This window comes from Trichomycterus rosablanca, chromosome 3 (genome assembly GCF_030014385.1).
Source record: "Trichomycterus rosablanca isolate fTriRos1 chromosome 3, fTriRos1.hap1, whole genome shotgun sequence".
Taxonomy (NCBI): domain Eukaryota; kingdom Metazoa; phylum Chordata; class Actinopteri; order Siluriformes; family Trichomycteridae; genus Trichomycterus; species Trichomycterus rosablanca.
Window position 1 is genome coordinate 56320449 of NC_085990.1, and position 72089 is coordinate 56392537.

General features: G+C 41.4%; 3 protein-coding genes across 3 annotated transcripts in view; 1 reads left to right on the plus strand and 2 right to left on the minus strand.

The window, feature by feature from the left end:
- Positions 1-4946: 4946 nt before the first annotated feature.
- Positions 4947-31902, minus strand: LOC134310711 (calpain-2 catalytic subunit-like). The gene is made up of 12 exons (XM_062992340.1): positions 31681-31902; positions 19446-19515; positions 19152-19270; positions 17633-17766; positions 16652-16826; positions 15582-15656; positions 14619-14704; positions 10247-10321; positions 9117-9274; positions 8754-8917; positions 5822-5833; positions 4947-5163 (listed from the first exon to the last, which is right to left on the minus strand). The coding sequence occupies exons 1-12, from the start codon at positions 31900-31902 to the stop codon at positions 4972-4974; spliced, it is 1482 nt and encodes a 493-aa protein (XP_062848410.1). The 3' UTR covers positions 4947-4971.
- An 8412-nt stretch (positions 31903-40314) lies between these two features.
- LOC134310712 (von Willebrand factor A domain-containing protein 7-like) lies at positions 40315-58928 on the plus strand (the record flags this gene model as incomplete). The annotated part of the gene is made up of 15 exons (XM_062992341.1): positions 40315-40344; positions 44346-44462; positions 46574-46846; positions 50243-50336; positions 50993-51118; positions 51761-51947; positions 52133-52305; positions 52673-52785; positions 54072-54188; positions 54411-54565; positions 54893-55062; positions 55165-55314; positions 55781-55855; positions 57165-57427; positions 58566-58928. Coding segments are annotated over 15 exons (2406 nt in total), but the record flags the coding sequence as incomplete, so codon positions are not given.
- A 3101-nt stretch (positions 58929-62029) lies between these two features.
- The window catches only part of dnah3 (dynein axonemal heavy chain 3), an 83305-nt gene continuing 73245 nt past the window's right edge, over positions 62030-72089 (minus strand). The window contains exons 53-62 of the mRNA XM_062991508.1: positions 71850-72089; positions 71122-71347; positions 70360-70604; positions 68878-68994; positions 68280-68437; positions 66432-66599; positions 65721-65863; positions 64720-64924; positions 64461-64598; positions 62030-62458 (exon numbers count right to left, since the gene is read on the minus strand). The exon at positions 71850-72089 is cut by the window's right edge and continues 94 nt beyond it. Of these exons, the coding sequence (XP_062847578.1) occupies positions 62105-62458; positions 64461-64598; positions 64720-64924; positions 65721-65863; positions 66432-66599; positions 68280-68437; positions 68878-68994; positions 70360-70604; positions 71122-71347; positions 71850-72089 (1994 nt within the window). The 3' untranslated portion in view covers positions 62030-62104. The remainder of the gene's footprint in view (positions 62459-64460; positions 64599-64719; positions 64925-65720; positions 65864-66431; positions 66600-68279; positions 68438-68877; positions 68995-70359; positions 70605-71121; positions 71348-71849) is intronic.

Consider the following 72089-nt stretch of genomic DNA (forward strand, 5'->3'; position numbering starts at 1 on the left):
TGTTTTCATGTTCATTTAGATTAATTGTAATTAAATTATTATGACATACTTTTTGATATTGTTTTGGCTTACACCTGCCACGGTAAACAGACACAGTCTCAATGGTTTGTGACCTAAGGATTCCAGGTGACGTCCGATGGCGACTCACAGACACTGGAGTCCTGAACCTAAAGACCAAAGTACTGAACCTACACTGGAGTCCTGAACCTAAAGACCAAAGTACTGAACCTACACTGGAGTCCTGAACCTAAAGACCAAAGTACTGAACCTACACTGGAGTCCTGAACCTAAAGACCAAAGTACTGAACCTACACTGGAGTCCTGAACCTAAAGACCAAAGTACTGAACCTACACTGGAGTCCTGAACCTAAAGACCAAAGTACTGAACCTACACCGGAGTCCTGAACCTAAAGACCAAAGTACTGAACCTACACTGGAGTCCTGAACCTACACTGGAGTCCTGAACCTACACTGGAGTACTGAACTTACACTGCAGTCCTGAACCTACACTGGAGTACTGAACCTACACTGGAGTCCTGAACCTAAAGACCAAAGTACTGAACCTACACCGGAGTCCTGAACCTAAAGACCAAAGTACTGAACCTACACTGGAGTCCTGAACCTACACTGGAGTACTGAACTTACACTGCAGTCCTGAACCTACACTGGAGTCCTGAACCTACACTGGAGTACTGAACTTACACTGCAGTGATACTTATAGCTGATTGCATGAGTACATACATGCACACCATCTATCACAGAGAGATCACAGGAAGTAAATATATTTTTAAAAAATACAGGGTGGGGCATAAAGATCTCCCACATTTGGAGTGGGCACCGTATGGGCTGTAGTGGCAGTAGAGAGGCGGGACAGGTTTCATTCGGTAGGCTAGGCTCTACCATTTTCATTTTCTTCATCAATTATTATAACAATTTTGAGGGAAATGTTTCCTGGGCATTTGATCTCTTTAAGGGGAGACGTGGGGTGGCCGGCAAGGTCACCAGATTTAAGCCCTTGTGACTTTTTCCTTTGGGGATACCTAAAGGAAAAGGTTTTCCGACATCGTCCTCGAACTCTTGAGGATTTGAAGGAAAGGATCCGAGAGGAAATCGACGCAATACCACCTGAGATGACACGGAGAGTCTTGTATTGTATTGCCAATGTATTGCCAACAACGGCCGCCATTTGTCTGATATCATTTTTAAAACCCATTAAAACAAAACTGTTTTTTATGTACTTTTCAGAAATATAAGCATTTTTTTTCTAGATAGTTGGGTTCTTTTGGTAGATTCATTCAAAATGTGGGAGATCTTTATGCCCCACCCTGTATATACATATAGCACGTCCTGATGAGGTTCCTGATAAAGAAATGATAAACCAGCTGCAGAGACTAGAGCAAAAGTATACATGATTCTATAAGATTCTCATAATGTGTGTGTGTGTGTGTGTGTGTGTGTGTTCACAGCTGCTTCTGAGTGTAAATATTGTGTCATTTTTTTCTGCTGATGCTGCCAAATCAATCCAACGTTCATCACAATGTACTTACTGTAGTTGTGTAAGTGGAACATTTCTTATTAGCTGTTCGACACTCCGGGTCTCCACTGTTGTATAAAAGGCATCGTGATGTTGTATCACATTTTCTTACTAACAAACAGGTAACAAAAACCTCACGACTCCTAACTAATGTTCAGTATACACACCCATGAGCCATAACATTAAAACCATTTCATCAGCTCCACTTACTACATAGAAGCACTTTGTAGTTCTACAATTCTGATCCACTCATACCAGCACAACACACACTAACACACCAGCACCATGTCAGTGTCACTGCAGTGCTGAGAATCATCCACCACCTAAATAATACCTGCTCTTATGACTGATCAGTGTACGTGTGTGTATTTGTTTATCTACACACTTTGTTCTCTCATCATTTAAGAGCTGAATGAAAGCATGATGGATGATTTCTTATTTACTTAAAAAATATATAAAATAATGGAGCGATTGGGAGAAGAACAATTGTAAACGGTAAAGAAGCAGCAGCACGAGCGGCCTTTAGGGGGAGCAGTATACCAGTACACAGGTTTACTCAGGTGGCACGTTGGCGCCACACCGAGGCAGAATTGTGCCGGTCCTTTTAAAGCCAGCGATGCTCTCTGATATAAAGATACTCTTGGAAACTCGTAAAATAAGTGGAGTTCCACCAAACAATCCATTTCTCTTTGCTAGTCCAGAGATGCCAGAGTTTTCTGGAACCATTTCATCCACAAGACTGAGGAAATATCTCCACCATGTCCAAAGATCTCAACCTGGAGGAAAAGGAAGCAGAACAGCTTACATCTCTTAGGGCATGGTGTACATGTCCTTCAGGATTCTTACAGGACACCAGAGGACACCAGAGGGAACGCTTCAGCTAGCTAAAGTTAGCAAACTACTAGTGGCGCTGGAGAGGGGGTTTCCTATTCTTATAGAATCAAACAAATTAGACCTTGTATCATCCAGTAGTGAAGAGGAGGAGGACGAAGCAAGGACAAAAACAAACTGTTTTTATTTTACATACATTTATAAAATAGTAAACACATTAATAATCACAGAAAAATATCAAACAGAAATATCAGTATCGGATTCACTTTGAGCTGAACCCCAGTGGTGATCGTGTCTCGCTAATGGCTCAAATACGACAAACAAAAAGGGAACGAGGGAAAAATAAAGGAGGTGGTCAAAATAACAGAAACCAAAGAACAAATGCTAAACACAAAACATCCACAGCCCCCAGCGGAGAAAGAGGTTATAAAAGGGAAAGAGAAGAACTGAGAACTGGTCGTCACGATATGACAGGTTACTCTGACCTTCTGCGACAACCAAGTACTTAATAAAAAGAGCATGATAGATGGTAAATGGTGGCTGGTAGATGTTAGATGTTGAATAGTGGATAATAGATGTTAGATGGCACATGGTAGATGGTGGCTGGTAGATATTTGCTGGTGTATAGTCGATGTTAGATGCTGAATGGTAGATGTTAGATGTTGGATGGTGTGTGTTGGATGGTAGATATGTGCTGGTGTATAGTCGATTTTAGATGCTGAATGGTAGATGTTAGATGGCACATGGGAGATGGTGGCTGGTAGATGGTAGATATTTGCTGGTGTATAGTAGATGTTAGATGCTGAATGGCAGATGGTAGATGTTGGATGGTGTGTGTTGGATGGTACATGGTGGATGCTAGATATTAGATGGTACATGTTAAATGGTAGATGGTAGATGTTGGACTGTAGATGTTGAATGGTAGCGGTAGCTCTGATAGATGTTAGATGTTTAATGGTATATGTGGCTCTCGTGGACAGTAGATGTTAGATGGCAGATGTTGGATGATGGATGTTGGAGCTGAAAATTCTTGTTCATCTTCTGCTTGAACGCCTTTTGCAGCATCTTCATGATCAGCGCTGAATTTTACACCTGCAGATAAAGAGATTCATGAAGACCTGAAAAAGTGGGTTCAGATCCCTGATCAACCATTTCAAACATACAATAAACATCTTCTGTAATGTGGTGTTTCTCATCAGCATGGAGGAACCTGGGCTCAACTCTTCCTCACAGAACCACTTTAGATCATCAGACATGAACTGCTGCTTTCAGGTCTCACCAGGTTACAAAATGCCTACAAGCTTCAGGTCAGATCTTTATGGATCTCTGTCCTACTGCATAACTAAAGAGCACTTCAGCTTCAGCTTCAGAGCATGGAAGATGATTTCACATTCTCCTCAAGACTTTTCTCAAATAGAATAGCAGCAGGTTATCCAGGTCCTGCACTGCCACACCATACTGTGAGAAGTTCTCAGACCTGCTGTGGAGGAATCTCACATTCTGACTGGCCGGTTCAGGAAAGCTTAACCCGAAATCTAGAGCCCTGACGTTCCTATTAGCAGAGGTTCATGTTTTGCTGATGTACATGCTAATAACAACACAAACACATTGTGTTAACACATCAACCACAAAAGTGTTAAGTTAGACTAGCTAAGCTTTCAGTTCCTCAAGAACAAGAATAAACATAATGCATCAGAAACGAACCCTCTGTTTACTAAAGCTGTAGCTAATCATGCAAACTCCTCCTGAACCACCTTAATGCTGTTACTCAGCTTGATGTGTGGAGTTTAAATTCCCTGTAAGAAGAATTAACCATAAAAACATTGATTTCATATTTTCTTCCCAAACCTTGGCATGAAGACCACTGTTCCATAACTTCTGTACTTAACACTTGTTTGTATAATTGACTTCACAAACCTTTACAAAAGCTCCACAGAAGCTCTACAGAATCTCTACAAACGCTCTACAGAAGCTTTACAGAAACTCTACAAAAGCTCTACAGACCTCTACAGAACATCTTTAAAAGCTCTACAGATCTTCAAAAGCTCTACAAAAGCTCTTCAGAAACTCTACAGAGCTACTACTAAAGATCTACAGAAGCTCTACAGAAACTTTACAAAAGCTCTACAGAAACTCTACAGAATATCTACAAAAGTTCTACAGAAACTCTACAGAAGCTCTGCAGAAGCTTTACAGAACCTCTACAAACTCTCTACAGAAGCTCTACAGAAACTGTACAAACACTTTACAGAAGCTCTGCAGAATCTCTATAGAAGCTCTACAAAAACTCTACAAAAGCTCTACAAAAGCTCTGCAGAACCTCTACAGAAGATCTTCAGAAGCTCTACAAAAGCTTCACAGAAACTCTACATGACCTCTGGCTCTACAGATGATCGGAAGCTCTATAAAATCTCTACAAAAGCTCTACAGAAACTTTGCAGAAGCTCTGCAGAAGCTTTACAGAACCTCTACAAACGCTCTACAGAAGCTCTACAGAACTACAGAAGTTCTATGGAAGCTCTACAGAAACTCTTCAGAAACTCTACGGATCTTCAGGTTATGTTTATTCGGATCTGATGTCGCTAGATGAAGGTCGGCCGTGACTCTTACTTGATGTGTACAGTGAGGATGAAGGAGGCGGTGAGGTTGGGTTTGGCGGTGAATGGTACGATGAGGTACCGCCCCGGTCTCAGTCTAAAGAACTCCACCACCTCCCGAGTCCCTGACGTGAGTGAAGACTCCACCACGGGGGAACTGGTGGTGAAGAACGAAGCTGGAAGAGTGTTCTGATCCTTCAGCTGAAGAGCAGGAGAGGAAGGAACCAAGCGGAGAGGTCAGAGTCAGAGGGTACGAAAAGGTCAGGAGGTCAAAAATCATTTCAATAATATAAAGAACACATGAATACAGATAAAGCTTTAGCTCCAAAAGAGTTAGGACAGGGTGTAAACACTAATAACAGCAGACTGCAGTAGTTTGTAAATTTTAAATATAAACACTCAGTTTAATGTTTTATTTTATTATTTTGATAGTTTTTGTAAATATACGTTTAATAAAAATGTACTGATTCCAAAATAATTCCACAATTTTGGAGCAACACACGCTTGCATCTAGGCAGCGTCTTTTTCATGGACTATCTTAAGCACCTTCTGAACATCATAACAACATGGCTTTATAGTTTAAGAGTGCAAGTGCTAGACTGACCTGCCTGTCTGCAGTCCAGACATGTCTACTAATAAAAATGTGTGGAATATTTTAATAAGCAAAATATAACAACAGATATTCCGGACTGTTGAGCAGCCGAAGTGTTTTATTAATCAGGATGTTAATAATGTGATTAACACAGTAAATACGCCCCATCACAGCCATAAAGTAATAAAATAATAATAAAGCTAGTTTATTAATCATGTGTGATCTGTGATGATGAAGGACGAGTGGAGAAGGTAAAAGGTTACGTACCTCCGGTGGAACCTGCAAGAACAGAGAAACATAAAATTACACCACAAGCACAGAAAGTACCGAGGAACACAGTTACAGTTATCATTCTAACAGTGTTATATAGAGAGATAATATAACTGTTATTATTACTGTTATTATAACTGGTACTGATACTGATATTATAACTGTTACTGTAAATGGTACTGATTCTAATAATGTTAATAATGTTATTATAACTGGTAATATAACTATCATTATGACTGTTATTAGTACTGTCACTGATTCTAATACTGTTATTATAACTGTTACTAATACTGATTGTATTTCTGTTATAATAACTATTGCTGTTCTTATAACTGTTACTAATACTGATTGTATTGCTGTTACAATAACTATTGCTGTTCTTATAACTGTTACTGACTCATACTGTTATTATAACTGTTATTATAACTGTTATTATAACTGTTACTAATACTAATTGTATTGCTGTTATAATAACTATTGCTGTTCTTATAACTGTTACTGACTCATACTGTTATTATAACTGTTATTATAACTGTTATTATAACTGTTACTAATACTGATTGTATTGCTGTTATAATAACTATTGCTGTTCTTATAACTGTAACTGACTAATACTGTTATTATAACTGTTATTATAACTGTTACTAATACTGGTTGTATTGCTGTTATAATAACTGTTATAATAACTTGCTGTTCTTATAACTGTTACTGATTCTATTACTGATATTATAACTGTTACTATTAATGTTATTATAGGGTGTCCCAAAATTCACGCAAGATTTGAATTTGGCGCCATTTGTGCGGTACAGTGTTGCCAACAAAAAAAAAAGACAGCGTGACAGCTCACAGTTCAGGGTTATTAAAAATGGAGCGCTACACGAAAGAACAACGCGTTTTCATTGTTGAGCAATATTTTAAAAATAATGAAGGTTTGGCAGCTACAGTTCGCAATTTTCGTACAAAATATAGTCGGAATAGTGATTTAACTTCATCAACTGTGAAGAGATTAATTAAAAAATTCAGGGAGACTGGATCAATTAGTGATCTTAGACACTCTGGCCGTCCTTCAACAAGTCGTTCAACACAAAACATCGAAGCAGTTCGTGAGAGTGTTGCTGACAGTCCAGGAACATCAATTCGGCACCGTGGTCAAGAATTGAACATTTCCAGAAGCTCTCTACAGCGTATTCTCACGAAAGATTTGAATCTTCATGCTTACAAAGTTCAATTGAGTCAAGAACTGAAGCCTACTGACCACGCACAGCGAAGAGATTTTGTTGAATGGATTTTGGAACAACAACAAGTGGATGCCGATTTTTCGAACAAAGTCATCTTCAGCGATGAGGCTCATTTTCATCTTGATGGCTTCATTAATTGTCAAAATTGTCGCATTTGGGGTTCAGAAAATCCACGAGTGATTGTTGAGAAACAAATGCATCCACAACGTGTCACTGTTTGGTGCGGATTTTGGGCTGGAGGCATCATCGGACCATTCTTCTTCGAAAATGCGTCTGGTCAGGCAATAACAGTTAATGGTGCTCGCTATCGCGACATGATAATCCAGCTTTTTGTGCCTAAATTGCAAGATATGGATGTGGACGACATGTGGTTTCAACAAGACGGTGCCACATGCCATACAGCCCGAGAAACAATTCAATTACTGCATGAGTCATTTCCTGGTCGTGTAATTTCCCGTTTTGGTTATCAGAATTGGCCGCCCAGATCATGCGATTTAACGCCGTTGGACTTTTTTCTTTGGGGTTTTTTGAAGTCTAAGGTTTATGCCATCAAGCCCACGACCACCCACGCCTTGAAGGAGGAAATTGAGCGCTGTATCAACGAAATTCAGCCACATTTATGCAAAGCGGTCATGGAAAATTTCGACAAAAGAGTGCGTATGTGCCAGCAAAGCCGTGGAGGCCATTTACCCGATATGCTATTCCATACATAACCCTATACTGTATACTTTATGAATCAATTAAAAATTTACAATTTTTAATTAAAAACCTGTGTTCTCTATCAAAATTACTTCTTGCGTGAATTTACTGTTGCTTTTATTGTCATTACTAATGTTATTAGAACTGTTACTGATTCTAAAACTGATGTTATTACTGTTACTAGTACTGATTCTGTGACTGTTGCTTTTATTGTCATTACTAATGTTATTAGAACTGTTACTGATTCTAAAACTGATGTTATAACTGTTATTATTACTGTTACTGACACTATAACTGGTACTATTACTGTTACTAGAACTTAATATTAATGTTACTATTAATTTAATTAGTTATTCTGTTACTAATACTAGTGATCCTATTACTGTTATCATAACTTATTATAACTGCTAAATTACTATTAGTATATCTTCTTCTGTTACTTATACTGATTTTATTACTGTTATTATAACTGTTATGATTATTATCACTATATCTGCTTTTATTACTGTTTCTAATACTGATAATACTGTTACTAACTAAAGTTCTTTATATAACTGTTACTGTTATTATAACTGTTATTATTAAAGTTGCTTCAGTCGGTCAGTGTAAAATGTTTTCCTCCTGTTGGATGCTCACTGATGTTCTGCGCTGTAGAGCAGTTATGATTTTATTTACGAAATTTAATAACATGGTGGTGTCAATAATGTGATTGTTTTTACTGATCAGCCAGTAAACGAAGTGTACAAGAATGATTCACTAACCACAGGTGTAGCTTATTAAATTATCAATGAGTATACGTACAGAACAGTGTGTGTGTGTGTGTGTGTGTGTGTGTGTGTGTGTGTGTGTGTGTGTGTGTGTGTGTGATGGTTGAACACTAACCATGAACACACTGAAGCCGATGGGGAGGTTCTGAACCAGACGTGTTTGTGTGTGTGTGTGTGTGTGTGTGTGTGTGTGTGTGTGTGTGTGTGAGATGGTTGAACACTAACCACGAACACACTGAAGCCGATGGGAAGGTTCTGAACCAGACGTCTGTTTCTGCTGTTGGGTTTCTGCATCAGAGACACGAGGAGGTTTAACCTCTGTGATTCAGCCTGATTCTCATCCAGGTCTGGAACCTTCATCCAATACTGAGGGTTCATCCAGAAGGTCTCTGAAAAGATCAAGATTAATCATCATCATCAACATTACCATCAACATCATCACCATCTTTTTTTTATGGTTCTCCGGAACTACTGACCGCAGTGCAGTAACAAACCCTGGATAGGAGCCCAATCCACCACAGGGCCTCAGCCACCCCCACCAGGATAAAGTGCTTCACGAACACGACTGTGTTGTAGTTAAATAATTACGTTTGTAATTTCTGGAGCCGCCGGCCGTCTCCTTCTCCCACCTCCCTTTATACATCACGCTGGTCCAGCTGTTCTCAGAGGAGTCGTCCAGGAACGCTGGAGTCCTACAGCAGATGTCCACGTGAGAGAAGCTTCTGCAGAAATCCTCCATTGACATCCTGAATGAGGAGAGGTGAAGAACACGAGAACTTTATCCGGAGCAGATTCCAGAAATCAAACTCTAAATGTGATTATATTTATATAAAGAGATGAAACACTAATAATGAAGTTAATCAGTGAAAACACTGAAAATATTATCTGTTTACTTTTGTCAGGTAAATCAAGATTCACACATTAATTACAACACACAGATTGATCTATTTCCTGCATTTTAATTGTACTATTATTAATATTATTATTTTTAATTTTATTTTTAATTTTATTATTACTGTCAGTCATTGATGTTCCTGTAATTATTATCATATTTATTATTATTATTATAAACATTATTGTTTTATTATTATTAATACAGTATATAATAATATAATATTTATTATTATTATTATATTATTGTTATTATATTATTATTATTAATATTGTTATTGTTATTATTATTGCTATTATTTTAATTATTATTATTATTATATTATTGTTATTATTTTTATGATTATATTATTATTATTGTTATTATTTTATTATTATTTTTATTATCATGATTATATTATTGTTATTATTATACTGATTATTTTATTATTGTTGTTATTATTTTATTATTATTGTTTTGTTATTGTTATAATTATTTTATTATTATTATTGTTATTGTTATTATTTTATTATTATTATTATCATTATTATTATTATAAATATTATCATTATTATTAACATTACTGTTATTATTATTATAAACATTATTGTTTTATTATTATTATTATTATTTTTTTTTAATCTTCTGAAAAGTCTATCCAAAAGAGTGGGGGCTGTTATCACCAGCAAGGGGGAGGAGAAGCTTGATTTTAAAGCCTTTTTATTAAGAATAGAGTGTCAAACAAGCTCACGGTCAGGTGTCCGCATACTTTTGGCCATATGTGAGAATAGAATCAGTAAGAGAATAATTACTTTAAGAGATTAAAAATAAAATGATGAAACTGTACCAGAACTCTCCGTCGTCTTTACTGTGCAGCAGTTTGGTTCGATCCTCGGCGCTCACGGTTTTCCACAGTGGGGAGCTGAACACAAACACAAACATGTCCGGTTTGTACCGTCCCTTCTTATAAGTTACAGTGCTTGTAACTTCCATTGTGTTCATTTGTATTCCTGGGTAAGGTAAGCCTCTGGTTGAAGTATATTCTTTGCTGTAACTTGTTTTAGAATCTATCTTTGTAACTTTGACTATTAACTTGCTTAACTGTGCTAGAATGTAACTATTTGTAAGAAACTATAGCTAGTCTGTGGCTGCATTAATCTGTGTTTTGCTGATTGGTTAAAGAGATTTCAGGTGTCTTTTGTTAGAGGCCTAGATGTGAATTGAGGGGCAGGGCTAAGCTTAGTATAAAATTAAATCTCCGCTACAGAGCCGGTCTTTACTGTCACCAGGTTTTAATGTCTGTCTGGACTGTTTAATCTATCTAACTTTTACTACTAATCTAAACTAAACTAACTTTGGGTAAGTACTATCAGTCTCTGACATTGTTTCATTTATCAAACTTTTCTCAGCATGTGCTACTCAATCATTCCTGTGCTCATATCTCACAGACCCTCCAGACATCAGAGGTCACATTACAGGAGCAGCAACGCCAGCAACCTCATCTACCCTCAACTGTTGAAACAATCTCAAACAGTGATGGTAGGTGGGGTCTGGAACTGTCAATCAGCCATCCAAAAAGCTGACTTCATCTCAGCTTTTGCACTTTCTCACAGCCTCAACTTCCTGGCACTGACTGAGACATGGATCACCACCGAGAACTCAGCAACACCAGCAGCCTTATCCTCTGCCTACACCTTCTCTCATACACTGAGATGATCTGGCAGGGGTGGTGGTACAGGTTTGCTCCTGACCAGGAAATGGCAATTCACTACTGTGAATCTTTCTCACTTTAACATTTCATCTTTTGAATTTCATGCTATTACTGTTACTTTTCCGATTACTCTTCATATCATTGTCATTTACAGACCACCTGGCGCACTGGGATACTTCATAGAAGAGCTGGATGTTCTTCTGAGTTTCTTCCCTTCAGATGGAACTCCTCTGACTCTTCTTGGTGACTTTAATCTCCCTACACTTCAGTCCTCCTGTCTTCTTCCTCTTCTTTCATCTTTCGACCTCCTCTTTAATCACAGCCCTCCGACTCACAAAGGAGGCAATCTTCTGGACCTGGTCTTCAGCCGTCCAGCTTCTGTTCTGGACCTCACTGTCACCCCACTTCACCTCTCCGACCATCACTTTGTGTCCTTCTCTCTCCATCTCCCAACTATTTCTACCTCCAACCACACTTACACCCTTAAAACACGCCCTAATCTTCACTCTTTATCTTCCTCCCTGTTGATCTCCACCATCCTAACTTCACTACCTAACCCTGACATTCTTGCTACCCTTCCACTCAACTCCGCAACTAATACTCTACTCTCTTCTCTTTCAACATCCCTCGATCAGCTCTGTCCTCTTACCCTCAAACGAGGAAAACCTTCTCACCCTGCTCCTTGGCTTTCAAATGCATTGCACAGCAGCAGAAGAGAACTAAGGGCAGCTGAGAGAAAGTGGAGGAAATCTAAGCTCAGTGTTGATCTCCACTCCTACCACGATCTGCTGTCCAGGTTCTCGTGACTGCTGCAAAAACATCTTTTTACAAAGCCAAGCTTGAACAATCTGCTGCTGACCCACGTAAGCTTCATGCTATCTTTTCCTCTCTTCTGAACCCTCCTCCTCCTCCCCCATCTGCCTCTCTCACTGCTACTGAGTTTGCAACATTCTTTCAGGACAAGATTGACAAAATCAATCAATCCTTCTCTCCGACTGACCCACTTTCAACTGACCCTCAACCCACCAACACACTCACCATGGATGAGGTTACACAGCTCCTCTCATCCAGCAATCCCACCACATGCACACTCGACCCTATACCATCCACCATCCTCAAAGACATCTCACAGGACCTGATCCCCTTCATCACACCCATCATCAACAACTCCCTGACATCAGGTGTTGTCCCTACTACTTTTAAGAAGGCTCAGGTCATTCTCCTTCTTAAGAAACCTACACTAGACACTACAGACATTAACAACTACAGACCTGTCTCACTCCTCTCTTTTCTATCCAAAACTCTTGAACGTGCTGTCTATAACCAACTATCTGCCTTTCTCACTCAGAATGACCTCCACGATCCGTACCAGTCTGGCTTCAAGGCAGCTCATTCTACGGAAACAGCTCTTGTAGCTGTTACGGAGAAGCTTCATGCAGCCAAAGCAGCCAAACTGTCATCTGTCCTTATTCTTCTTGACCTCTCTGCAGCCTTCGACACAGTGAATCACAACATTCTCTCGTCCACTCTCTCCAACCTTGGAGTAAAAGGTTCAGCATGGCAATGGATGGCCTCCTACCTCGAAGGGCGCTCCTACCAAGTGTCATGGAGGGGATCCATAACTCCCCCATGCACTCTCTCAACCGGTGTTCCTCAGGGCTCTGTACTTGGCCCACTTCTTTTCTCTATCTACACCCGCTCTCTGGGTAAGGTCATAGCCTCCCATGGCTTCTCCTACCACTCCTATGCAGATGACACTCAGCTCGTTCTGTCATTTCCTCCCTCAGACACACAAGTCTCAGCTCGCATCTCAGCATGTCTGCGAGATATCTCACAATGGATGTCAGCTCATCATCTAAAACTCAATCCCAGCAAGACAGAGATGTTGCTCATTCCCGGAGATCAGTCTCCAACCCAGGACCTAGTCATTTCTCTGGATGACTCCCAGATCAGACCATCTGATAAGGTAAGAAGTCTTGGTGTTGTCCTTGATAACCAGCTGACCTTCTCTCCTTACATAGCCAACATGACAAGATGGTGCCGGTTCCTCATGTACAACATCAGGAAGATTCGTCCATTTCTCTCCAGGGAAGCAACCCAGATTCTGGTCCAATCACTTGTAATCTCACGGTTGGACGACTGCAGCTCCCTTCTGGCAGGAGCTCCCATGTCCACTATTAAACCCTTACAGCTCATTCAAAATGCAGCTGCACGTCTGGTTTTTAACCAGGTCAAACACTGCCACATCACTCCACTGCTGCCACACCATCACCCCACTGCTGCCTCATCATCACCCCACTGCTGCCACACTATCACCCCACTGCTGCCTCATCATCACCCCACTGCTGCCACACCATCACCCCACTGCTGCCTCATCATCACCCCTCTGCTGCCACATCATCACCCCACTGCTGCCACATCATCACCACACTGCTGCCACATCATCACCCCACTGCTGCCTCATCGCCCACTACTGCCACATCATACCCCACTGCTGCCACATCATCATCCCACTGCTGCCTTATCATCACCCTACTGCTGCCACATCATCATCCCACTGCTGCCACACCACCACCCCACTGCTGCGTTCTCTTCACTGGCTCCCTGTAGCTGCACGCATTCGGTTTAAAACACTGATGCTCACCTACAAAGCCAAAAATGGAGCCGCCCCAAGCTACCTTCAGATCTAATCAAACCCCGCTCTGTACCACGCAACGTCCGAGCCACTAGTCTCGCTCGACTTGATCCTCCACCCAGAAGACGAGCATCAAGGCTCTTTTCTGTTCTAGCAAGTGGTGGAATGAACTTCCTCTGTCTGTCCGAACATCTGAGTCTCTTGCTGTCTTTAAAAAACGATGAAAAACCTTCATCACCTTTTTACTAAGCACTTAAGCTGACTTGTACTTATTTACTAACATTTTTTTTCCATTTCCAAAGAAAAAAAAAACAAAAAAAAAACACTTTGGTTCTAACAGGTTTCAGCAGATTTGTATCTTTGACTGTTGTTTGCTAAAACTTGAGAAATGAAATGTTCACTATGGAAGCACTTCTGGATAAGAGCATCTGCTAAATGCAGAAAATGTAAAATGTAAATGTAAATTCGCCCATCGTGAGGTCAGTCTTACTCATGGAGAGTCACGCGCTGATCTGAGCGTCCCACCACTTCTGTACTAACTAACCTTACACAGCCTCGAAGACCCCGCCCACTTTTTTAGTCCTGCCTTTTCCAACCCAGCAGAGTAGTGGCCAACTGTGACGTGATCTTCTGCTCCTGGAGTCTTTCTGGAAGCCCAAACCATTCTGCTCATATCTCTGAGCTCCTGCAGAACTGCCGCTCACTGGATGTTTTATTTTCTGAACATTCTGGTAATGTAATGGTTCAGTATTAACTGAATGACAGAGCACGTCTGGATGTGATGATGTGATGTTAGCTTAGCATCGATCATCACCTCGATGACCTGAACATGATGTGATTGGTGCAGTGATCATAAAAGAATGGACGCCTCACCCGTCACTCCAGTTTCCGTTCCACTCCTTTCGTCCCCAGGGGTTCAGGAGGCGCACCAGCTTCACCGATTCACCATTACTCAGCACCTGGTAAAGACACACAACACCTTTACTTACACACTATAGCCAAAAGTATCTGGACACCTGATCATACACTTAAACAGTCCTTTTCCAAACTATGGCCATAACAGTCTACGCTCTTCTGAGAAGGCTTCCTGTAGTGTCTGTAAAATCAGGCGCTGATGTCAGATCAGGACTCCTGGCTCACAGTTGGCATTCCGATTCATCTTAGTGGTGTTCATTATTGGTTAAGGTCAAGCTGCTGTACAAGGTGAATCTAAAAAACCCAGCGCTCTCTCTACACAGATGCATTTCCCATCATCCTACACAGACGAGGGCGTGTCTAAATCCTTAGCTCTCTTAAAATGCTCTTAATGGGGCGCCTTAATTCTGAGTGATGATCTGACTGAATGACGAGAGAGCGCCCGACGCCTCCTCAGTGCTGAGGGCAATCCCAGCATTCAGTGCGACACAACATTTCGGTGGACGAATATAATGCGGAGCAACCAACAGAGTTCCTTTCAAATGTAAATAAATTCTGATTGATGTTTAATTATACGAGTGTGGGTTTATTTGTAAATTGGGGCGTCAGGGACAGTTTAAGCGTTTTCGGTACACAGAGTTAGCTGGCGTGCTAGGGTCGGTTTGAACGTCCTGATGCTAACTGAGTTAGCTTAGTAAGCTAAAACTATGGTGAAGTAAAGTAGAGCGTGTAAATAATCTGCCTCATGACTCCATGTGTTATTAGAATCCTCTCTACTGAGGAGCTGATCAGGTAGGTAGTGGGGAGCAGGGCGGGTCACCAGGTTCTCATGGATAATCATGGATGTGATTTTGATCCTTGACGTTACACTGAGTATAAATGATATCGAGTACAGTAGAGTGATAAACAGTTCACACTCACACTGAGGACGTCAGTAATGGTGTAGGCGTGTCCCTCCACGATGCCGTTGGGAAGCTCCGTGTTAGCAGAAGTGGCCTAAAAAACATGGGACATGTTAGAAATGTAGAAAACTGAACATGAACCAGGATTCAGACACAATCTGAGATGATCTAACGCTGAGATGTGATGCTAATTCACGCGCTGGGTGTGTGTCATGACGTGCAGAAGAAGAGAGTACAGGTACTGGACCGGCCCGCCTGCAGTCCTGACCTGTCCCCAATAGAGAATTTTGAAAGGACAAATGTGACAACGACCCCCCGTACTGCTGCACATCTTAAGACGTGTTTGCAGGAAGAACGAGACAAAATAAAAGCTGAAACACTAAATCACTCGCTATCCTCGGTGCCAAAACCTCTTTTAAGTGGTGAAAAGGAACGACAACATTACAAAGTGGTAAATGCTTTACTGTCCCAGCTTTTTTTTTGGAATGTGTTGCAGGCCTGAAATGCAGGAATGGATGTTTATTAATAAATGAAACAAAGTTGAGCAGATAAAAGATGAAATATCTCAGGTTCATCCTGTCTGACATCTAATAAAGGTCAATGTAAGAAACTCTGTGTTTTTATTATTAGCATTTTCCACACTGTCCCAACTGTTTCTGATTTGGGGTGGTATTTGTGTGTTTACCCCGTGGGTAGGTTTGGTGTGTGTGTGTTTACCCCGTGGGTGGGTGTGGTATTTGTGTGTTTACCCCGTGGGTAGGTTTGGTGTGTGTGTGTTTACCCCGTGGGTAGGTTTGGTGTGTGTGTGTGTTTACCCCGTGGGTAGGTTTGGTGTGTGTGTGTGTTTACCCCGTGGGTAGGTTTGGTGTGTGTGTGTGTTTACCCCGTGGGTAGGTTTGGTGTGTGTGTGTGTGTTTACCCCGTGGGTAGGTTTGGTGTGTGTGTGTGTTTACCCCGTGGGTAGGTTTGGTGTGTGTGTGTGTGTTTACCCCGTGGGTAGGTTTGGTGTGTGTGTTTACCCCGTGGGTAGGTTTGGGGTGTGTGTGTGTGTGTTTACCCCGTGGGTGGGTGTGGTATTTGTGTGTTTACCCCGTGTAGTGATCCACAGCCCATGAGAGATCTGTGCTGAGCTGCTCGTCTCATCAGACCCCAGTGTTTGGGACGATCGGCCTCCAGTGTGAGTGTAATAAAAACTCCAGCGGTAAAATCACGCAGAGCCTCCGACACTAAACCACCACGTAGATCTGCATATGATCCACACACTCTACACACACACACACACACACACACACACACACACACACACACACACACACACAGTGCAATGTGTTATTACTGATAAATAAATAACTTTATTTAGAATGTGCAAGTAGTGTGTTTTTAATACTATTATAAAGTGCTGAAATAATTAAATCACTAATATAATTATAGTCTATTATTATTATTATTATCATTATTATTGTTATTTATTATTATTACTATTATTATTATTATTATCATTATTATTATTATTTGTTATAATTACTATTATTATTTATTATTTATTATTATTATTATTATTAGTTATTATTAATTATTATTATTATTTAGCATAATTTATAATTATAATTATTATTAGTAGTATTTATAATTATTATTATTATTATTATTACATATTATTTATTATTATTATTGTTTTATTATTATTATTTATCATTAATTACTATTATTATTGTTATATATTATTTATTATCATTATTTATTTATCATTATTATTGTATTATGTATTATCGTTATTTATTATGATTTTTATTTTATTATTATTATTTTGTTATTATTTTTATTATTTTTATTATTATTATAATTATTATTATTGTTATTTATTTTTATTATTATTATTATCATCAATATTATTATTACTATTGTTATTATTCTTAATTATTATTATTAATTAATATTATTATTATTATTATTCCTGTAATTATTATTTTATTATTATTATTATTATTATTATTATTATTGGGTATTATTATTATTATTATTATTATTATTATTATTATTATTATTAATAAACATTATTATCAGACTTACTTGGCGTACGCTTTCTCCAGCAGTGCAGGCCAGAACTCGTTTCTAGTTTTGCAGTGAACAAAAATCAGCTTTCCATCGATCGTGGGTAATTTATCATCTATCACAACATCCACCCACTTTCCAAACCTCCAGAACTGTGAGGAAACATCACATCAGAGTTATAACAACAATCATTCAGTAGAGCAAAGTTCTGATTTCATTCTATTAATAATAAGACCACATCAGAATAAACAGTCAGAGCTCACGGTGGAGTTTCATCAGAACTAAAATGTACAGTCTGTTTCCTCACGCATCACATTTCACCCACATGTGAGGAGGCTGAACTTGATGATTATTATTTATTACTCTCTTTACTCTATTATGAACTATATTTGGCTAAAATTAGGTGTCTGGAGTGACCAGAACTTTACATTGCTGTTGTACATCAGTGATTGTTCTGTGGCTGAATGATAAACTTCTTTGATGAAATAATATAAAGCTCCACATGTATCTGTGTTCATCTGGATTTTCCTCCCTGTTTCACTTTTAAACTCTCAGTGTGTTTATATTATATTTCTGTTATTTTAAGTGTTTAAGTCAAAAACAACCTCATTATTTTACATGAGACTAAAATATCTGCAGCTCCACGGTACATGGACGCATTAACAGGTTCTCCAATCATCCTCTGGGAAGGCTTTCCACAAGGTGGCTCACAGTCTCCGCTCTAATTCATCCGAAAGGTGTTTTATCAGGTTGAGGTCAGGACTCTGTGCAGGCCAGTTAAACTGGCTCATCCACGTCTTTATGGAGTTTGTGCTTTGTGCACTGGTGCGCAGTCATTTTGGAGCAGGAAGGGACCATCCCCAAACTGTTCCCACAAAGTCAGGAGCATGAAATTGTCCAGAATCTCTTGGTGTGCTGAAGCATTAAGAGTTCCTTTCACTGGAACTAAGGGGCCGAGCCCGACTCCTGAAAACACCCCCACACCATAATCCCCCCTCCACCACACTGTACACTCGGCACAATACAGTCAGACAGGTACCGTTCTCCTGGCAACCACCAAACCCAGACTCATCACTCCAGAGAACACGTCTCCACTGCTCAGAGTCCAGTGGTGGTGTGCTTTACACCATGCACTCTGTGATGTGAGGCTTGGATGCAGCTGCTCAGCCATGGAAACCCGTTCCATGAAGCTCTACACACCGTTCTTCAGCTCATCTGAAGGCCACATGAAGTTTGGAGGTCTGTAGCAATCGACTCTGCAGAAGGTTGGTGACCTCTGCGTTCTCCACTTTGTTATACCAGCACTGACAGTCGACTGTGGAATATTTAGTAGTGAGGAAATTTCACCACTGGACTTGTTGCACAGGTGGCATCACGGTACCATGCTGGAATTCACTGAGCTCCTGAGAGCGACCCGTTCACTACTATGTATCTGGATGATACATGAATTGTGGAGACCTACTTGACCATGTGATGGTTTACGATGGTTAGTATAATAAAAAAGAGACTAGATGAACTGATGGACTGATGTTCTCACCCGAAAATGAAATATTCCAGCGTAATCCTTGCTGAACGACTGGTTCTCAGGAATTATCTCATCCATGATGTCCTTCTGAAACGTGATCGCTCCGATCGCAGACAGAAACCAGCAGTCTCCTAATAAAAATACAAAATCCACGTAAAAATTTGGTGCCTCGGTTTTTATTTTAAGTGAAACAGAAACCTCGAAATGTTCTTTAAATATAAAGACGTTGTTATGGATTATTTAAACTCTGGTTTATACTTCACATTACTGATTTTTTTACCATCTCTACATCCCATCCCAACTCACCAAGGTCTCCCTGAGCGAGGTCAAACCTGGACTCTCCTTCCACAATCAGATACGGATCTTCAACCATTTTCTGCAAAATGAAAACAAATTCAGTACGAATTCCATGATGGACTGCTCAGCTACTCAGTCCACCACTGATCTCAGTACAAATTCAATCATGGACTGCTCAAATTGTTCTTCTGCTAGTTACTCAGTCCACCAATGATCTCAGTGCAAATTCCATCATGGACTGCCCAGCTACTCAGTCCATCACTGATCTACTTCATTAGTTTTACTTAAACATGTAAAAAGTTAAATAATAGTTACGTATTATTTAAATGTAAAGTTGAGGTGATACGTTTGCATGTTGATGGTCTTGTGTTGATGTTGATGTGTACAAAGTTCTACAATGATAAGCCGAAACATTAGGACCACTTGCCTAATGCTTTCAAAAGAGCTTTGGCCCGCTGATATGTGGGCCACTGAAGATATCTGAAGGAGTCCTGTGCTAATTGGTAGCAGGATGTTACCAGCAGGTCCTACAGTGTATCCTGGAGTAGGTCCATATGGGTAACACAGGATTCATCAGACCAGGAGATCTTCCAGTTCTGATGCTTGATTGGCTCTTATAAAAGTACTGCAGGCCTTTTGTACTGGCATGGGTGGCATGCCAGGGTTGGCTCATTATTGGATTTGTGGCATGTGGCACAGCCTCCTCATTTCTCAATAATGACAATGACTGACTGTGACTGGTGTCTTCTCTGTTTCCATATAAATAGAGCTAGTTTGACTGCACCTATTATAAGGACATGGAACAGTGGTCTCCAGATTGTCAAATTTAATCCAACAACCACCAAAAACAGGTCATGAATCAGAGGCAGTAGAAAAATACAGTGTAGAGGAACACTGTCCCAAGTCCAGCAAGCTTAACATCACCAAGGACGTCAGTCTTACAGAGCTGGTGAGCACCTTGTGACAGGGGTACCAGATGTAATTTTGCACCTGAGATATTAAGATGAACCCAATTGTGAAGATTTAACAAGGAAATAAAAATGAACTAAACCCAGAAAATCAAACTGAAGCCGCAGCCAAAAGCTTGTGAAGAGAAAACACAGATGTGTGTGTGTGTGTGTGTGTGTGTGTGTGTGTGTGTGTGTGTTAGCAGAAACACTCCACGCGACAAAAATGTGAGGAAACCCTGGAAACTGTGGGACAGACTGGAGAAGAAACAAAAGAGTGGCGTCCAGGTGGGGGGGTGATATTCCACTAGCACACCAGTGTTGGGATTCTGAACTCCCCTGCTACCGGTCAGCTGGGCACCCCCAGACAAAGCCAGCCACTAGTCTGCTGGGTGGGAAAATAACTAAATTTTACATTTTAAATAACAAAATGTTTTTAAACATTAAAAATAACTACATTAAGATCTACTGTGTGGTGGAGGCGCTGGTGCTAAATGAATACAGAGGGAACAGTGTGTTCCTCAACACAGTGGTGTAGTGCATTCAGTGGAGGAATTTCATTAGGGAACTGGGAAACATGGCTGTTCCTTTTATTAATAATTAAAACTGAGAGTGTGATGTCAGTTATAACAGATTATAATGTCATTATTATAACTGAGACTATGATGTCATACACTGTGTTCCAAATTATTATGCAAATAATATTTTCTCAGATTTTCCAAAATTAAACTGCCAATGATAACAGTATATTTAAAAAAAAATAAAACACTCAAAATGCATGTTCCAAATTATTATGCACAGCAGAGTTTTCAACCTTTTCATTTTTATAAAGAACAAAAAAATGGTCATTTGTGAAATTATAAGCATTAGCAGGTTATTACAAACTGAAATCAAACAGTTTTCAAGTCAAAACTTTATTCTAGGTGATGTTACATTTGCACATAGGACCCCTTGTTCGAAAGGAGCTTCTGAACTCTCTCGTCCATTGAATTTGTCAGGTTTTGGATGGTATCTGCTTCAATTGTTTTACATGAGGACAGAATACCCTCCCAGAGCTGTTGCTTAGATGTGAACTGCCTCCCGCCATCATAGACACTCCTTTTGATGATGCTCCAGAGGTTCTCAATGGGGTTGAGGTCAGGGGAGCATGGGGGCCACACCATAAGTTTGTCCCCTTTTATGCCCATAGCAGCCAGAGATGCAGATGTGTTCTTTGCAGCATGAGACGGTGCATTATCATGCATGAAAATGATCTTGCTGTGGAATGCACGGTTCTTCTTCTTCTTGAACCATGGCAGGAAGTGCTGTTTGAGAAACTCCACATACATTATGGAGGTCATCTTTACCCCTTCAGGGATCCTAAAGGGGCCGACAATCTCTCTCCCCATGATTCCAGCCCAAAACATTACTCCACCTCCTCCGTAGCCTTGTTTGCATGGGGTGTCCATCAACCAGCCATCCTCCACTCCATCCATCTGGACCATCGAGTGTTGCACGGCACTCATCGGTGAACAAGACAGTTTTGAAGTCAGTCTTCATGTATTGTTTGGCCCACTGGAGCCGTTTCTGCTTGTGTGCAGTGGATAGAGGAGGTCGACAGGATGGCTTACGCACAGCTGCAAACCTCTGAAGGACCCTGCATCTTGTTGTTCGGGGGACGTTGGAGGCACCAGCAGCTTCAAAAACTTGTCTGCTGCTATGACAAGGCATTTTTGCAGCTGCTCTTTTAACCTGACGTAATTGGCTGTTGGAAAGAGTCCTCAATCTTCCCTTATCAGCACGCACACGTGTGTGCTCTGAATCAGCTACATACTTCTTGATTGTGCGATGATCACGATGAAGTGTCTTGGCAATGTTGATTGTAGTCATGCCTTGACCTAAACACTCCACAATTTGTTGCTTCTCAGCAGCCGACACATCCTTTTTCTTTCCCATTTTGGCTGAAAATGTAGGCTGCTTAATAATGTGGGACAGCCTTCTTAAGTAGTCTTGCCTTTAATTGGACACACCTGCCAAACTAATTAGCACAGGTGTCTGCAATTGCTTTCAGTGATATAAAGAGCCCTGACACACATCACCATCAATGAGTTTAACTGACAAACAAAACAATTCTTACCTTATCACTCCTAAACACTTTTTGCATAATAATTTGGAACACAGTGTAGTTATAACTGACAAGATGTTATAATTATAACTGAGATTATGATGTCATAGTTGTAACTGAGAGTATGATGTCATTATTATAACTGAGTGTATGATGTCATAGTTATTACTGAGATTATGATGTTATAGTTATAACTGAGATTATGATGTTATAGTTATAACTGAGATTATGATGTTATAGTTATAACTGAGATTATGATGTCAATTACAATTGAAAGTATGATGTCATAATTATAACAGAGTATAATGTAATAGTTATTACTGAGATTATGATGTTATACTTGTGTAAGGTTCTGCGGCGTCAGTGGAACTTACCACTCATTCCTGACGTCGCAGGCCTTACAGAGCAGTAACGAGCGTGGCCTTAAATAATTGGCCAGCTAGTCAGGGCGAACGACCTGCAGCTGCGGTTCCCTTATTTAAGCGGGCGCCGCTAGGCTGCAGGCGTCGCACCTTCTGCTTTCATTTCCTTTTTTTTGTTTGCCACTTCGGTGTCCGTGAGGGCTGATGGCGGCTCGCCCACATGCCTTTCTGAGGGCCAGTCGGTACCCCTGGTGGCACAAGGCCATTCGGGTGTGTAGACTGTTAGTGCGAAGTCGTGCAGTCCTCGTGCTGCTATTATTTTCGCGTTTAGCATTTAGCGTTTAGCACTAGCGGTTTCAATCAGCGCCGAGCTACGGCACTTGTTGTGATCCCCGCTATAGTGCATTTAAGTATTATTGTCATCGGATTTCGAAACCGCTGGGTGGCAACGCCGTTAGGCATTCGGCTGTACCGCCAGCAACGCCGGTTCGAATCCGCATCTGTGAGCTTGCCTAACTGAACCTTTGACTTTCTCTCTTCTTTCAGATCGGTGTGCTCTCACTGCTGCGTCCACAAGCGAAGTGTCCGCCAATCGCTACCTAAACTAGCCAACCGCTGTGCTGGGGCTAGGTTTCAAGCAGAGGGTTCTTTATCCCCGCGTCAGCTCGTTGTAGCGCCTTCAGCGCCTACACACCCTTGCTCACCCGCACTACGTTAGCGCGCTGGTTACGTGCCCGGCTCCCTCCGAAACGACCGGGGTTCGCGTCCAGCATTCTTTATTTTTCCTTTTTCTCTTTTTGTAGCCTGCAGCGCCCAGCGGCAGCCATCGGGGTTCCTGATTGGTTTTTGTTTCTGTTTTGTGTTTTCGGTTTGTTGTGGAAGAAAAACTTAATTGTCTGTCACTGAAACTCGAACCTTGAATAAGTTTGTTTATACTGTTTAAGCTACAGAATATGTGAAATGAACACGATGTACTAGAACAGAATATTCCACTTCTGCTTGATAGCAAGTTAACAGTTTAACAACATCATTGCTCTTATCTACAGTACAGGCCAAAAGTTTGGACACAGCTTCTCATTCCTGTGGTTTTTCTTAATTTTTTTTAATTTTCTACATTGTAGATTAATACTAAAGACATCCAAACTATGAAGGAACACATATGGAATTATGTAGTAAACAAAAAAGTGTTAAACAAACCAGAATATGTTTTATATTTTAAATTCTTCAAAGTAGCCATCTTTTGCTTTAATGACAGATTTGCACACTCTTTGAAATTTTCTCAACCAGCTTTATTAGGTTTCCACCTGGAATGGTTTTCAATGAATGTCTGCGCCTTGTCTAGAGTGAATTTTTGGAATTTGTTGCTTTTTTAATGTCTTTGAGACCATCAGTTGGGTTGTGCAGAGGTAGAGTTGGTAAAATATAAAACATATTCTGGTTTGTTTAACACTTTTTGGTTCACTACATAATTCTTCATAGTTTGTATGTCTTCAGTATTAATCTACAATGTAGAAAATAAAAATAATCAAGAAAAAACATTGAAGAGAAGGTGTGTCCAAACTTTTGACTGGTGTGTCCAAACTTTTGGCCTGTACTGTATATGGGGTTAAACCTCTATCTATAAAAAACATTACAAAGAATGAAAATTTGTCCTTCAGCCTGCATATGCTTTGCTGACTGTTTGGATCCTCTGCAGAGAATAAACTATCATCTTCTTACTAACTTCAGCTCTGACTCTAAGTGTCTTATTATAGTGTCATTTTGGAATTCTGTCACCACAATTTGGCGTAGTCGGCAGGATGTCTACCTTCCTATTACTTTCCTTATTTTGCGAAAATGGCCCATGGTGTGGACCATTGTTCGAGGGGAGGAATGGTAATAATAATAATAATAATATATTTAACTTATATAGCGCCTTTCATAATACCCAAGGACGCTTCACATAGTAATTACAGTCAAGAACAACAATCAAATAGAAACATGAGAATGAAAGTGTTGAGTAAACAAGAACGTTTTAAGAAGAGATTTAAACTCATAAAGAGAGAGGAAGAGAGACGAAGAGGGAGAGGAAGAGAGTTCCACAGTGTCGGGGAAGCAACACTAAATGATCTACCACCCATGGTGGTCAACCTAAACCTAGGTATAACAAGGAGACCAGCATCAAACGATCTTAGCCTGCGGGAAGGGACATAGCGATGTAAAAGATCAGCCAGATACAAGGGAGCCAGACCATGAAGTGCCTTGAAAGCGAGCACTAAAATTTTATATTGGATACATTTTTTGACAGGGAGCCAATGGAGTTGTTGAAGTACCGGTGATATGTTCATGTTTTTTTGACCGGGTCAGTACTCGGGCAGCAGCATTCTGAGCAATCTGCAAGGGTCGGAGGGATTTTGAAGGAAGTCCATAAAGGAGAGAATTGCAATAGTCAAGTTTGGAAGTGACAAAGGCATGTACCAGGGTCTCGGCAGCTTTAAACGAAAGGAACGGATGCAAACGGGTGACCTTACAAAGCTGGAAGAAGGCCGACTTTGCCAATGAATTGATGTGTGGCTCCAGTGACGGTAGAGGGTCGAACAGCACCCCGAGATTACGTGCCTTATAAGAAGACTGAACAGCGATACCAGCAATAGTGAGGGATGTATTAGTGAGAGAAGAGACAGCCAATTTGGAGCCAATAATGAGATACCCCGTCTTATGGGCATTCAATAGAAGAAAGTTTGCACACAGCCATGAGTTGAGATCACAGATGCACTTGGTGAGGGATGGGGGTGGAAAAGGATCAGATGGTATAAGGTTTAGATAAACCTGGGTGTCGTCAGCATAGCAGTGAAAATTTAACCCATGGTGACGGAAAATATCACCAAGGGGCAGGATGTAAATAAGAAACAGCAACGGTCCCAATACTGAGCCCTGGGGGACACCCTGCTTAACAGTCAAAACTATGCCGGAAAAACCAATGTCAGAGAGCCGGGTTATGAGAATTTCATGGTTAACCGTGTTAAAAGCAGCAGTAAGATCAAGGAGTAAAAGGATAGAAGCAAAACCTTTGTCAGAGGAAAGAGGAAGGTCGTTGAGTACACACAAAAGTGCAGTCTCTGTGCTATGACGGGCACGAAAACCTGATTGAAAGGTGTCAAAAAGATTGTTAGAATTCATGTAGTCTAGTAGCTGGGATGCCACGACACGTTCCAGAATTTTTGCAATAAATGGGAGATTAGATATTGGTCTGTAGTTACTTAATGTGGAGCTCTCTAAATCAGGTTTTTTAATTATGGGAGTAACAACAGAAGTTTTCAGAGCTACCGGAACATGACCAGATTCGAGAGAAAGGTTGACGAGGTGACAAATAGAGGGCAACAAAGAAGAAATAACTTGCTTGAGAAGAACTGTAGGGGCAGGATCAAGGAGTGAGGTAGTGGTCTTGGAGCCAGTTATAATTCTAGTGACGCAAACAGGATTGACAGATGCAAAAGACGAGAAAGTGTGCAGGGAAGAGGAAGTACCGAAAGTGATTGGAGATGACAGCAGTGATTTACATGTCTGATCATTCAGTATTTCCTGGTAGATGTTTGAAACTTTGTCCCTGAAAAAGTTAAGAAATGCATTACATAAATCTGATGATGGAGCCAGGGAGTCTGAGGGGGGATGCAAAAGTTTATTCACAGTAGTAAAGAGTCGCTTGGGATCCAGGCCTGCCTTTGTAATTGTAGAAGTGTAGTAGGTAGTGCGAGCATTGTTTAAAGCCTCTTTATATCTGACCAAATGATCCAGATAAGCTTGATGGTGAACATATAAGCCTGCTTTCCTATATAGACGTTCAAGACGCCTACCAGCTGTTTTTAAACCACAAAGTTCTGCAGTAAACCAGGGTGAGGAATGCGAGAAGGGCACAGACCGAGTTATAACTGGAGCAAGGGTGTTAAGGGTATCGGCCATAGACTGATTGTAAACAGAGATGGCCTCATCAATGTCGCGTAGTGAGGTAATAAGAGGTAAACTGGAGGATTCCAGGACAGAGGAGAAAGCTAACGGATCAACGGAGGAGATATTATGGTAAGAGAGAAGGGTCTTAGAGGGGGGGTTAGCAGTGTGTAGTGAAATACATGATGTAATAAACAGATGATCGGATATTCCAATATCATGACCTGATACATTAGTGATAGTTCCCGCTGAGGAGCAGATCAAGTCTAAAATGTGACCATGTTTATGAGTTGAGAAATCCACATGTTGATACAAGTCAAAGCAGTTTAAGAGTGACAAAAAACCAGTAGAACCAGGAGATACAGAGTCAATATGAATATTAAAGTCACCAAGGGCGACCAGTGACGACCAATGACAATGGTAGATGCAGTTAAACAACAGTGGTTTGTTAAAGGCTTCTCAAATTACTCACAAACTTTTTCAAAAAAGTGTTTAACCTGCCTGAAGGTAAATTCAGCAGGTGCAGTTCAAAAAACCCACACACACGGACATCCAGAACCTGATTTGCCATTTGATCACTTACAAATGGATCTCATTGAATTGACACCATGTCAGAAAAAGAAGTATGTGCTTGTGATCGTTGACATGTTCTCCAAATGGGTGGAAGCGTACCCAACATCTCATCAGGACACACTAACGGTAGCAAAAATCCTGATGAGAGAGATTATTCCTAGATTTGGTATTCCTAGGAAAATATCCTCGGACAATGGACCCTCCTTTGTGGGAAAAATCCTGACACACATTAGTGATGTGATTGGCATGCCATTGCACAAACACTGCGCCTATCATCCACAGAGCGCAGGTTTGGTAGAGAGAACAAATGGCACAATTAAACAAAAACTGATTAAAGTCTGTCAGGAGACAGGGTTAAATTGGGTTGAAGCCCTTCCATTAGTCTGTATGAGTTTGAGACATAGAGTGTCATCAAGAACAAAACTCTCGCCATTTGAAATAATGTTCGGACGGCCACCAAACAAGGGATGTGCTCCCAAAAGGGACACATTAGCCCTAGAAGACGATCACATGCAAAGATATTGTGCAACGCTGTGTTCTGTGTTGTCTGATGTGCACAGGAGGGTGAAGGAGTCTTTACCTAGTCCGGCAGTGACGGGACACACTGTACAACCAGGAGACTGGATCCTGACTAAGGTCTACAAGAGGGCTAACTGGAAAGCTGATTGCTGGCAAGGACCATTCCAGGTGTTGTTGGTTACTCACACTGCAGTAAAGATTGCTGAGAGGGACACCTGGATCCACATCTCACATTGCAAAAAGGCTCCTACTCCAGAGTAACCTCACATTTCACCATGGCGAAGGAAACGGGCAACTGTTTCAACCTCTGTAAGGGACTTGCATTTGCAGTCGCTTTCATCATGATGGCTGCATCTATCTGGACAGCTGTATGGATCTGCACACAAGAAAAGCCAGAGATAAACACTGGACTTAGAGATCCAAAGACTAACATATTTTGGCAATATGCCAACTTCACAGTGAGGGAGAATTCAAATTGGATGCAAGGCAATACCACATGTATGGTATGCGCGTTACTCCCCCACACTAGTACAAACCCTTTTGTCTATAGCGTTAAGAATGTCACATGGCAGCGCGTGAATGACTCCTGGATAAATAGAACACAGCCCTCAGTAAATGAGACCAATTAATTTCTTAAAGGACATAGAGATCCATCCACAGGGCTTGAGGTCCACGTTAAGAAAAAGGGAATTTTTTCTGTATGTTTCTATCGATGTGAAGGGAGTGGGTGTGCAAATGGAACAGATGCAGAAGAGTTAAATGAGTGCGAATTAGCTTTAGCTGATACTATTGAGACATGCGTCAGATTACCCAAAGGGAATACATCTAGGTGGCAACGGGGCTTATATAAAAGTGTCTGTAACACCACTTTAAGTCTTAAGGCGGACATGGGAGGACATACTGATTTTAATACTGACACACAAATATGGATTCCTGATTGGTACTGGTGGTGTGGAGGTGGTAGATTGTGGTATTATTTCCCAAAGCTTCAAAGAGGACTCTGTGCTCTTGTAGAAATAGATGCACACCTTGTCATTCACTTAGCAGTAGTGCAAGCAAACACCCGGGATAAGAGAGATGTGAGTGAAACCATAAATGTAGAAGTTCCAGACGAACATAGGCTAGTAAGTGAAACAGGAAGATTCTTCGAAATAGCTTTTCCTATGTATGGGGCAGGAAAGGTTAGACAGCAGTTAGAGAAAACACATTATAGACTGACTACGTTTGTAAATGAGACCGCAAAGGCTATAGAGGGAGTTAGACAAGAACTAACAGCTCTTAGACTCATGACCACTCAAAATAGAATGGCTCTAGACATCCTCCTAGCTAAGGAAGGAGGTGTTTGTGTGATGATAGGAGAACATTGCTGTACTTATATTCCACCTAATGATGCTCCGGACGGTAACATCTTAACAGCTTTAGATCACATGAAACAGATAGCCAAACAACTCAGGATGGATGAGGAAGGGAACTCACAGTTTGGAGTTTAGGCTCACTGTTAGCAAGTTGGAAAGGTATCTTCATAGCAGTCCTTCCCACTATCATGGTAATCTGTTTGATTTTGTGCTTTGGACCAATGTGTTGTCAATGTTTGATGTCATCTGTGCAGAGACAAATGTTAAACCAATATCAGATGCTCCAACAGGTGGAGGAAGAGGTAGATTTTGCTTCTCCTCCTCCACCTGGATGGGAAAAGATCACTTTAAAGGAATTTGGTGATATGGAAGTGCAACAAACAAATAATTCAATACCGTGAAACCTAAGGTGAAAATAGTTTACAGAGTAAATGAAGTCATTGCAGAAAGTGATAAACATGTAATGATGGATGTACTTCTCTGTGTTCTGTATTCATGTTTTTTTTATTATTATTATTTTACGTTTGTTTCTAATGTGTTTGTTTATCCTATGTAGTATTCGGTGGAGTACCTTAAGTGGTCGCATAGGCAGATGGACCGTGAGAGAATTTTCCCTTCTAGTTGGTAAAAGAACGTATCTTTTGAAAGTTTTGACTGCCAGTTGGTTTTTTCGCTCTCACACTCCACCATTATGCTAATCTCATTTATTTACCTGATTATATTTTATATATTTTATTATTCTTTTTTATTCTTTTTTCCTCAGAATGTAGAAGTGTCCAAGTGACAAGGGGAGGATTTGTTGTGGAAGAAAAACTTAATTGTCTGTCACTGAAACTCGAACCTTGAATAAGTTTGTTTATACTGTTTAAGCTACAGAAAATGTGAAATGAACACGATGTACTAGAACAGAATATTCCACTTCTGCTTGATAGCAAGTTAACAGTTTAACAACATCATTCCTCTTATCTATATGGGTTGAACCTCTATCTATAAAAAACATTACAAAGAATGAAAATTTGTCCTTCAGCCTGCATATGCTTTGCTGACTGTTTGGATCCTCTGCAGAGAATAAACTATCATCTTCTTACTAACTTCAGCTCTGACTCGAAGTGTCTTATTATAGTGTCATTTTGGAATTCTGTCACCACACGGTTCATTATTTCCCATTTAAAAAATAAAATTATTAGTTTTTATCTCCGCACTTGAGTCCTCCTTTCTCCCACATAACAAGTTGTAACTGAGATTACAATTTCATAATTATAACTGAGATTATGATGTCATAATTATAACTGATGTTATGATGTCATAATTATAACTGAGATTACGATGTCATAATTATAACTGATGTTATGATGTCATAATTATAACTGAGATTACAATTTCATAATTATAACTGAGATTATGATGTCATAATTATAACTGATGTTATGATGTCATAATTATAACTGAGATTACGATGTCATAATTATAACTGATGTTATGATGTCATAATTATAACTGAGATTATGATGTCATAATTATAACTGATGTTATGATGTCATAATTATAACTGAGATTACAATTTCATAATTATAACTGAGATTATGATGTCATAATTATAACTGATGTTATGATGTCATAATTATAACTGAGATTACAATTTCATAATTATAACTGAGATTATGATGTCATAATTATAACTGATGTTATGATGTCATAATTATAACTGAGATTACAATTTCATAATTATAACTGAGATTATGATGTCATAATTATAACTGATGTTATGATGTCATAATTATAACTGAGATTACGATGTCATAATTATAACTGATGTTATGATGTCATAATTATAACTGAGATTATGATGTCATAATTATAACTGATGTTATGATGTCATAATTATAACTGAGATTATGATGTCATAATTATAACTGATGTTATGATGTCATAATTATAACTGAGATTATGATGTCATAATTATAACAGATTATGATGTCATAATTATAACATGTTATGATGTCATAATTATAACTGATGTTATGTCATAATTATAACTCAGATTATGATGTCATAATTATAACTGATGTTATGTCATAATTATAACTGTGATTATGATGTCATAATTATAACATATTATGATGTCATAATTATAACATATTATGATGTCATAATTATAACTGATGTTATGATGTCAATTATAACTGAGATTATGATGTCATAGTTGTAACAGATACGATGATGTTATAATTATAACTGAGATTATGATATAATAATTATAACAGATATGATGATGTCATGATTATAACTGGGATTATGATGTCATAATTACAACAGAGATTATGATGTTATAATTATAACTGGGATTATGATATAATAATTATAACAGAGATTATGATGTTATAATTATAACTGGGATTATGATGTCATGATTATAACTGGGATTATGTTGATATTTAATATCTGGTATTTGTTACTCACGGTTGGTCGTATCCACTCCACTCTCGCCATGTCATCATCATCCAGCAGGTTGGGACCGATGGAGCTCTCATTGGGAGGAAACGTCTCATCAACAAATCTCGCTTTATATTTAACAAAATCTCTGCGCAGCTCCTCATAGTCCTGATCCAAAAACTTCTGAGGGTTAGAGGGAGTCCCGACCATCTCCCTCCCATCAAGCTCGTCCTCTACAAGGTGAAGCATCATGGGATTTCTGTTTGCAGAAAAAAAAATTGATAATTGTTTATTGGACTGATCTTACTAAACTATTACAGAACATGTAGAAAACAACGTTATTTAACAGCCACATCACTGTAAACAACTGTCCGTTTAGTTCCTGAAACTGTTTATTTACTGAAATATTCAGTCGTTCCTGATTTTATCAGCTCTGTTAAACACAAGCTTCACTTATCTGGAACAACAGAGTACAAGTCAAGCAGCACAGTGAAGTTTCTACTGAAATACTTTAAGGAAATTCGGGGGGGGGGGGGGGGGGGTAGTAGGTTATGGTGGTGACTGATACCCTGCAAGGAACTGTGTCCTGTCTGGGGTAACCACACTGCACTCAATAAAACTGGATCCACTGGGACCCTGAACAGAATGAAACAATGGTTATTGTCACACACACACACACACACACACACACACACACACACACACACACACACACACACACACACACACACACACACACTGCATGTTTTTGTACTGTGGGGGGAAACCGGAGCACCCGGAGTAAACCCACATAGACACAGGGAGAACATGCAAACTCCACACAGAAAGGACCCGGGCCGCCCCGCCTGGGGATCAAACCCAGGACCTTCTTGCTGTGAGGAGACAGTGCTGCCCACTTAGCCACTGTGCCACCCTCAGTGACAATCAGTGATAAGAAATAATAATAATAATAATAATAATAATAATAATAATAATAATAATAATAATAACATACAAAAAATAAAAGCAATAATAATAATAATAATAATAATAATAATAATAATAACAACATACTAATAATAAAAGTAATAATAATAATAAAAGCAATAATAATAATAAAATAATAATAACATACAAATAATAAAAGCAATAATAATAATAAAAGCAATAATAATAATATAATAATAATAATAAAAACATTAATAATAATAATAATATCATACAAATAATAAAAGCAATAATAATAATAATGATAATAATAATGACAATAATAATAATAATAATAATGACAATATTAATATCATACAAATAATAAAAGCAATAATAATAATAATATAATAATAATAAAATAATAATAACAATATCAAAATAATGAAAGCAGTAATAATAAAAACAACAACAACAATAATAATAATAATAATATTTTTGCTGATGTGTTTTGTATGACTGACTACATACTTTCATAAAAACAAAGAATCTGAATGCTTTTAATGTTACAGTTAGATTATGATGCATTTATTTTAACTGGTATAAACACAATATTCTGTTGATGATTATTCTGATGTCACTTCCTGTATAAAAACTACACTGAAAACATTCCATTACATTTAATCATTATAATCATTAGAACTCATTATTTTCTAAACGAAAACTGCTATTACTAGATCAGTAGAAGTTTGCTCTGTGTTGCTTTGTGGTTTGCTGAAGTGTTTGTTTGATTATTTTTGTTGGTGTCTGAGCCACAGTAACCTACTTCAGCAGAGACTACATTACAAAACGAAGAATTAATAAAAATACAGAGATAAATAATAATAAAACTGAGGAGCGTTGTGAGGAATGAAGCTGCTTACCTGAGGGAGAAGGTTCCGTCTGAAGGTCTGAGGTGGAGAACGTTCTGAATATATCACGGTCACTCATTGTCCTGTAGAAACATGGAAATTCCTCCTGATTCCAGCGGCTCTGTTTACGTCTTTTGTAAGTGGCAGGACCAGTTTAACCAGTCCTGATGAGACTCGGGAGCCGTGTGACGTGATACCAGTGATATCAGATGTGTTTATTCATCAGGACATGAACAAGTTCAGTGTCTGGTGATTAGGTTAAAACAAACATACATTCATTACCTGTTTAAAAATAAATATTTCTATTGTGTCTGGTGTTTGAGGGATTAAATCGTGTTCAGGGTGCACAAAACAGCAACCAGGTCACAGTGCACAGTCATGCTGCATAAGTGAAGGACCTTCCCTAAACTCTTGACATAAAAAAGCATGAAATAAATCTTATGTAATAGGTTTATTTAAATAGAATGTCTTTGTTATACCTTAAAACTCAACGTCAGTTGGTTCTGGGAACTGCAGATATTTTAGTCTCGTAAAATAATGAGGTTGTTTTTGACACTTAAACACTGAAAATAACACAAATATAATATAAACACACTTAAATACAATTACAAACAGTTAAACATCAATAAAAATACAATAAAAGCTGCACTTTAGTTTTACTTCTTTATTGGGGCGGCACGGTGGCTAAGTGAGTAGCACTGTCACCTCACCACAAGCAGTCTTGGGTTCAATCCCCAGGTGGGGCAGTCTGGGTCCTGTCTGTGTGTTCCTCCCACAGTCCAAAGACATGCAAGTGAGGTGAATTAGAGATACTAAATTGTCCATAACTGTGTTTGATGTAATCTTGTGTACTGTAATAATAATAATAATAATAATAATAATAATAAAAATAATATAATACCAATAATAATAATAATAAAAATAATAATAATATTAATATAAAAAACAACAATAATAATAATAATATTTAAAAAAAATAATAATAATAACAACAAGAATAATAATAACAACAATAATAATAATATATAAAAACAATAATAATAACAATAATAATAATACCAATAATATTATTAATAATAATACCAATAATAATAATAATAAAAATAACAATAATATTAATATAAAAAATAAAAACAACAATAATAATAATATATAAAAAAACAATAATAATAATAACAACAACAATAATAATATAAAAAAATTAAAGCAACAATACTGATGAATCTTGTGTAATGAGTAACTACCGTTCCTGTCATGAATGTAACCAAAGTGTAAAACATGACGTTATAATTCTAATAAACAAACAAACAAACATCTTTATTGTTTCCTTATGCTTCTTAATCTTGGAATACCATATTCCATTCAGCACCGGTGCATAGTGTAAATAAACTTGAAACCTGCATTACACTCAAAAAAATAAAATCAGGATGGGGGCTTGGGCAGAAGGTTGCTGGTTCAAGCCCCACCACTGCCAGGTTGCCACTGTTGGGCCCTTATCACTCAATTGCTAAAATTATATACTGTAAGAAATACAGTATTGGGGAAAAAAGCGTTCGCTAAATGTCGTAAATGTAAATGTGTTTCTCCCCGTGTTCCTCCCTGTGTTCCCCCCGTGTTCCTTACTGTGTTCCCCCCGTGTTCCCCCTGTGTTCCCCCGTGTTCCCACCGTGTTCCTCCCTGTGTTCCCCCCGTGTTCCCCGGTGTTCCTCCCTGTGTTCCCCCGTGTTCCTCCCTGTGTTCCCCCCCTGTGTTCCCCGGTGTTCCTCCCTGTGTTCCCCCGTGTTCCTTCCTGTGTTCCCCCCGCGTTCCTCCCTGTGTTCTCCCTGTGTTCCACCCTGTGTTCCTCCCCGTGTTCCACCCGTGTTCCTCCCGCGTTCCTTCTGTGTTCCCCCCGCGTTCCTCCCTGTGTTCCCCCGTGTTCCTCCGTGTTCTCCCCGTGTTCCTCCCGCGTTCCTTCTGTGTTCCCCCCGCGTTCCTCCCTGTGTTCCCCCCGCGTTCCTCCCTGTGTTCCCCACGTGTTACCCCCCGTGTTTCTCCCTGTGTTCTCCCCATGTTCCTCCCTGTGTTCCTCCCCGTGTTCCCCCCGTGTTTCTCCCGCATTCCTTCTGTGTTCCCCCGTGTTCCTCCCTGTGTTCCCCACGTGTTCCCCACCGTGTTCTCCCAGTGTTCCCCGTGTTCCCCTGTGTTCCTCCCTGTGTTCCTCCCTGTGTTCCCCCTGTGTTCCATCAGTGTTCCTATTAATTCCACTTTTTAATCCGTGTGGAACTGAGGACACTGATGGTTGCAGGTTTGCAGGTTCTCGCTCGATGCGACAGTCCGTGCTCACCGTCGTCTGCTTACTAGTCCAGTTCCTTAACCACTAGTTTACAACTGTCCTATAAGAATCACAGTAGCACGATGGTTTCTCATGCAGTGCCATCTGAGATCTCAAAGGTTACTCATGAATCGAGCTTTTCTTCATGTCTTTATAGAGCTTGTGCTTTGTGCAGAGGACCTTCCCTAAACTGTTGCTGCAAAATTGGAAGCACATAGTTTTCTTTTTATCTATAATTAATTACACCCCAACACTTTTGTCCATATAGTGTATAAATATGCTACAAGGCTGAAAGTATTTGGACATGCCTCATAGTTATTGAGTTCAGGTGCCACACCCACTGTTAACAGATCTAAAATAAATCAGAAGGTCGCTGGTTCAAGCTCCACTACTGCCAGGTTGCTGCTGTTGGGCCCTTGAGCAAGGCTCTTAACCCTCAGTTGCTCAGACTGTATCAGAGACGGGGACTCGAGTCCGAGTCGCACGTAAGTCTCACACACAGCGACTTCAGACTCGACTCGACTCGTTTTAAACAACTCATGACTCACAAAAAATGACTCGTGTACAACAAAAGTCAGCAGCATGTGTTTTATATGTACAGTGTATCACAAAAGTGAGTACACCCCTCACATTTCTGCAAATATTTCATTATATCTTTTCATGGGACAACACTATAGACATGAAACTTGGATATAACTTAGAGTAGTCAGTGTACAGCTTGTATAGCAGTGTAGATTTACTGTCTTCTGAAAATAACTCAACACACAGCCATTAATGTCTAAATAGCTGGCAACATAAGTGAGTACACCCCACAGTGAACATGTCCAAATTGTGCCCAAATGTGTCGTTGTCCCTCCCTGGTGTCATGTGTCAAGGTCCCAGGTGTAAATGGGGAGCAGGGCTGTTAAATTTGGTGTTTTGGGTACAATTCTCTCATACTGGCCACTGGATATTCAACATGGCACCTCATGGCAAAGAACTCTCTGAGGATGTGAGAAATAGAATTGTTGCTCTCCACAAAGATGGCCTGGGCTATAAGAAGATTGCTAACACCCTGAAACTGAGCTGCAGCATGGTGGCCAAGGTCATACAGCGGTTTTCCAGGACAGGTTCCACTCGGAACAGGCTTCGCCAGGGTCGACCAAAGAAGTTGAGTCCACGTGTTCGGCGTCATATCCAGAGGTTGGCTTTAAAAAATAGACACATGAGTGCTGTCAGCATTGCTGCAGAGGTTGAAGACGTGGGAGGTCAGCCTGTCAGTGCTCAGACCATACGCCGCACACTGCATCAACTCGGTCTGCATGGTCGTCATCCCAGAAGGAAGCTGACGCACAAGAAAGCCCGCAAACAGTTTGCTGAAGACAAGCAGTCCAAGAACATGGATTACTGGAATGCCCTGTGGTCTGACGAGACCAAGATAAACTTGTTTGGCTCAGATGGTGTCCAGCATGTGTGGCGGCGCCCTGGTGAGAAGTACCAAGACAACTGTATCTTGCCTACAGTCAAGCATGGTGGTGGTAGCATCATGGTCTTGGGCTGCATGAGTGTTGCTGGCACTGGGGAGCTGCAGTTCATTGAGGGAAACATGAATTCCAACATGTACTGTGACATTCTGAAACAGAGCATGATCCCCTCCCTTCAAAAACTGGGCCTCATGGCAGTTTTCCAACAGGATAACGACCCCAAACACAACCTCCAAGATGACAACTGCCTTGCTGAGGAAGCTGAAGGTAAAGGTGATGGACTAAACCCTATTGAGCACCTTTGGCGCATCCTCAAGTGGAAGGAGGAGGAGTTCAAGGTGTCTAACATCCACCAGCTCCGTGATGTCATCATGGAGGAGTGGAAGAGGATTCCAGTAGCAACCTGTGCAGCTCTGGTGAATTCCATGCCCAGGAGGGTTAAGGCAGTGCTGGATAATAATGGTGGTCACACAAAATATTGACACTGGGCACAATTTGGACATGTTCACTGTGGGGTGTACTCACTTATGTTGCCAGCTATTTAGACATTAATGGCTGTGTGTTGAGTTATTTTCAGAAGACAGTAAATCTACACTGCTATACAAGCTGTACACTGACTACTCTAAGTTATATCCAAGTTTCATGTCTATAGTGTTGTCCCATGAAAAGATATAATGAAATATTTGCAGAAATGTGAGGGGTGTACTCACTTTTGTGATACACTGTATATATAATTATTATTATTATAATTAATTTTCTGCTCTCTAATAGTAATAATAATAATAATAATAATAATAATAATAATAATAATAATAATAATAATAACCCACAACACACACAATGTGTAAATGTTCCAGCAGCTTCCGGTGTAGTGATGAAGCGTCGCTCCCTACTCCCTACACAGTCTGAAGTTCACTTCATTTGAACATTCTCGTTACCTCTGGATCAGAATCTCACTTAAAATGGTGGAGTACCCTACGTAGTGCACTTCACTGGAACAACCGGGGTGAATGGAACGCTCCTACAGAATCGGTGCTGATGGTTGAAAGACGCTTTCTGAACCAATCAGAGCTTCTGATTGTAATTGTTAGTAAGAAATGCTGTTATTTGCATTTATTCAGTTTGCGTCACACAGATGACGTGGTAATGAAACGCTCGATCGGCTTTCTAACCACTTCCTGTTTTACTTCACCACCGGGAAAAGTTTGGAGGTTTTTAATTATAAGCACATTTACAAAATAACGGATTCTGTTCCTAATGGGACGCACGCTTATAAATGTAATAGCATCTGGAAGAACAGAAGCTAAGGTAAGCAGCAGTTATGATTGTTTTTGCTGTGTTTGGGATTTTGGCCGCCGTGCCGTGATTTATCGAGCGCTTTTGTTCTGTAATGAAAACAAAACGTATCAGTTGAAGCTTTTAACTGGAACCTTCTTGTTACAGAAATTACATTCAATTACACAATGAGGAGGAAAGTAAAGACACGAAGTAAAACGGCTAAATACACTCGCTAATCTGTTGTTGTTTTTATCTGAATTTACAGATTATTTCTTTATTTCTACACTACATTTATAATATATGTTTTGTGTAGATTATATTGACTCCTGACTCGTATTTGGTGACTTGTGACATCTGCTAAATGCTGAAAATGTAAATACACTGTGTTCCAAATTATTATGCAAAAAGTGTTTAGGAGTGATAAGGTAAGAATTGTTTTGTTTGTCAGTTAAACTCATTGATGGTGATGTGTGTCAGGGCTCTTTATATCACTGAAAGCAATTGCAGACACCTGTGCTAATTAGTTTGGCAGGTGTGTCCAATTAAAGGCAAGACTACTTAAGAAGGCTGTCCCACATTATTAAGCAGCCTACATTTTCAGCCAAAATGGGAAAGAAAAAGGATGTGTCGGCTGCTGAGAAGCAACAAATTGTGGAGTGTTTAGGTCAAGGCATGACTACAATCAACATTGCCAAGACACTTCATCGTGATCATCGCACAATCAAGAAGTATGTAGCTGATTCAGAGCACACACGTGTGCGTGCTGATAAGGGAAAATTGAGGACTCTTTCCAACAGCCAATTACGTCAGGTTAAAAGAGCAGCTGCAAAAATGCCTTGTCATAGCAGCAGACAAGTTTTTGAAGCTGCTGGTGCCTCCAACGTCCCCCGAACAACAAGATGCAGGGTCCTTCAGAGGTTTGCAGCTGTGCGTAAGCCATCCTGTCGACCTCCTCTATCCACTGCACACAAGCAGAAACGGCTCCAGTGGGCCAAACAATACATGAAGACTGACTTCAAAACTGTCTTGTTCACCGATGAGTGCCGTGCAACACTCGATGGTCCAGATGGATGGAGTGGAGGATGGCTGGTTGATGGACACCCCATGCAAACAAGGCTACGGAGGAGGTGGAGTAATGTTTTGGGCTGGAATCATGGGGAGAGAGATTGTCGGCCCCTTTAGGATCCCTGAAGGGGTAAAGATGACCTCCATAATGTATGTGGAGTTTCTCAAACAGCACTTCCTGCCATGGTTCAAGAAGAAGAACCGTGCATTCCACAGCAAGATCATTTTCATGCATGATAATGCACCGTCTCATGCTGCAAAGAACACATCTGCATCTCTGGCTGCTATGGGCATAACAGGGGACAAACTTATGGTGTGGCCCCCATGCTCCCCTGACCTCAACCCCATTGAGAACCTCTGGAGCATCATCAAAAGGAGTGTCTATGATGGCGGGAGGCAGTTCACATCTAAGCAACAGCTCTGGGAGGGTATTCTGTCCTCATGTAAAACAATTGAAGCAGATACCATCCAAAACCTGACAAATTCAATGGACGAGAGAGTTCAGAAGCTCCTTTCCAACAAGGGGTCCTATGTGCAAATGTAACATCACCTAGAATAAAGTTTTGACTTGAAAACTGTTTGATTTCAGTTTGTAATAACCTGCTAATGCTTATAATTTCACAAATGACCATTTTTTTGTTCTTTATAAAAATGAAAAGGTTGAAAACTCTGCTGTGCATAATAATTTGGAACATGCATTTTGAGTGCATTTTGAGTGTTTTATTTTTTTTTAAATATACTGTTATCATTGGCAGTTTGTTCAAAAACCTTTCAATTGTACTCTAATAGTTGATGACTGGAAAATTACAATGACTGCAATTCATATAGGTAATTTTGGAAAATCTGAGAAAATATTATTTGCATAATAATTTGGAACACAGTGTATAAATGATATTGGTGTGGAGGAATGCCAAAACACTTGTGTCCACATACTTTTGGCCATGTGCAGCAGTGTATCTACACAGATTTCAGGTTTTGTAAAAGCTATAAGGTGAAAAGCTATGAATACGAGCAGGAACAATTGGACAGTTATAGGTATAGACAGTTAAAACCTGTTGAGCGGGTTGGAACCCTCGCCCAGATTCCTCTCATATCTCTGGAGCTTTAAAGCAGATCAGAGGAACGCTTTCGTTTTCTTTACGGTGTGATGCACTGGAGGAACACGGCTCAGGTCCTGCACCATCAACGTTCCCTCAGATCTTCATCAACATTTAAGGTTCTTCATCACGTCCTTCATCTCTCGGGTAAGAAATTAATTCTGTAGAGTTTAATATAAACATCGTTCAGTAAAATATAAATAAACCAACCATCGACTTCAGTGGTCTGGTGATGCATGTTGCTCAGGTACAGTAGCAGTAAAGTACTGGGGGTCAGCGCTACACGGAGACAGTTGGCTGTGTCTGAGGGGGGAGTGGCTAAACAGATTAGGAAGTTGGGAAGGAGCATTTGTAAGGTCAGTTCTGCTGTGGTGTTGCCTAAATATACACCCATCAGGCATAACATTATGACCACCTTCCTAATATTGCATTGGTCGCCCTGACCCGTCGAGACATGGACTCCACTAGACCCCAGAAGGTGAGCTGTGGTATCTGGTACCGTGATGTCAGCAGCAGAGCCTTTAACTCCTGTAAGTTGTGAGGTGGGGCCTCCATGGATCGGACTCGTTTGTCCAGCACGTCCCACAGATGCTGGATTGGATTGAGATCTGGAGGCCGAGTCAGCACCTCAAACCGGTTGTTGTGCTCCTCAAACCGTTCCTGAAGCATTTTAGCTTTGTGGCAGGGAGCATCATCCTGCTGAAAGAGGCCACAGATATCAGGGAAGCGTCTCCATGAGAGGATGAACATGGTCTGTAACGATGCTCAGGTAGGAGCTACGTGTCAGAGTAACATCCACATGGATGCAGGACCCGAGGTTTCCCAGCAGAATGTCACCCAAAGCTCCGCATTCTTCCCATAGTGCATCCTGGTGCCGTGTGTTCCCCAGGTAAATGATGCACACGCACCCGACCGTTATTCATCAGACCAAACCACTTTCTTCCATTGCTCCGTGGTCCAGTTCCCATGCTCACATGCCCATTGTTGGTGCTTTCGGTGGTGGACAGGGGTCAGCATGGGCACCCTGACTGGTCTGCAGCCCCATACACAACAAACTGTGCTGCTCTGTGTACTCTGACACCTTCTATCAGAACCAGCATGAACTTCTTCAGCAGTTTGAGCTACAGGAGACCGTCTGTTGGATTGGACCACACGAGCATCAATGAGCCTTGGCCGTCCATGACCCTGTCACCGGTTTACCACTGTTCCTTCTTCGGACCACTTCTGATAGATACTGACCACTGCAGACTGGGACACACCCCACAAGACCTGCAGATGCTCTGACCCAGTCGTCTAGCCATCACAATCATTACGTGACAGTGGTTGGCAACTGCACATGTGAGAAGGGGTGTGTGTTAGGTACGGCCCTTTTCGGTCAAGGTCTGGGTCTGCAGCGATAGAGAAGACATAGAACCAGGGTAAATGACCAAATATTGAGGGGGCATTTAAACCCAGCAGCAGTGTAGTGACTGTAAAGCATGGTGGTGGTAGCTCTGAGCTCTGGGACCGTTTTGCTGCTGGAGAATCTGGTGCAACATAACTGAAACCGGTTCTGGAGCGACCTGTACACAGTCTTAACGTCAACCTCATCAGAAAAGGTCAAACAGAAGAAAGAAAACATGAGGAGTGATGAGAGATGTTCTGAGACTACGTGCAGCCTCGCCGGGGGTCTGATCTTCACCTGGTCGTGTTTGTTCTGGTTTATTATCACCTGCTTTGTTCGGTCTGTGGTGTTTGTTTGGTCCATCACTCACATCTGATCACTCAGTGTCATTAGTTCCTGCTTCAGTCTTTGTGAGTTCTGGTTTGTAGGTTCTGGTTCTCACGCCGGTTCTGTTGTGTGCACGTTCTCGTTCTCTGTATCTCTAATTCATTCATGTTTCATCGTGCGCTGGTGTCCACATCCTCCGAGACGTCTGAACAAAAGAAATAACCTAGCAGATCTGAAGCAGCAGCTTGGTTCTGTTCTGTTCGGTTTGGTTTGGTTCTGACCGGTTCTGTTCTGTTCTGTTTGGTTCTCTTCTGTTCGGTTCTGTTCTCTTTGGTTCTGTTAAGTTCGGTTTGGTTCTGTTTGGTTCTGTTCTGTTTGGTTCTGTTCTGTTCGGTTCTGTTTGGTTCTGTTTGGTTCTTTTCTGTTCTGTTTGGTTGTGTTCTGTTCTGTTCTGTTTGGTTGTGTTATGTCCTGTTTGGTTCTGTCCTGTTCTGTTTGGTTCTGTTCTGTTTGGTTCTGTTCTGTTTGGTTCTTTTCTGTTCTGTTTGGTTATGTTCTGTTTGGTTCTTTTCTGTTCTGTTTGGTTATGTTCTGTTCTGTTTGGTTCTTTTCTGTTCTGTTTGGTTCTGTTCTGTTTGGTTCTTTACTGTTCTGTTTGATTGTGTTCTGTTTTGTTGTGTTCTGTTTGGTTCTGTTATGTCCTGTTTGGTTCTGTCCTGTTCTGTTTGGTTCTGTTCTGTTCTGTTCGGTTCTGTTCTGTTCTGTTCTGTTTTGTTCTGTTTTGTTTGGTTCTGTTCTGTTCTGTTCTGTTCTGTTTGGTTATGTTCTGTTTGGTTCTTTTCTGTTCTGTTTGGTTCTGTTCTGTTTGGTTCTGTTCTGTTTGGTTATGTTCTGTTTGGTTCTTTTCTGTTCTGTTTGGTTCTGTTCTTTTCGGTTCTGTTTGGTTCTGTTCTGTAGTAATGATTGTGTCTGAGAGACTGAGAGACGCTTATAGTCCTGATTTAGCTGCATCTGATTTTTACCTTCTTGGAGGCTGAAAGAAGCTTTAAGGGGAAGAAGATTTTCATGTGATGATGATGTGAAAGCACCAGCGCATCAGTGCATCCGTTATGAGGAACCCCCGTCTGGCTGCCACCCTGTATGAATAACACAAATCCTTGTTTATGTAGCCGTCCAGCCCAGCCGGATGGCAGAGCTGAGTTCCAAACCGACGAGTTCGAGATGTTTGCTCTGGTGACCTAGTGTGTTTTACCGCTGCGCCACCCGAGTGACCGTCTCAAAGCAACTTTACAGAATCCAAGACCGACAGATCAAAAACCTCCTGTTGAGCAGCCAGGGGGGACAGTGGCAGGAAAAACTCCCTTAAAAATACAGGAGGAACCTTGAGAGGAACCAGACAAGGAACCGTCCTCCTTGGGTGGCCTGGAGGAGCATTATTTGTCCTGATGAACAATCCTAGCAGAGTTGAAGCTGCAGCTTGTTGAAGGAACCAAACATTATTCATTATTCAAAGAAGATCCGATAGTCAAACTGGGTGGCCTGGTAGGTTGTGGTGTTTCTGAAAAGCAGAAGGGCCTGGGTTCGATTCCCAGGGTCCTTTCTGTGTGGAGTTTGCATGTTCCTTCCCATGTCCACATGGGTTTCCTCCCACAAGTCCAAACACATGCAATCAGGACAGTCGGTGAGTGTATCTGCCCTGTGATGGACTGGCGACCTGTCCGGAGTGTTTCCTACCTTTAGTCCAATGAATCTGACCCATCGTGACCCTGACCAGGATAAAGCCGTGGTGAAACAGACACTAAATGGGCGATATTTGATCTCCACACGTTCCTGTACGTTAATAAACGTGAGGTTTTATCTTCTGTTCCAGGTGCTGCCATGCTTTTTCCAACCTTCATTCTCACCGCCCTCGTTCTCCTCACCTCCAATCACCAAAGAAACGTCCAGGCCTTCAAGATCATTCCTTCAACCACCTCGAGAACCCACCAGGACATCACCAGGGCGGCCATCCTCCAGAAAACAGCCGAGGTCTGCAAGGACCAGCAGGGAGGGAATTCAGCTCAGGTGAAGAAACTAGACAAACTGTTACTGCAAGATCATGAGCTTTCTAAATTAACCATGTAGACGTTGCAGCGATAACAGGCTCCGCTCTTCAGGGAAGAGCCTGTTTGTGAATTTCGGCTCTGATTAAGGATGATAACACATGGCTCACAGTCGACATTCCAGTTCCACCCCAAAGGCGTCCTCTAGGGTTCGGTTGTGGTCAGGGCTCTCTGCTGACCACTGGAGTTCCTTCACACCAAACTGGTTAAACCAGGTCTTGATTTGTGCACAGTGGTAGCCAGTGGTGTATAGTAATGAAGTAATAATACTTGGTTACAGTACTTAAGTAGTTTTTTTGGAGTATCTGTACTTTACTGGAGTATAAAAAATATAGTTAACTTTCACTTTTACTTTACTACATTTCCTAAACAAATTGTGTACTTTTACTCCGATACATTTGCTGTATGTAAATTCGTTACTCGTTACTACAAAATAAAACGACAGGAATTTTTTAGCTGAATGATGTGAGCTGTGTGACAGACTGCAGCAGGTTTGGTGAATCTATGCTTGTAAATGAGATCGGTGGTTAAACACACATTAATGCGCTGGTGTAAACAAACAGAGTGAAGCGCATCGTTCACTCAAAGATTCGGAACTATCGGCATTTCAGAATCTCCCCGTCCAACACACTGATGTAAGTTAAGAATGATTAACAAAGTAAATCCAGAGCATCATTGTTTATTATTATTATTATTATTATTATTAGCATTAACATTGTTCAGATATCTAGCTACCAATTATATTCGAACCACAAATAAAACGTTTCATTAAATGAGTTCGTAATTAATTCAGAGCAGACATGAAGACGTGTCCATTATTTATAAAAACAAATATTTCCTCAGATAACTTCTGAATTACACAGACAGAGGAAAGATTCATGGTGTTGAGGAACATGCAGCACGTCTTTAATCCTTTAATGCTCTCAACAAGAACTCAACTTATTATGGATGATTTTTCAGCTGATGACTTCTAGTTGACACATAAGTTATAAATTCTTAAAGTAAGAATACTAATATTTTTTTAGTTTAATACGTGAATCAGGTAGTAGATACGGCCCAGAAAAGATGATTTAAATACAGATTATTTTACCCAGATATTTTGATTTAAACTAATGGTTGAGCAGATCATTAAAGTGCTAAAAGTGCCACATTTTGTTAAAATTTTGCTTTAAATTAATTCTGCCAGAATTCAGTAGTTTTTGGTTATTGGGATGTATACAGTATCTATGACTTGAATGTACAACCTAAATAAAAAATGTGACAGTATAAAAAATGTAAATAAAATAGATGCAGTGTTTTTTACATTTACATCGACTCTTATTTCATCTTATATGGACCCAAAATATTTCGTGTTTTTTCTGGTCAACTTCATTACAACTCTTAACATACATAAACATGCATTTTAAGCTACAACACATTCTTAAAAAGTTGGAACAGGAACATTTAGGGCGAGTAATAAGGTTAAAAAAAAAACATCTAAATAATGATGTGATTTCAAATAGGTGATGTGAACAGCTGATTATAATCATGAATTGGCACAAATCATGTTTAGATGGAAGGAAGAAAAAGGTGGTTAAGTTGGTTTACAGGCTTAAAAGAACAATCTTTATATTTTTCAAAATGACAGATTCAGTTTATACTAACAGCATTTACTTTTACTTCTACTTTTAATACTTAAGTACATTTAATATCAAATTACTTTTGATACTTAAGTACAGTAAACATCAGATACTTTTAGACTTTTACTCAAGTAATATTGTAAAAGGGGACTTTTACTTCTATCTAAGTAAATTTCTGGTAAGATACTTGTACTTTTACTCAAGTCTGGCCTTCAGGTACTTTATACCCCACTGGTGGTAGCCTAGTAGGTAGAGCTTTAGGCTATCAACTGAAAGGTTGCGAGTTCGAATCACAGCTCTGCCCTACAGGGGCGCTGTACAATATGTAGGAAAAAGAATGTTGTTGTACTGTACACATGTATATGCGTCCACATACTTTTGATCATTTAGAGTAAAGCTGAACCGTGTTGTAGGATTATTAATTATCTGGACGTTTCTTGTTTCTTTTCTCCAGCTGGACGTGCTCTCGGTGGAGTCCGTAGCGGAACTGTGTCTTTCTCCCGCCTCTGCTAGGTCACTGAAATGGTCCATGAGAGTAATCAACAGCAGAAACATCTTGGTGGACATCAGACACGTCCTGGATCCTCAGTATCATGTCGACGGTGAGAGCTTCGTCCAGGCGCGGGGTCTGATCACACGGGGTCTCGCCGCGGTGAAGGCCAGCGTCCATCTGAGGAACTACGACTCGGCTAGACAGCAGCTGGGATCCACGCTGCACACCTTACAGGTAACATCAAGGTCTAACCGGCTCCTGGGTACGTCTGGAGGGAGAGAGGGGAGGGCACTGTGAGGGTCTGCCACCCTGTCCGGGGTATTTAATCTATATTTCCTACCTCTTTAAATGTACATTTACATTTTTGGCATTTGGTGGACGCCATTATCCGAAGCGACTTACAGTACAGTGACAGTATACAGTCTAAGCAATTGAGGGTTAAGGGCCATGCTCAAGGGCCCAACAGTGACAACCTGGCAGAGGTGGGGCTTGAACCGGCAACCTTCTGGTTACTAGTCCAGTACCTAAACCACTAGGCTACTGCTGCCCTAATGTATTTAAATGAGCAGCTGTACAATTAAAAGTAAACAATACTGTATGTAGGGTTTGAATCTCAGAGTTTGAATCTTAGCTCTGCTACCGGTCGACTTGGCGCCCTCTAGCCGACACGATTGGCCACTACTCTGCTGGGTGAGAGAAGACCGGACTAAAAAGTAGGCGGGGCTGTGTAAGGATCCTGGTTAGTAGCCCGAGGTGCCTGTACAGAAGTGGAGGAACGTGGAGACCGACCTCAGGCACCAATCCACTGAAGTACGGGCGAATAAGAACGGGTTGCGTCGGAGGGAGGGCGTGTCAGGAGAATATACCCTCCTCAGTACGCTATCGGGGTCTCCAGCAGAAAAAGAGGAACTGCCTATGACTAAACTGATAGAAATAAAAGAAGGAACAAACCTGCAGTTCCACATTTTTACATCCCAGCACCGACATGCCCGATAAGACTCGTTACACCAGTAATGAAGTCAGTACCTGTCAGTACTGGTACATCGAAACATGATTAAAAACACTCGAGTCATTTAATACCGCACTGATTCACCATGTTATTATTTTAATTACTGTAAAAACAATAGAAATATTTGTACATTATTATTTTTTATTATTATTATTATTATTAACTATTAATATTAATATTGTTATTATTATTTTATTATTATTATTAATTTATTATTTTTATATTATTTATTATTATTATATTATTTATTATTATTATTTTATGTATTTTTATTATTATTATTTATTTTCATTATTCTTATTAATCATTATTAATTATTATCATTAATTATTATTATTAATTGTTCTAATTAATTATTATTATTATTAATTGTTATTATTATTGTTAATTATTATTATTAATTATTATTATTATTATTACTACTACTAAAAGCACCAACAATGGGAACGTGAGCATCAGAACTGGACCACGGAGCAATGGAAAAGATGGCCTGGTGCGTCGCTTACCCGGGGAACACACGGCACCAGGATGCATTATGGGAAGAAGGCGGGTCCTGCCATCCATGTGGATGTTACTCTGACACGTAGCTCCTACCTAAGCATTGTTACAGACCATGTTCATCCTCTCATGGAGATGCTTCCCTGATGGCAGGATGATGCTCCCTGCCACAAAGCTAAAATGCTTCAGGAACGGTTTGAGGAGCACAACAACCAGTTTGAGGTGTCGAGTCGGTTTCCAAATTCCCCAGATCTCAATCCAGTCGAGCATCTGTGGGACTTGCTGGACAAACGAGTTCAATCCATGGAGGCCCCACCTCACAACTTACAGGAGATAAAGGATCTGCTGCTGACGTCTTGGTGCCAGATACCACAGCACAGCTTCAGGGGTCTAGTGGAATCCAGGCCTCGGCGGGTCAAGGCTGTTTTGGGAGCAAAAGGGGGACCAAGACAATATTAGGAAGGTGGTCATAATGTTATGGCTGATCGGTGTACATGTGTGTATTTATCCACGTTTCTTCCACTTCTGTACAGGCGCCACGGGATACTAACCAGGGTCCTTCAGAGTGCCGAAGACCCCGCTCACTTTTTAGTCCTGTCTTTTTCCACCCAGCATACTAGTGGACAATCTTGTCCACTGTAGGCACTGCCAATCTTGTCCACTAGGGGGCGCCCTGCCGACCAGGAACAGAGCTGAGATTTGAACTCTGTGAGTGTGCTAGCAGGATATTCAGCGGTGCCAACTGGGTGCCGGCCATGATTGTTCTTCAGTGGGGCCGTTAGTGGCCATGGGGTGGGTACCATGCACGTCCGGTGCTTCCGACAGGGACGTTCATGCTTATTTCCACATCGAGATGTCAAGTCATGTTTTACATGTGACAGTGCAGTCAGGTGCTAGACTGACCTGCCTGCAGTACAGACGTTATTAAACACAAATAATAAACATAATAAAGTTTGTTACTGTTGCTCAGTGGAACAGTTGCATCAAATAAATTAAGTAACTGGATGAACCGGCGTCTTCAGTCCTCACAGTGTTGTTAAGACTTGCTGAAAGAACAAGTGATGCTCCTGTCCAAACATTTCTGGAACAAACGTGTGTTTATTTGGGAATTTATTTTTAAGCTCCTTTGAAGATGTTTAAGGACACTGTACAACCATAAACATATAGAACAGAGTTGTAGATACACCGATCAGGCATAACATTAAAACCACCTTGTTTCTACACTCACTGTCCATGTTATCAGCTCCACTTACCATATAGAAGCACTAACCCTAGTCCATCTGTTTCTCTGCATGCTTTGTTACCCCCTTTCATGCTGTTCTTCAATGGTCAGGACCCCCACAGGACCCCCACAGAGCAGGTATTATTTAGGTGGTGGATGATTCTCAGCACTGCAGTGACACTGACATGGTGGTGGTGTGTTAGTGTGTGTTGTGCTGGTATGAGTGGATCAGACACAGCAGCGCTGCTGGAGTTTTAAACACCTCACTGTCACTGCTGGACTGAGAATCGTCCACCAACCAAATATATCCAGCCAACAGCGCCCCGTGGGCAGCGTCCTGTGACCACTGATGAAGGTCTAGAAGATGACCGACTCAAACAGCAGCAATAGATGAACGATCGTCTCTGACTTTACATCTACAAGGTGGACCGACTAGGTAGGAGTGTCTAATAGAGTGGACAGCGAGTGGATACGGTGTTTAAAAACTCCAGCAGCGCTGCTGTGTCTGATCCACTCATACCAGCACAACACACACTAACACACCACCACCATGTCAGTGTCACTGCAGTACTGAGAATCATCCACCACCTAAATAATACCTGCTCTGTGGGGGTCCTGTGGGGGTCCTGACCATAACAAAGCATGTAGAGAAACAGATGGACTACAGTCAGTAATTGTAGAACTACAAAGTGCTTCTATATGGTAAGTGGAGCTGATAACATGGACAGTGAGTAGAAACAAGGAGGTGGTTTTAATGTTATGTTAGTGTATATAATATGATGTAGGTGATGTTTGGTTTGAATCTGATGGTTTGAGCTGATGTTACAGATATAGATTTGTAATATATAATAACTGTTTGTGTATATTGTGTATATGTATGATGTTGGTGTTGATGTTGCAGGATTTCTACAGTCACAGTAACTGGATTGAACTGGGTTACAGAACTCCGTACATCAACCTGATCAGATCAGACCTCCCACTGGAGAAGATCGCAGGTCTGATCAATCACCATCATGCTACACAATCACATTTAATCTATAGATTCTATATGGACTAAAGTGTTGGGACACCAATAGTTGCTAACATGTAATAAATCGATAATGTAAAGGAAATTATTTGCTTCCTGTTTCTGCATTCCTGTTTCATAATGACTGTAGATGGGTGAGTGAGTGGATTGAGTTTGGGTGGGTGGGTTTTTTAGGGTGAGTGAGAGGATTGAGTTTGGGTGGGTGGGTTTTTTAGGGTGAGTGAGAGGATTGAGTTTGGGTGGGTGGGTTGGAAGGGTGAGTGAGAGGATTGAGTTTGGGTGGGTGGGTTGGGTTGGATGGATGGATGGATGGATGGGTTAAGTGGGTGGGTTTAATTGGTTGGGTTGAGTGTGTTGGGTGGGTTGAATTAGTTGAATTGAGTGGGTTGGTTTGAGTGGTTGAGTTGATTGGGTGAATGGATTGGGTTAAGTGGGTGGGTGGGTTGAATTAGTTTTGGTTGGTTGTGAGTGGGTGGGTGGGTTGGGTTGGGTTGAGTGTTGCTTGTCCATTTCATATAAACACAGCTGTGTTGAAGATTACTGGCAGTCATGCATGTTAATGAGTGAGTGATTGAATAAATGAAATTGAATGAAAGATTGATCTGTATTTTGATTTGTCTGTAGACAAAGCCACGCCCACATGCAGCAGCTGTAATAATAACTGCAATGGGAACGTCCTGGACTCCATCATCTCAGAGAAGATTCTCACATCTGGATATTTCAGCCTGACTAATGGAATGAAACCAGCAGGTACTGAGATCTCGTCCATCCTGTCACTGATGTCATGGACTGTTCTGGTCTGTGTGGAGGTAACAGAGCTGAACACAAGCTCGGCCACGCCCAACGTTTTTATACAACCTGTCCCACCACCATTAAACTAACCAAACCTGTAAACATCTCACTAATGAAACGATTTGATTTTTCAGACTGACATCTTTACCTGCAGGCTTTTACTCCTGATATTTAATATAGTAGAATGTGATTTGGGACACAGCCAACTTTAACTGCTTACAAAACTTAAGGTCTGGCTTCAGGAAAAAAACGGCTTATCTAAATCAACAAATTATATTATTATTATTATTTTATTATTATTATTATTATTACTATTATTATTATTATTATTATTATTATTATTTTGTTGTTGTTGTTGTTATTATTATTATTATTGTTATTATTATTTTATTGTTATTATTATTATTATTATTATTTTATTGTCATCATTAATGTTGTTATTATACTATATATATAAATAAATATATAAATATATAAATAAATAACTATATAAATAAAGTTGACTTGACTTGACTTGACTATATATACGTGTATATATTGTTAGTACTAATATTAACGATGGCGTGTTGCTGTTTGTTGGTTCTGAATGAATGATGTTAGGGAAGTGCAGTCATGGAGGGACGGCTGATCTCACCAGTTACGTGGAGCCGAGAGGCGGGATTAATAAGGACAGCATCGATTCGTCACATGGTTATTTACACTCTGTAGCTGCAGATGTTTCAATAGAAGCTTCCAAACAGCTCCTGCAGGAGATCAGAGATGAAGCAGGAGACATGGCATTCCTCAGGTACGCTCCTCACACACCACAGGAACACTGATGAAGGGTCAGGATGAGTGAGATGTTCTACAGAGCTGCTGAAATCCAACCTGACGTCCTGATCAAATCTAACACATGACTTACAGCAGTGTTGAGCTCTGACCAAGGTTAGGATCTCACCATGTTCCTCTGTGTCCTGTCTCTGTGTCCTGTAGACTGATGGGTATCTTCCAGACCTCCTCCGCCCTCTGTTTCGTCATCGACACCTCAGTCAGCATGAACAATGACATCACTGAAGTCAAACGTATCACGTCCTCTATCGTTAACAGTATCCGAGGCACTGTGGATGAACCTTCAGCCTACATCCTGGTCCCGTTCAGAGACCCAGGTGAGAGAAGAAACCTGATGATCATGTTGAACAGTGTTTAATGTCACAGTTAAGCGAGCTTCACACCGCCAGTGTTTTAATGGCTCTGGATTTACATTTTCAGCTTTTAGCAGATGCTTTTATCCAAAGTGACTTACAATTATCATTGAATATAATTTGAGCAATTGAGGGTTGAGAGCCTTGTCCAGGGGCCCAACAGTGGCAACTTGGCAGTGGTGGGGCTGGAACCAGCAACCTTCTTATTACAAGTGCAAGTCCAAGTACCTTAACCGCTAAGCTACCACAGAACCTTGGGTGTTTTTTTTATTAAACAGACCAGGAGATCATGATGATGCAAAGCTAAACTGATTTGTTTTAAATGTTACAGATTTTGGACCGGTAATAAAAACAACAGATTCTAAAGAGTTCTTAAAAAAAATCGACGCTCTTTCAACGGGTGATGGAGGAGAGGGTCCTGACACAAGTCTCTCTGCACTCTGGGTACGACCAGTTTATTATTATTATTAATAATAATAATAATAATAATAATAATAATAATAATAATAATAATAATAATAATAAGTAAAAATTAAAGTAAATAATAATAATAGTAAATAATAATAAATAACAATAATAATAATTATATTAATAATTATAATAATAATAGTAAATAGTAGTAAATAATAATAATAATAATGAAAATGATAATAATAATAATAATAATGACAGAACTAATAATAATAATATTAATAATTATAATAATAATGATAATAATATTAATAGTAATTAATAATAAAAATAATAATAATAATAAAACTAATGATGAAAAAAATAATAATAACAACAATATTAATAATAATAATAATAATAGTAAATAATAATACATAATAATAATAATAATAATTTATAACAATAATAATAATAATAGAACTAATAATAATATTAATAATATAATAATGATAATGATAATAATAATAATAATAATATTAATAGTAAATAATAATAAAAATAATAAGAATAATAAGAATAATAAGAATAATAATAATGATAATAATAATAATTAATAATAATAAAAATAATAATAATAAAACTAATGATAAAAAATAATCATAATACAACAATAATAATAATACAAATAATAAGAATAGAAATAACAATTAATAATAATAATAATAATAATGATGATAATAATAATAGAAATAACAATTAATAATAATAATAATAGTAATAATAATGATAATGGTAACAATAGAAATAACAATTATTAATAATAATAGTAATAATAATAATGATGATTATAATGATAATAATAATAGAAATAACAATTAATAATAATAATAATAATAATAATAATAATAATAATAATAATAATAGTAATGATAATGATAATGATGATAATAATAATAGAAATAATAATAATAATAATAGTAATAGTAATGATAATGATAACTGCTGAACATCTCATGGGAAAAGATGATCATCACACCACAGGACAATATTTTCATGATGAACCTTCATGTACTGAGATTATTATTATAAGACTCTTGTTCATTTTTACACCTTATAGTGTGAAATAAAGTCAGTCTGTGTACTTCAGTTTTATTACTGTCCCAACTTTTACAGAACTGGCTTTGAACTCTTCACATTCAGACAAACCCTCACCTACTGATACTCATGTTTACATTAAAGATCTGTAGGTGATCTACAGATGTTCTGACTGGTTCTTCACTGTTGATCCACATCTGTTCACGTTCACGACCATAAACATGTGACCTGTTGTTCTACAGCTGGCTCTGGCAAGTTCTCCCCCAGCGTCTGAGATTTTTCTCTTCACCAACTCAGATGCCAAAGATGTGGAGATGAAGAACACGGTTCTAGCTCTGATCGAGAGCACAACGTCTACAGTGAGTATTCCATCACTGAATCTACCAGAATCAGAAAATAATGGACACAGTGCAGTTGAACACAATGAATTAAACCCAATTACTGTATATTGTTTCCTCATAGCAAGACAGTCTAGCTGTTGTATCATGTTTACACTATATGGTCAAAAGTATACGGACACCCCTTTTAACTATTAATTACATGCTAATTGATTTCATTTTTATTCTGTATCTGATGTACAGGTGAACGTTTTGCTCACCAACCCTCTGACCAACTCGACCAGCAGCATCTCCAACCCTGTCAATCAGCTCTACAAGGATTTAGCATCAGCTTCAGGAGGACGAGCCATCGAGCTTTCCGAAGATCTGCTCTTCAACACAACCAACATCATCACCGAGTCCTTCAGATCTGAGCAGGTAAGGAAACAAAACCTAATGTGGTAAAAGAACCTGGAAAAGTCCCACTCAACAGCTCCGGGATGAACCAGAACACCGACTGATCATCAGCACCCAGGAGTACAATGAACGGGCACAAATTCCCACACACAGATATACCTCAAAGTCTTGTGTGAAGCTTCTCAGAAGAGCGGCTGATGGGGTCACATGAAGGTTTTTATAGCATTTGTTTGAGAACTGGGACGTCCAACAAGCTCGTGGTCAGGCGTCCAAATATTTTTGGTCAGTTCTGTAGATGATATGTTCTCTAGGAGTCATGTGAATCCAAGGTTCATGCATTCTTCTCAGGTAACCATCTTCCAGACCACGAGGAATCCTGGGAAATCAGAGCAGTTCTCCTTCGTGGTGGATCCGTCGGTGAGGAACCTGACCTTCTTCCTGACACAAACAAGGACCGCAAGTTCTCCAGATCTTCAGTTCACCATCACTGCTCCCTCTGGTGGTTATACTGCACACACCCGTCAGCACCACGCTGTAATTGTTGAGGTGTCCACATACTTCTGGATTCTGTGTTGAATGCTCTATTTGTCTCCTTGTTCAGGTGAAGCTCAGTCCAGCAAGGATGTGAACGGCTCTCTCGGTCATGTTCAGAACCTCGGCGGTTCCTGTATCGTCAGAATCAAGTCCAACCAGACAGGAAGCTGGAAGATCTCCATCAGCTCGGATCAGCCCTACACCCTCAGAGTCAATGGTAACACCAAAACCTCAGAGTCACTTCAGTTTAACGTAGGAACCAACCAGGTCTGAAGATCAATCCCTGAACCCTACCAGATACATCAGGCTGTAGAACATCTACAACTATGACCAAAGTTTTAATTATCAGGATGAATAAAATAAACCGTGAGCTGGTGTGGTGTGGTAACAGCACTGCCTGAGTTTCAGAGGTTCGAATCCCAGCTTGGGCTCACAAACAGAGTGCATGATGGTACGTGAACCTAGACATCGTGGCAATGCATCAGTGCATCCTCAGTGCAGCTCCCAAGCCCGGGTAAATAGGAACGTGAAATCTAAAGCAGATGAATGATCTGCTGTGGCGCCCCCTAATGGTAGCAGTGTATGTTAGAATGCTTGCAGAAATCTGTGTCATTTCAGGCTGTTATGAAACAGATGGAGATTATTAACAATCACTGACTGGAGTCTCTTCTTCATCTGTTCAGGACAAAGTTCAACCAACTTCCAGTTTGATTTTGTGGAGGAGACGTACAGCGTGATCAACGGACGAGCACGTGCTGGTAACACACACATACACAGATGTACACAAAAGTATTGGGACACCTGACCATGAGCTTGACTGACGTGCCATTTAAAAAAACAAAAAAACATTATGACCTCACCATGACCTCTTTATTCTAGGTCCCAATCCCAGGATTGAGTTGCTAACTCAAAGGATTGAGGTCCTGACCCCCGGACTAAGTTCTCAACCCCAAGACTGAGTTCCCAATCCCATGACTGAGGTGCTAACCGAAAGGATTAAGGTCCCAAACTCAGGATTGAGGTGATAACCCAGATGATTGAGGTTCTGATCCCAGGATTGAGGTTTTAACCCCAGGATTGAGATGCTAACAGAGAGGATTGAAGTCCAAACCTCAGGATTGTGGTCCTGACCCCATGACTGAGGATTTGACACCAGGACTAAAATGCTAACCGAAAGGATTGAGATCTTGACCCCAAGATTAAAGTCTAGACCCCAGGTTTGAGATCTCAACCCCAGGACTAAGGTCATAACCCTATTGCTGAGTTCCTGACCCCAGAACTGATGTCCTGACCCCAGGATTTACAGGCTAACCCAAGGGATTGAAGTCCCAAAACCAGTATTAAGGTGCTAACCCAGAGGATTGAGAACCCAACTCCAGGATTATGGTCCTGACCCCAGTATTGAGGTCCAGACCCCAGGACTAATGTCCTGACCCCAGAATTGAAGTGCTAACCCAGAGAATTGAAGTCCCAACCCTAGGACTGAGGTCCGACCCCAGGATTGAGGTCCTGACCCCAATATTGAAGTTCTGACCCCAGAATTGAGGTTCCGACACCAGGATTAAGGTGCTAACCCAGATGATTAAGGTCCTGACCCCAGGATTAAGGTGCTAACCAAGATGATTGAGATTCCAACTGCAAGATTATGGCCCTGAGCCCAGCATTGAGGTGCTAACCCAGAGGATTAAGGTCCTGACCCCAGGATTAAGGTGCTAACCAAGATGATTGAGATTCCAACTGCAAGATTATGGCCCTGAGCCCAGCATTGAGGTGCTAACCCAGAGGATTAAGGTCCTGACCCCAGGATTAAGGTGCTAACCAAGATGATTGAGATTCCAACTGCAAGATTATGGCCCTGAGCCCAGCATTGAGGTGCTAACCCAGAGGATTAAGGTTGGAAGTTAGAAGCAGATCATTTCCTTAATCTCATTGATTTATTATGTTAGCAACTGTTGTGAGTTTATAAGGGGCGTCCCAATACTTTTGACCGGATACTGTATTCCAGATCATGAATGAGCCGTAACGTTAAGGTCTTGCTGAAGTCTTCGTATCTCTCTGTGGTTTTAGATAAGAACGTGACCTTGCTGCTCTCTCTGCTCGGCTCGAGCTCTTCAGCTCCTTTTGAAGTTGCTCTGATGGATGCCTCCAGCTCTGGAGTTTATCCAGGAATTCTAGAAACCAGAGGGAACGGAGAGTATCTGGTCACGGTCAGCACCCTGCCACAGGAGGAGTTTTATGTTGGAGTTAAAGGATTGATGAACTCGTCCTCCAGCTCAGTTTTCCAGAGACAATCGTCCACCCGGTACAGAACCTCCAACATCAGCGTCACCGTGAGTTCTGCTACATGAGACGAGCTCTGGAGGGTCGAGAACTTTATTTACCTGTCAGGTCACCGTCACACTGCATTCTGATTGGTTATGGTGGCAGTGGTAGTGGGAACTCTGGTCTGAGTGGTTACAGTTGCAGTGGCAGTGGGAACTCTGGTCTGATTGGTTACAGTTGAACTGGTAGTGGGAACTCTGGTCTGATTGGCTACAGTTGAACTGGTAGTGGGAACTCTGGTCTGATTGGCTACAGTTGAACTGGTAGTGGGAACTCTGGTCTGATTGGCTACAGTTGAACTGGTAGTGGGAACTCTGGTCTGATTGGCTACAGTTGAACTGGTAGTGGGAACTTTTTGTATATGTTGGTCCTGGAGTTTGTAAAGTTGCTTTGAGACAATGTCTATTGTAAAAAGCGCTATATAAATAAAGTTGACTTGACTTGAACTCTAGTCTGATTGGTCACACTTGCAGTGGTAGTGGGAACTCTGGTCTGATTGGTTACAGTTGCAGTGGGAACTCTGGTCTGATTGGTTACAGTTGCAGTGGGAACTCTGGTCTGATTGGTCACACTTGCAGTGGGAACTCTGGTCTGATTGGTCACACTTGCAGTGGTAGTGGGAACTCTGGTCTGATTGGTCACACTTGCAGTGGTAGTGGGAACTCTGGTCTGATTGGTCACACTTGCAGTGGTAGTGGGAACTCTGGTCTGATTGGTCACACTTGCAGTGGTAGTGGGAACTCTGGTCTGATTGGTCACACTTGCAGTGGTAGTGGGAACTCTGGTCTGATTGGCTACAGTTGAACTGGTAGTGGAAACTCTGGTCTGATTGGTCACACTTGCAGTTGTAGTGGGAACTCTGTTCTGATTGGTCACACTTGCAGTGGTAGTGGGAACTCTGGTCTGATTGGTTACAGTTGCACTGGGAACTCTGTTCTGATTGGTCACACTTGCAGTGGTAGTGGGAACTCTGTTCTGATTGGTTACACTTGCAGTGGTAGTGGGAACTCTGGTCTGACTGGTAGTCTCTGATCACACTGGTCACACTTGGTAGACTCACACAGTGGTAGTGGGATCTTATTCACTTCTATGTAGTTATCATATATATGGTAAGTTGTCCATCCTCTCCTCTTGGTTTCCTGTCAGGTTCTCGGTGATGGTACGTGGACTCCAGGAACGCTGTTCAGCTTTCCCTTCTCTGTGGACACAGGAGCCACCGCCGGAACCTTGAAACTCTCGGTCAGGAGCAACCTCCAGTACAACACGAGCTTCTCCAGCTCCCAGAGAGCAGGGGGCGCCGAGGGTACGGTGAACATCAGCGCTCCGGCGGACACTGCCCCCGGGACGGAGGTCATCGTCACTATCGATGCGGCGTCGACAAACAACAGCCAGGGAGATTTTAACTACGCCGTGCTGCGACTCACTGTGTCTGAGGGAGTGGCGCCCCCTGCTGGAGGCTGGATCTGTGTTGTTGTTGCTGCTTTCATCCGTCTGTTCTTCACCGCATAAATAAATGAATCTTATTTTTTATTACTCTTATTTTCTTTCTCTTTCTGTCTGTTCTTTTTACCTTTTTTTGCTTTACAATCACTTAAATGTGATAAATAAAGAGTCGACTTGATTCCACACGTCTTGCATTTCCATGAGTTACACTGATGTTGAGACTGGGAACTCTGGTCAGACTGGTTACGCTGGAATTATGGTTAGTCACTGATTGGTAACACTCTCATCCAGTGAAGTCATAAACTGGACACTAGTGGCCTTGTGGGGTTATATTGGGCTGTCAATCTAAAGACTGAGAGTTTGAATCCCAGCTCTGATAGGCAGCCACTGTTGGGCCCTTGAGCAAGGCCCTTAACCCTCTATACTCCAGGGGCGGCGTACAATGCCGACTCTGCGCTCTGACCCAAGCTTTCAAACAAGCAGGGATATGCGATGAAAGAATTTCATTGTACTGTACAGATAAACCGATTAGGCATAACATTGTGACCACTGAGTATCTCTTCATCACGGCACCTGTTAGTGTGTGTGTGTGTGTGTGTGGGGGGGGGGGGGGGGGGGGGTATATTAGGCAGCAGGTGACATTTTATCCCCAAAGTTGATGTTAGAAGCAGGAAAAATTATCAAGCGTGAGGATCTGAGGGCCAAATTGTGATGGCTAGACGCCTGGGTCAGAGCATCTCCAAACCTGCAGCTCTTGTGGGGTGTGTCCCGGTCTGCAGTGCTCAGTATCTATCAGGAACAGTGGTGGACCGGCGACAGGGTCATGGGCGGCCAAGGCTCACTGATGCCCGTGTGGTCCGATCCGACAGACAAGCTCCTGTAGCTCAAACTGCTGAAGAAGTTCATGCTGGTTCTGATAGGAAGGTGTCAGAATATACAGAGCAGCACAGTTGCAAAAGGGCGACCAACACAATATTAGGAAGGTGGTCATAATGTTATGCCAGATCAGTGTATATCTGATAAATAAAGCTGTTCTTCTACTTGTAGTTTGGTTCACTTGGTCCAAACCAAACAAGGTGATCCTCTAGTCCAGTGCACCAGATTCCAAAAGGAAGCTTTAGATCAGGGGTGCCCACACGTTCGTAGCTTGAGATCTACTTTTTAATGTTGGCATCATCATTGTTCAAAAAATTGATATTCAGCTTTACAGGGCGAGCGTGGGTCCAGCAGAGACGGGGGCTCGACTTCAGACCTGACTCGGACTTGTTTCAAATGACTCGGACTCGACTCACGACTCGCAAAAAATGATCTGACATCATTCTGATCGTGTCATATTCTGCTCTCTAATAATAATAATAATAATAATAATAATAATAATAATAATAATAATAATAATAACGCTCCGGCCGTCTTAACCTGCAACACACACAATGTGTAAATGTTCCAGCAGCTTCCGGTGTAGTGATGAAGCGTCGCTCCCTACTTAAAATGGTGGAGTACCCTACGTAGTGCACTTCACAGGAACAACCGGGGTGAATGGAACGCTCCTACAGAATCGGTGCTGATGGTTGAAAGACGCTTTCTGAACCAATCAGAGCTTCTGATTGTAATTGTTAGTAAGAAATGCTGTTATTTGCATTTATTCAGTTTGCGTCACACAGATGACGCGGTAATGAAACGCTCGATCGGCTTTCTAACCACTTCCTGTTTTACTTCACGACCGGGAAAAGTTTGGAGGTTTTTAATTATAAGCACATTTACAAAATAACGGATTCTGTTCCTAATGGGACGCACGCTTATAAATGTAATAGCATCTGGAAGAACAGAAGCTCAGGTAAGCAGCGGTTATGATTGTTTTTGCTGTGTTTGGGATTTTGGCCGCCGTGCCGTGATTTATCGAGCGCTTTTGTTCTGTAATGAAAACAAAACGTATCAGTTGAAGCTTTTAACTGGAACCTTCTTGTTACAGAAATTACATTCATTTACACAATGAGGAGGAAAGTAAAGACACGAAGTAAAACGGCTAAATACACTCGCTAATCTGTTGTTGTTTTTATCTGAACTTACGGATAATTTCTTTATTTCTACACTACATTTATAATATATGTTTTGTGTAGATTATATAGTTTTGTGTTTATTATATTGACTCGGACTCATATTTTGTGACTTGTGAACATCTCTGGGGTCCAGTGGGTCCAAAATACACCCTGGACAAAAATACACCCTGGACAGCGCGTGTCAAACCATCGCAAAGCATCACACACTCAATTTAGAGAAGCAACTACACCTACTGGCACGTTTTTAAACCCGGAGAGAGGAAGCACATGCACCAGTTTGTTCTGACCTGTTATAAATTGCACTTCTTAAAATGTCCACTAGGTGGAGGCAAACCGCAAATTAAGGAGACAGTGGCCTCATTTCATGTCGATCACAATCGGTGTACTGGGCACCTCTGCTTTAGATCTAGAACATTGTTTATTTCATCAGGTGCTTTATCCTGGTCAGAGTCACAGCAGGTCCGGATCCACTGGCCGTTCGTCCATCACAGGGCTTCAGCCAGACATAGTCAGCAAACAGCAGCTCTATGATTCGAACCCGGAGCTCAGTGGTAGTGGGCTGGATGATAGACCGCAGCACCACTGTAGTGTTCATGGACCAACAAGAGGGCCTTGATAAAAGAGTTTTAGGGAGGGGGGTTGAAAATGAAGTAAAACATTCTGGATTAAATTCACCGGTGTGAAGTACGGTGGTGGTAGCATCATGATATAGAAATGCTTTCCTGTAACGGAAATGAGCATTCTGGTCAGAAATGGTTAGATTGAGATTGATCGACACTGCAGGTCTGTCTAAGACCTAACGCTCTCTCTACACAGACCCCCCGGAAAGGGGGCGTGTCTAAATTCTTACATCACTTAAAATGCTCCAACTGAGGCACCTTAATTCTGAGTGATGATCTGACTGAATAACGAGGGAGCGTCCGGTTCAGGTGTGATTAGAATCTGCTGTACTGAGGAGCTGATCAGGTACGTAGGTAGTGGGGAGCAGGGCGGGGCACCAGGTTTCAGACCCTGAGACTCAAAACTCAACTAATAATAATTATGAAATAAATAATTAATAATAAAAAAATTTCTTAATAATGACAAAAGTGGCTGAACTAACAACATGACTATTTGAATGAATAGTTTAATTGGAAACTTAAAGCTTCTGGTCCAGTTCCAGTCCCGGGTTGTGAGCGGGCGCGGTCAGTCATCCAGCTGGCACAGGGCGGCCACGCCGCGGTCGATCCAGTGTTTCTGAGGCCGGTCCGAGGGCAGCTCGATGGGCAGGACGTAGTTGGTGGAGTGCCCCGTGGTGGATAAGGTTCCCCTCCTGGCGCTGGTCTTGTATACCGGACACGTGTACACGCCCTGGTGCAGGAACCCGCCGCTCTCGCCGGGCTTCAGCCAGATGACGGGCAGCGAGTCGAAGAGGATCTTAGGGAGCGATTCTCCGATGAGCATGCGCTCCCGGTCCCAGCGAGCGCCCTCCAGGAACAGACCGCGGACGTACGCGCCGTCCTCCGGCTTCACCTCCATCTCGCCCTCCTGCTTCATCACCTGAGAGAGGAACACGGGGTTAACCTAATTAATCGCTATTAATTACTAACTAATAACAAAGCATAATTTGAACAGTTATGCACTTTTTATTGCAGGAACATGTTTACCAATAAAAACATAATAATACAATTATTAAATCTTAATTATTTTCAGAAAGCCAGATAATGCCTGTATAGAAATGTTAACAGCTCCCATCATTCAGCCAGTTAGTTAAAATGAGTCTGTTCACATTATCAGGTAAATATGAGGATCTTCTCCTGTTCATAATCCTGCCACTGATAACAGGAGCTCAGAATATGAACCATTTCTAGATGCAACACCAGTGCTGTAACTAGGAGCTCAGGGGCCCCAGTGCAAAAACATTTAGGCCCCCTCAACAAATTGCATCTGCTGATAGCTGATCAGAATGAATTAAAAGTCACTCAGAAGTTCCACTTCAAGTCCAAATTCCTGCCTCTGGTGTTTTTAATGCAGTTTTAGTTCTTTTAATTTTACTTAACGAAAATATTGTAATATAATAATAACGACCTGGCGAGTGCAGCAAAGGGGAGGGGGCAGTGAGGTGAGCTGTTGAGTTCATGTCATGGAGGACCGTTGACCCCCCCTCCATAGTTACGCCCCTGTGCAACACGTATAACGGCATTTCAACCCACATCGTTATCTATGTTACAGCGTTTATACAGTCCAATGTGATCCATTTAACTCCAGTGTTTGTAATGTTCACACGACGTGTACAGTTCATGAGCTTTCCATCCAAATTCATCCAAAATGTTGTTGTCTGAGCTCAATTAGCCTGTAACGTGTATCCACGCTCTGACCAAAGATGATATTAAAGCGTCAATTAATAACTGTAATTTAGTGATGATTTCTCACGCTTTTGAAAATGATGATTTAAAATACCTGATATTTCGCAATACGTAGCAGCAGCAGCTGGAGTGATTTGTAACTCATGACGCAAACTGGAGAAAGACGCGTGTTATCACTACAGTATAAACACGATGTTACTGTGTTAAAGCAGCGCAAATTACCACAGAGACACAAATTTACCTGGTACAAACAGCCCGATAAAAATAGTTAATGAATGCAATTAACGACAGCCTTAATTATTTATTATTCTGATCTGCACTGTATGGAACAACAGCGTCCAAACTTTTCTTGTTGGGGTTCAGATGGATAAAAAATACACAAACACACGACCACAGAGTCTTTAGTAATAAAAGTAATACAAATATAAAAGAGCTCCTGATTACTAACAATTCCACTTCCTGTTTATTTCAGGGTTAATGATCTATCGTCCACGGTGTCGTGCAAACTAAGATTTTGTCAATTTCACTCACCAGTTTGTAATTATTATTAAACATACCCACTTCCCTCTGATCCCGGCGTGCCTGAAATCTTCTGCGTTCCGCGTCTAGTTTTAGTTTCTCTGGAGCCGCTGCATTAGCCAAAAAGTGGAAACGGTAATGTAGGTGTGACGTTAATGTTTTGAGTCGGAGGTCGCTCAGGTGGCGCAGCTGTAAAACACTCTAGCACACCAGAGCTGACATTTCAAACTTGTCGATTTGAAACTCCGCTCTGCCATCCGACTGGGCGCCTACGTGAACCACGATTGGCTGTTGTTATCGAGGGATAATGTGATCAGGGTCTCTCCGAACACAAAGCTGATCCGCATATGAACTCGCCTTGTGCAGGTGAAAAGATGCCATTGCAATCACTCTGGCACTGGACCCATCACGACCCTAATAAGGATTTAGTGTCTAGTAAAAATAATTGATGATAATAGAAAGGAAGGAAGAAAAATATTCAGTAGTAAGTTCATTGTGACCACTAGATGGCGCTTTACACTACCGTGCTTTAAACACAATGATAGAGAACATGGATTCATTCAGGAGTCCTCCAGCCTCTGATCCAGATTCCAAAACCTTCAAGTACAAACCTTCCCAACCTCAAAGTACCTACTGGATCACCACCAGCACCACCCTGCACCACCACCACGTCGTACCTGGAACTCGAAGCCCACGTGGTCGATGGGGACGGTGTATCTGCGTGCAAAGTTCTGAGACACTCCGGTGAGGAAGGACTGAGTGAAGTAGAACCCGGAGAGCCAGAACACAGTGGGGGGTCCGTTATCTATCCACTCCTAACACACACACACACACACACACACACACACACACACACATCAGTGATTCTATATTCACTACAGGACAGTCATAATCCGAATGATTGGTCAGTTCAGAATGGTCAGGGTCTTTGCTCACCTGTAGGAAGGTCAGTCTGGACAGCAGGTCAGACACGTAGCTCCCCAGCGGTTTGAGAGATGGGTATGACTTAGCAGCCCACAGGGCCGGAACCTTCCCCACCAGCATGCTGTTGAAGACGTTCTCCAGCTCGGCCGACATCACCACCTGCCCCTTCAGAGCCCTCCGGATACTGGTCAGACTGCTGCGGACCACCTGCGTCAACCTGACCATCCATACCATCAGCAATACATGAGCACCCGTGATCATAAGGTTATCGGGTACTTTAACTTTGGTACTTTAATGTATTGCTGTTGCTCTGGCTCTCTCATGTGATCACTCAGGTTTGATGATGGTGAGAGAGATAGGTGCTGGTGTCTGAGAGAGCCCCCATGGCTGAGGTCTCTTTATTATAATGTCCACTATCTGTAACACAGCAGTTCTACTGAGAGTGTAACAGCAGCACAGGATGATACTACCACCACCGTGCTTTACAGTAGCTACAGTGCTGGTGGGTCTGATTCATCTTTTCTTCTTCAAACTGCATACTTCTGGTGTGTGTGTTTATGTGTATATGAATGTGTGTATGTGTGTGTTCTTGTGTTTTCATGTGTGTTTATGTGTGTGTGTGTGTATGTGTGTATATATCTGTATCTGTGTGTATGTGTGTATATATATTTGTATGTGTGCGCAGTATGTGTATATGTGTGTGTTGATGTGTGCGTGTGTGTGATTATATGTGTATGTATGTATGATTATATGAATGTATCTGTATGTGTGTGTGTGTGTGTGATTATATACTGTATGTGTGTATGTATGTATCTGTATCTGTGTGTATGTGTGTGTGTGTGTGTGTGTTCTTGTGTTTTCATGTGTGTTTATGTGTGTATGTGTGTGTGTGTGTGTATGTGTGTATATATATGTGTATGTGTGTGCATTTATGTGTGTGCATGTGTGTATATATGTGTGTGTTTGTGTTTGTGTGTGTGTGTGTGTGTGTGTGTGTGTGTGTGTGTGTGTACCTGTTGAAGCGGATGATCTCCTGGCGCAGGACTGTATTCATGGACTCCTCGTACTTCACCGGATATTTAACCATCACATCCTCAACATCAAAATCACCGGGTAACTTCAGCATGATGTCCTCCGCCAGCTCATCTACCACTTCCTGTTCACACACACACACACACACACACACACACACACACACACACACAGGTTTACTGTGACACTCATCTGTTCTTCTGGCAACCCCTGTATGCCATTTTACAATCGACCAAGGACCCCTACAGGACCCCCACAAAGCAGATTTTACTATTCCTTATAACTGCAGCAGTTACGCCCTCTGCTGGCTGGTCGAGGCGCTGCACAGAGATGGAGAATAATGGAGAGCAGTGCGTGACCCTCCGTACACGATACTGTTCCCTGTGTGACCCCGCCTAATGCAGGTGAAAAGAACTGCCCTTTCGGTTAGGGTCCGCAGCAGTAGAGGGGATATAACAAGGGTAATTGAATACGACGAGATTGGGACAAAAGGGGGGAAATGCGTAAACAATATTAAAAAAGAAAAGAAATAGGTGCGGGTGAAGAACCCAAAATCAATAATAAAAGAGGGTGTCCAAATATTTTTTGCCATATAGTTCAGTGCCTGAGATCCAGAGGTTCTAAATACAGAGGGAATCTAGCCAATGGGAAGGCAGAGCAGTCACATGCTAATGTAAACAGCGGACACCCACCTGAGGAGACTTGGCCCCGCCCCCTGTTTGTCTGGGCAGGGTCAGCAACACCCCGTTTAAAAGCTGATTGGTCTCCTGGTTGTCCTTGGTGATGTCGGCGTTGCTGTGAAGGCCGAAGACGCCGGGCTCTGCCGTGATTGGCAGGTTCCTGATGTAGTCCAGGTAGCTCTAAACCACAGAAGAGATAAAACTAGTTATTAATACAATAATACTTAATAATGACAGAGGGGCCAGGTAGAACCTCGCACCTGTGATGAACCCAGTCAAAGCAGGTGTAACCAAGGCAGAACAATGCTGTGGCTAAAAAACCAAGAAAACAAAAGACAGGACAATAACAAGTAAATACATGAACTGCACTCCAGGCCATTTCCAGGGGTAGAAACAAACGAGTGTTTAGATTTAACCTCGTCAGCTACTCAATCCACCAGTGAGCTGCAATCCAAACGCTTACCAGAGATACAGACAGCAACACAAGCAAAACAAGAACAAAACTTGAGACCAGGAGAGAAACTCGTGATAGCTACACAAAACGCCAAGTACAACCATCAGCCGGGCTTCTTAGCTGATGGTTTTGAGTGCTTAAGTCAGAGATGTTCACAAGTCACAAAATACGAGTCTGAGTCGAGTCACGAGTAAATATAATCTACACAAAACATATATTGTAAATGTAGCGCAGAAATAAAGAAATAATCTGTAAGTTCAGATAAAAACAACAACAGATTAGCGAGTGTATTTAGCCGTTTTACTTCGTGTCTTTACTTTCCTCCTCATCGTGTAAATGAATGTAATTTCTGTAACAAGAAGGTTCCAGTTAAAAGCTTCAACTGATACGTTTTGTTTTCATTACAGAACAAAAGCGCTCGATAAATCACGGCACAGCGGCCAAAATCCCAAACACAGCAAAAACCATCATAACCGCTGCTTACCTTAGCTTCTGTTCTTCCAGATGCTATTACATTTATAAGCGTGCGTCCCATTAGGAACAGAATCCGTTATTTTGTAAATGTGCTTATAATTAAAAACCTCCAAACTTTTCCCGGTGGTGAAGTAAAACAGGAAGTGGTTAGAAAGCCGATCGAGCGTTTCATTACCACGTCATCTGTGTGACGCAAACTGAATAAATGCAAATAACAGCATTTCTTACTAACAATTACAATCAGAAGCTCTGATTGGTTCAGAAAGCGTCTTTCAACCATTAGCACCGATTCTGTAGGAGCGTTCCATTCACCCCGGCTGTTCCTGTGAAGTGCACTACGTAGGGTATTCCACCATTTTAAGTAGGGAGCGACTCTTCATCACTATGCTGGAAGCTGCTGGAACATTTACACATTGTGTGTGTTGTGGGTTAAGGTGGCCAAAACAGATTAATTATCACACGTAACTAATGTTAACACATGCTGACGCTAGAGACTCTTGTTGTTTACGAGTCATGAGTCGAGTCCGAGTTGAGTCTGAAGTCGCTGTGTGTGAGACTTGCATGCGACTCAGACTCGAGTCCCCGTCTCTGGCTTAAGTCGAAGGCAACTGGACTTCTTTTAGGTTCTTGAAAGTCCTGGACCTGAAGGAGGCCCAGCTGCCTTTGACTCAAGCACTCGAGACCACCTGGATGAGTGAGAACCTACACAGACAACAAACAAATAAAAAAAAAAAAAAGAAATCAAGTAGTCAGGGGAAAAGAAATCAAAGACACACCTACGAAGAGCCTCTGGATTAGGTGCAGATAATGCTTTTGAAGTGCTTTTTGAGAAGAACTGCACGTTATGTCAGTTTGCACCCCTTCCCCCCTGCAGGCCAGCATGGGAACAGCAGGTGGGCATGTTACAGGTGTGTGTGTGTGTGGGTGTGTACCTGGTAGGGACCGTGTGGTGGTACATAGTAGATGTTCCCCTCACACAGGGAGTATGAGTGATGGTGGATGAGATCCCAGCTGTAGAAGGTTGAGAGCAGAGACAGCAGGAGCCTACGGTCCTTATCATCGGTCACTCTTCCACCGTAATTACACTCACCTGCACAGAAATAATATGGAAAAGTTATGAAACTTCAGTCTGCCAAGCAGTTCATGTATATCTGCATCCAGCTCCAATTTTGGAAGCTGCTATGGGAGCTGAGAGTTTGATTTTTCAGTGTGAGGAAAGCTATAACTATTCCTGCCCTCCATGATCTCAGGTCATCTCAGGTTCTCCTCTCCTGGACCAGAGCAAGAAAGAAGCAGAAGACAAAAAGCAGCTTCTACCAGACTGGTTGTTTGATGCAGCTGTTGAAAAAAGTGGGATCTTAGATGGGCTCAGAAAGGACGGAGCCCCATCATCAGTCCATCAACCCACTGCAGCTGCTGAGCAGGTCAGACTGTTACAGTGAACACATTTGAAGATGGTCCCTGGATCCTAGTGTCTCCTAATTACCCGTGGTAGATACTGTACAGCAGAAGAAAACTCAGTAGACTCACCAGTCAGGTAGGTCAGTGCCTCCAGAGGAATCTCCTCATACTCATCCAGGAACATCTGGATCTGACGCATGCTGATCCGCAGGTCTGATTCGTTAAACTCATACGGGATGTTCCAGCCTGGATGAAGAATAAGAGAAAATGAGAGAGGTCCTGCTGAAACCATCTGGCACCACCCATTTCACCACTATGATGACACCTATGATGCCTAGTAGACTGTAGGCTAGGGGGTTGATTTCCAAGAGCAGGGTCTGCATAGATGTCTTAGACAGTTGTCTTTCAAGGTTCCAGACTTGCATAATTACAAGCAAGCCAAAGGACAAAGACCACCCAGCACTCATCAATGAGATGATGCCAGAGTCACTTGGCCTTGAGGACAGTTTCTCGTCATGGGCTTTCAAGCAGAATCTGATGTTACGCTTAGGAGTTCTTGCTTAGTAGGTGTGAAGGATGATGAAGACCTGGATTATGACTTTGCTAAACTGAGACCCTGCTTTACAGAGCTTAAACCCTTGCCATGCCACACCATCACCAGTCAGCCATACCATTAAAACCACCTCCTTGTTTCTACACTCTCTGTCCATTTTATCAGCTCCACTTACCATATAGAAGCACTTTGTAGTTCTACAATTACTGACTGTAGTCCATCTGTTTCTCTACATGCTTTGTTACCCCCTTTCACCCTGTTCTTCAATGGTCAGGACCCCCACAGGACCCCCACAGAGCAGGTATTATTTAGGTGGTGGATGATTCTCAGCACTGCAGTGACACTGACATGGTGGTGTTGTGTTAGTGTGTGTTGTGCTGGTATGAGTGGATCAGACACAACAGCGCTGCTGGAGTTTTTAAACACCTCACTGTCACTGCTGGACTGAGAATAGTCCACCAACCAAACATATTCAGCCAACAGCGCCCCGTGGGCAGCGTCCTGTGACCACTGATGAAGGTCTAGAAGATGAGCGACTCAAACAGCAGCAATAAATGAGCGATCGTCTCTGACTTTACATCTACAAGGTGGAGCGACTAGGTAGGAGCGTCTAATAGAGTGGACAGTGAGTGGACACGGTATTTAAAAACTCCAGCAGCGCTGCTGTGTCTGATCCACTCATACCAGCACAACACACACTAACACACCAGCACCATGTCAGTGTCACTGCAGTGCTGAGAATCATCCACCACCTAAATAATACCTGCTCTGTGGTGGTCCTGTGGGGGTCCTGACCATTGAAGAACAGCATGAAAGGGGGTAACAACGCATGTAGAGAAACAGATAGACTACAGTCAGTAATTGTAGAACTACAAAGTGCTTCTATATGGTAAGTGGAGCTGATAAAATGGACAGTGAGGAGGTGGTTTTAATGTTATGGTTGATCGGTGTATAGTTAGGTTCCTTGCCTTCCAGAGGATGGTGCCAGGTAAGTGGGCAGGTAAAACTAAGACAAACAGTGAGACAAAAACTGACAGACAGGTAATGTGTTACTTAACCTAGTGGGCCATAGGTTCTCCTCTCCTGGACCAGTGCGTGGAAGGAGCAGAGGCCAAAAAGCAGCTTCTGCCAGGCCTGTGGTTTGGTGGAGCTGCTGAAGAAAGCTGGATCAGAGATGGGGTCAGAAAGGTAAGAGCGCAGCAGATTGGCTCTCAGTCCTTTTGGAGGTTCATTCGTCATCTTCACTCCATTCTGCAGGATACTGACTGGAAACTTCTCACAGGGGTAACTGGTCAACCACAGCCTGAAACAGGAGAAGAGATGAAAGGAGCACAGAGATGTTCCTCAAGAATCTGCCAACTAATTTCAACTGTACCCTAGTCCTCCTGTCCCTAGTTTTTAGTGTCTCTTAGGTTCTATGTTGCTAATTTCCCAATGCCCTGCTATTTCCATGTTCACTAATGTCTGTGTCCCCTATTTTCTACTGTGCCCTTGACTTAATGCCCCCTAGTCTCCATGTCCCTGGTTTCCAGGGTCTCCTAGTTAGTGTTCCTTAGCCTCAAATGCCATGTCGACTTCAATGTCCACTAGTTTCCTTGTTCCCAGTCTCCACTGTGCCCTAGCTTCCACGGTCACTTGGGCCTCTTGGTACTTAGTCTTTAGTGGGCACTAGTGTATTGGTTTTTAGTGTCCGATGTGCCCAAGTTTCTGCCCCCTGCCCCCTCCAACCTCCAATGTCCTCCAGCTTCCATGTCCCTGAGTTTCCACGGTTCTCCAGCCTCTGTTTGTGTGTGTATGGTCCGTGCACGTGTGTATCTTACCTGAAATCAGGGTGTGTGTTCTCAGGCGTGAGCACCTCCTCACAGATCTTCTCCAGTGTGGGCATCCAGCTGGTCGCCAGGTGACAGTTCTGCAAGAGTACCCAGGTACCGTTGCTGAGTGCTGAGTTGATGAGGTTAGCAGCGATAGGGCCTTGTCCTTGACCAAGAGACACCGCCTGGGTCTTATTGCCGCCCATATTCAGATCCTCCGCAAACTTCAGCAACACTGAGGAGCAGAGAGAGAACCAGATGAGACTCCCTGACCTGAAGTTCCATCTGGCTGTATCTGACAGTGGGAAGGTCGGATGAGGTTTCTCCTAAGTGATGCCACCAAGATGGGACCTGTGCTGTTTGGACAAGGCAGTGGAGGAATACACAGTGTACAGCGTGTCTCTCTGTAAGTAATCCACTGCTGACTGGTGTCAACTCATGTCCAATTCTTCACTGCATTCATGACCTCCACTGCTTGTGAGGCCAGCGAACAGTGCATTCCTGCAGAGCATTTTTACATACAGAGGAACATGATATGCTTTCGGCATTCCTCCACTATTCATACACTAGTCCAACAGCACTGGGATCTAGGGTTCGAATCTCCAGCGATGCTATTGGCTAGTCAGATGTCTATATACAGACATGATTGTCTTTGATTGCCATGTTGGCGACGTTATCACATGGTGCATCATATATTTCTGGAATTATACTAGATTTGATTACGGACTAAAACACACCTGCGGTGGGGTCCGATCCCGGCGACAGTATGAAGATGAGCGGCGAGCAGCAGTTGGAGTCGTTGTAGCTCTTTGCCAGGTCAAAGGTCGGTGGTTCGATGTAGGTCTGGCCCATGTTGTCCACGATGAAGTCCTGAACGGCAGGGACGAGTTTATCTGGGCGGAAGCAGCGCAGCACCACCATGCACTCCATGCCCACCAGGGTGCACCATTTCCCAGGGAGCTGCTCCTTATGGGGCT

Coding starts and splice junctions, on each gene's coding strand:
- LOC134310711 (XM_062992340.1), bottom strand. CDS start 31,902: ATGCTTCACCTTGTAGAGGACGAGCTTGATGGGAGGGAGATGGTCGGG. Junction 17,767..19,151: donor CTGGAATATTTCATTTTCGG/GTGAGAACATCA, acceptor GTTTCCTCACAG/TTCTGGAGGTTTGGAAAGTG. Junction 8,918..9,116: donor CGGCTCCAGAAATTACAAAC/GTAATTATTTAA, acceptor TGATCTTTTCAG/AGACCTTCTGGATGAACCCT.